Below are 72,089 nucleotides of genomic sequence, written 5' to 3' on the forward strand. Positions count from 1 at the left end.
ACTAGGCATGCCTAAACATGAACAAAAACAAAGTTGATGGAAAAGCTCAGTAGGTCCAGCAGCACCTGTGAAGGAAAATCAGAGTTAATGTTTTGGGCCCGCTGACCCTTCCTCAGAACAGAAGAACAGAGTTCTTAGGAAAGGTCACTGGACCCGAAATGTTAACTCTGATTTTTTTCTGCACAGATGGTGCCAGACCTGCTGAGCTTTTCCAGCAAATTTGTTTTTGTTCCTGATTTACAGCATCCACAGTTTCTTCAGTTTTTATTTATGCCAAAAAATGAGGTGTCAATCTGGTAAGTCTACAATATGAGACTATATGCATGCCAAACAGCAGAAATAGCATGTGATGGGCAGGGCTATTCAATCTTATAACAAACAGATCAGATCTAAGCTCTAGAGTGCTGTCACTTTCAATCAGAAATGATGGTGGGAAATGAAAGAACCCAACAGGAAGAGGATGTTCTACAAGTATGCCAATTTTCATCAATGGGCGCTATATCACATGGCAGAAAATGAAGCTGAAGCATTTGCAATGATCTTCAGTCAGATGTACTAATAGATGATGTATCTGCACTTCCTCCTGAAATTTCCAGCATCAGAAATGCCAGTCTTCAACAATTCAATATGCTGCACATGAAGACACTCCTGCAGGCACTGGATATATTGTAGAGACATTAGGACCAACCACATTTTGTCAATAGTACTGAAGGCTTGTGCTCTAGAACTAACTGCATCCTGAGATAGGCTGTTCCAGTACAACTACAAGACTGTCGTCTATGTGACGATGTAGGAAATTGTCCAGGTATGCCAAGTGCATAAAATGTAGCACAAATTTAGCTCAGCCAATTATCATCCTATCAGTTTATTCTTGACCAACAGAAGAGTGACAGAAGATGTTTTCCACCATGTTACCAAGCAGCATTTGCTCAGCAATAGCCTGCTCACTCGTGCTCAGTCTGGATTCCACAACTGAGCTCTTAATCTAATTCTTTGCCGCAAATGCAGACAAAAAAAGCTGATTCTAGAGGTGCAGGGGAAGTGATTGGCTTTCACATCAAGACAGCATTTGACAAGTATGGTATCATGGAGACTGAACAAAACTAAAGCTAGTGGGAGTCATGGGAAAACTCAGCACTGGTTGGAATCAAGCCTACTAGGTGTGGTTACCCAAGATCGGTCATTTCAGTTCCAGGACTTTGTTGTAGGAGTACCTCAGGGTAGTGTCCTACGCCCAACCATCTTCAGCTGCCTCGTCAATGACCTTCCCTCCATCATAATTTCTGAACAGGGGGTGTTTGCTGATGATTGTATATTCAGGATTCCTTAGGTATTGAAGCAGTCCATGTCCAAATACACCAAACTTGGGAACATCTATACTTAGGTTGACACATAGTAAGTAACATTGATACTACAAAAATGTCAGGCAATGGCCATCCCCAACAAGTGAAAATCCAATCATCTCTAACCAGATCTATGGAAACACCTGAACCTACAAGTTCCCCTCAGTGATAAACATTATGTTGCTTTTTTTTCATTCATTTGTGGGATGTAGGCGTTGCTGGCTGGCCAGAATTTCTTGCCCATCCCTAGTTGCCCTTAAGAAGGTGGTGGTAAGCTGCCTTTTTGAACCACTACAATCCTCCTGCTGTGGGTTGACCCTATTAGGGAGGGATTAGATTAGATTCCCTATAGTGTGGAAACAGGCCCTTTGGCCCAACAAGTCCACACCACCGCTTGGAGCATCCCACCAGACCCATCCCCCTATAACCCACACACCCCTGAACACTACGGGCAATTTAGCATGGCCGATCCACCTAGCCTGCACATGTTTGGACTGTGGGAGGAAACCGGAGCAAACCCACGCAGCCATGGGGAGAATGTGCAAACTCCACACAGACAGTCGCCCGAGGCTGGAATCGAACCTGGTTCCATGGTGCTGTGAGGCTGCAGTGCTAACCACTGAGCCACTGTGCTGCCTAAATTGTATATTACTGCTCCCTCACAATCACAACATCATAATCCTGGAACTCCAGATGTAACAGCACAGTCTGTATCCCCACATCCCATAGACTGCAGTGGTTCAAGAAAGCAGCTCACCATTACTTCTCAAGGGCAGTTCAGGATGGGCAACAAATTCAGGGATAGTTACCGACACTGATATTCAACAAATGAATGAGATATTGGATATCTTCAGTGAGGAACTGAGAAAACAGAGAAAGAAAATGAATGAATGACTTGAAAAGAGTGCTAAAATCTCTGTCAAAAATAAATTTGAATATTTCAAATGGCAGTGCATATGTTTGTAAGGTGAAAATGAAAATTAAAGCTCGGGTAATGTAACAAGTGCTTTCAGTTGTCAATTACTTTTTGCTTCTAACACTGCTCCCTCAATCATATCCGCCTCCTTTAACATAGTAACCTCATACACCCTCCAAGAACAAGTGTATACATGTGGGCTTCACAAAGGGGCTATGTTGAGACTGGCTATAGTTGAGGACCAGTCAATTCCCCTCTCCTAAATTGAAAGTAGTTAGATTGTCAAGGTATAATGCAGGTGCTGTTAGCCTCGAATTAAAGACCAAGTGATGGAACAAAATTGACCAAAAGGAAGCTAAAATGTAACAGCTAAACGCCTACAATTTACCATGATAATATGTTTCAACTCTTGTGGGAGTGTGAGATATTTATAACACTGAATGTCCCCACGCACTCTCTTTGGAGCTGTGGTCATGTAAGTGTGGAGAATCCTTGCTATATTATTCGCTTTGCAGAGTTTCTTTGTCTTACCTTACAATAATATGAGCACTATGAATACAGTAAGTTTTTATATTCAGACTCTAGAATTAAATACCAACTACACATAAAAACTAACAGTAAATATATAATGCCGAGAGAAAATATGTAGCCAATTTACTTAGGAAAATAAAAACCAAAAGAATTGCAAATGCTGTAAATCAGAAACAAAAACAGAAGTTGCTGGAAAAGCTCAGCATGTCTTACAGCATCTGTGTAGAGAAATCAGAGTTAACGTTTCAGGTTCAGTGACCATTCACAGAACAGTTCTGTGGAAGGGTTACTGGACCCGAAACGTTAACTCTGATTTCTCTTCACAGATACTACCAAACCTGCCGAACTTTTCCAGCAACTTCTGGTTTCGTTACTTGTGAAAATATTTTAACAAAATTGCAATAATTAATTTTGTGTAATCCAACATAGGAAAATCAAAAGGCAAGCTGTTGATAGTAGAATTTGATGAAAATTTGAGAAAAGTACTGATCAGAAATTTACTTTTCAAAAGTCTGTTGGAGATTTCCCAATGGTTTAATGAAGGCCTTATGAAAGGATTGTTTTGGTCATAGGATTTAGAGGAACATTGCGACTGAATGCAGGTGCAGGTGCTGCTACCTTGGAATTAAAGACCATGTGAGGGAAAAATATTGACCAAAAAATTCTAAGGTGTAACAACTAAACAGCTATAATTTACCATGAAAATATGTTTCTACTCTCTTGAGAGTGCTAGGTACACTGAATGTCCTCCGTGCACTGTCTTTGGAGCTGTAGTCATGTATACATAGAGAATCCCTTCCACATCAAGTTCTCTTTGGTGTAGTGGTATTTTCCCTACCTCTGAGCTGTGAGGCCCAGCTTCAAGCCCCACCTACTGCAGATGTGTGTAGTAACATCCTTGCAAATATCTCAACTGGACCTGAAGTCCAATTTCAACAGCAAGTAAGCTAAGGTTTCCTATAAAATGCTTGAGCAGTTTTCAGCCATCCAGTATGGCTGCTGGAGATAGTTGCTTGCCCTCTTATATTGTTAATGAGAACCACGATGGCTCTTCCCATCATAGAAATGTGTGAAGTGGACATCTTTTTCATTCAGGCTTTCCAGGTATGAATGTGGCCTACAGAAGGCATTGTATAAGCTTCCACGCAGAATAGTAGCAAACATGAGAATGCATGAAATTGGAGGTAACTTTTTCATTTGTTGAATATTGTTTAGGAGATAGGCGACATTGGGGAAAGTAAATATGTGCTCTGATTGACCAGATGTAAGAAGTGGCATTCTCAGAAATCATTCAAGGGCTTGAATTTTTCACCATATTTATTAAAGATCTAGATGAAGAAATGCTGAGTTAGCTGATGACCCAAAGGAAAGATAATGAGCTGTAGAGATAGGAATGTAGACTTATGAAGGTTGAAGATAACATCAGTCATAACAGAAAAAAATCATCAACGGCACACTCTGATTTTCCATGACCTGACATAATTTATAACTATTTGTTATTCTTTAATTAATGCTCAATCTTACACAATATCTTCTTTATACTGCATTTTGGATGATAGACCAAGGAAGCCTTACTATAATTAAGAAACAGTATTCAACTAATGGAACTGGCAGGCATTCAAGCATTTAAATCCATGTCAGAAAGACATTTTAATTCCACCCAGTCAAATTTATTTTTTGAGCAACAAATGCAACCACATGCCAACCATGGGCTAATTGTGAAGGGTACTTAACTATAAATATATGTTATAAGCTACATACTGATTACCTTATCTGTCTGACCAGAGTAGACAAACCTGATAACAACCATATCCAAGTACAGGTCAAGCCAAGACTTAATGATCATTACCTAAGTTCTACAGTCTTGTTACATCCAGTTGTGAATAGTTACAGACAATTGAACAACACAATGGAGAAGAAGGCTCCACAAGTATCCACATCCTCATTGATGGGGGTGCCTAGCATGAGTGCAAAAGTTAAGGCTGAAGTCTTTGTAATGATCTTCAGCCAGAAATGGTCAGTGAATGATTTATCTCAGCTTGCATTGGAGGTTCTCATCATCACAAATGCAAACTTCAAATAATTTGATTTACTCCACATGATATCAAAGTGGTTGGAGTCACTGGATCCTACAAAGGTTATGGGCGCTACCAATGTACCAGCAATAGCAGTGAAGATTTATGCTCCAGAACTTGCCATAACTCTAACCAAAGTGTTCCAGTACAGCAACAACACTGACATCTACCTGACAATGTGAAAAAATGCCCAGGAATGTCATGCACACAAAAAGCAGAACAAATTCAACAATTATGGCCCATCAGTCTACTCTTGATCATCAGTTAAGGGATAGAAGACGTCATCAATAATGTGATCAAATAACTCTTTGTTAGCAATAACGTGCTCACTGACACTGAGTCTGGGTTCCACCAGGTCCACCCAGCTCCTGAACTCATTATAGACTGAGTAAAAACTGAGAAAATTGTTAAACTCCAGAGGTGAGTTGAGTGTGACTGTCCCTGAAATCAAGGCCACATCTGAATGAGTTTAGCATCAGAGAGCCCGAGCAAAATTAGAATCAATAGGAATCACGGCAAAAAAAACCTCACGTGGTTGGAGTCACACTTAGCACAAAGGAATATGATTGTGGTTGTTGGAGGTCAGTCACATCAGCTCCAGAACATAGCTGCAGCAGTTCCTTAGGGTATTGTCTTAGGCCCTACCATCTTCAACTGCTTCATCAATAACCTTTGTCCCATCATAAGGTGAGATATATGGCTGTACACTGATGACTGGACAGTGTTTAACACCATTTGCAACTCCTCAGATACTGAAGCAGTTCATGTGTAAATGCCGCAAGACCTCCTGATATCTGGACTTGGATTGACAAATGGTAACTAATATTCACATCATACCTCACCAAGTAATAACCATCTCAAACCAGACAATCTGCCTAGCATCCCTTGACATCCAAAAGCATTATTAGTGCTGCCAACCCCCACCCCCCACCCCCAACAACATGCTGGGGTTGCCATTGGCCAGAAACTGAACTGGGTTCACATTATACATACTGTGGGTACAAATGCAGGTCAGAGGTTAGGAATCCTGCAACAAGTAACTCACCTTCTGACTTCCTGAAGCTTCTCCACCATCCACAAGACACAGGTCTGGAATGCAGTAGAATACTCCTCATATGTCTGGATGAATGAAGCTCAAACGACACTCGAGGTTTTAGACCATCCAGGGCAAAGTAGCCAACTTGATTGGCACCACATCCATAAAATTTCATCCCTTCTATCACCAAAGCAGCACAGTATACTACACAACATACAAATATTCACCAAGGATCCTTACACAGCACCTTCCAAACAGATGACCACTCCCATCTAGAAGAATAACGGCAGCAGATACATGGGAACACCACCGCCAGCAATTTCTACGGTAAACTACTTCCCATCTGACATAGAAATATATTGCTGTTCCTTCAGTCACTGGGTCCAAATTTTGAAATTACTCAACAACATTGTGCCTGTACCTCAACCAAACGATTGTAGCAGTTCAAGAAGACAGCTGTCAATGAGTAGAAGTTAAGTGCATTGGCCAATAAGAGACCGAGGTTAAGATAACAAAGTGTGAAGCTGGATGAATACAGCAGACAAGCAGCACCTCAGGAGCACAAAAGCTGACATTTCGGGCCTAGACCCTTCATCAGAGAGAGGGATGGGTAGAGGGTTCTGGAATAAATAGGGAGAGAGGGGGAGGCGGACCAAAGATGGAGAGAAAAGAAGATGGGTGGAGAGGAGAGTATAGGTGGGGAGGTAGGGAGGGGATAGGTCAGTCCAGGGAAGACGGACAGGTCAAGGAGGCGGGATGAGGTTAGTAGGTAGGAAATGGAGGTGCGGCTTGAGGTGGGATGAAGGGATAGATGAGAGGAAGAACAGGTTAGGGAAGCTGGGCTGGTTTTGGGATGCAGTGGGGGAAGGGGAGATTTTAAAGCTTGTGAAGTTCACATTGATACCATTGGGCTGCAGGGTTCCCAAGCAGAATATGAGTTGCTGTTCCTGCAACCTTCGGGTGGCATCATTGTGGCACTGCAGGAGGCCCATGATGGACATGTCATCTGAGGAATGGGAGGGGGAGTGGAAATGGTTCGCGACTGGGAGGTGCAGTTGTTTATTGCGAACCGAGCGGAGGTGTTCTGCAAAACGGTCCCCAAGCCTCCGCTTGGTTTCCCCAATGTAGAGGAAACCACACCGGGTACAATGGATACAGTATACCACATTGGCAGATGTGCAGGTGAACATCTGCTTGATATGGAAAGTCATCATGGGGCCTGGGATGGGGGTGAGGGAGGAGGTGTGGGGCCAAGCGTAGAGGTTCTTGTTTTTATATTGAGAGTGGTAACTGCATTTGCAGAAGGCTTTGTTTTAATATTGAAAACATTTTTACATTGGGAAAATTATCTCAGAAATGATTTTTAAAATTTCAACAGTTTCCAAGCTTTCAGTAGCTAGTTAACCTAAATGTTGCAGCAAATCTCTACCTATCTCATCACACTACTCAGCTGTCATCAATGTTATGGGCTGATATTAGATATGAGAGTAGAGTTGTCACTTTTGACCAAATCCAAACCCAAGTGAGCAAAGAGGTGCAATCACACATGACACTGTATCTCTTTCCTTTGCTGCAGGTGAAAATACATTGAAAATTTTAATAAATATCTTGACAAATTACTCCACATTTGGTTTGGTGACAGCTGTACAGAAAAAAAGAAGCTCAATACATAGCAACAACATTATTGGACAGGTTTGTAGTTAGCAGAAGAGAAGGCAAAGAGACAATTTAGCTTTATCATTCTTAAAGAGAGGCTGGTGAATATATGGAACAGACTGCTCAGGGAGACAATGGAAACAGATCATTTTGGTAAATTCAGGAGTGGCTAGAAAATAATTTGAGGAATGTAAGACTTATTGTAGCTTATGGTATTTTTTTCACTTTAATCGGGCTAGATAGGAATATAAGAATGCAGGCCATTCAGCTCCTTTATCATGTTTCATCATTCAATAAAATTAGACATTTCTTTTTGTGTTTATTATGACCAGACCACATGCCTTCTTCATATGTTTTTAAGGATATTTTCAGATTGCAGTTCAATCCAAGTTTGTTCACTAAGTTCGCCCTTGACTACATATTATTCACAATTGTCTTTTCAAGTATTATATAGTTCTACATTTATCTGTAAATCTCTCATTATCAGCCTCAGTGCTGCAAATGATTTTTCATGACATCAGCTGTTTAATGACCCAGTAGAGGAAACCTTCAGAAAATACAAGCATGCAGAATATACCCTGCATACTACTGGAGATGGCATTTCCAGAGGATTTTACTTGATCAGCTGAATGAGACACAAAACATTTAAAGCAAGCTAGCACTTCTTCATTGGTTGTGAGATGTGCTCCACTAATATGAAATATAATATTAATGCCCTACATTACAGTTAAACCATTGGACAAAAAACGACAAAGTGGCTGAGAATTATTACATCAATTTAGCCAGTTTTAGAAACAGCTCCTTCAGCAATGCAAAAGTCCAAGTTAACTATTTATGAGGGAATGTTTTGGATTCCAGTCGCTTCATTGCTGGCTTACTGCCCTGCAGAAAATTGCATTCAATGCATCAGAACAATACTTGAGCTGTATAGCTGCTGGTTCACAGGTTTTGACATTGCAGCAAACCTGTCATGTCAATGAATTGAAAACATCAGATTAGCCGTCTGCTGAAGGATGACCCAGTCAAATTCAATCATGCTGCAAGTTCTAAATTGCAATCAATAAATGCTTTCCCAAAAATGCAGACTTGACTTTGTGAGAATGACTGAAGTGTAACTGGGGTTAGATGATAAAACTCAGAAAATCTCAAGCTTGAATCCAATGCATCCAATTTCAAGATTAATAAAGTTGAGGAGAGCAACAAACCTGCTCCCAAGCAGTTTGGCAATTTAATTGTTTCTGGAGGTTTGTGGATTTCTATTTAATTCCACTTTGCAGGTGGATTTCCCTGACCTTAGGAAATTTAGCAGCGAAAGAGACACAAGGAGAATTTTTGGGAGATATGCCAGACTTCTTCCTTTTGTTTCCAAGATCCAAGTGTCATCAGAACTATCAGTAACACCAGCTTCCTTCAATCCCCACCTCCCTCTTCCTGCATTCAAAGGCTCCTAGTGTTAGGGACTGGATCGTAAGTGGAGCTGGACATCAGAATCTTTCCCCAGGATCACTGCTGAAGTTGGAAATCAGACTTCCCCTAAAACAGACTTCTTCCCTAGTATTGAATGTCAGACCTAGCTGCTCTTGTAGCCTGCTCAGGAGGCCTCTCTGCCTGACGCGAAGCCAGTAAAGATTATAATGAGAAAAGACACAAGTTGTGCAATTGAAAATCCCTGGTCTTCCATTTTTGCTCAGCAATATCCATGTGAATTATATTGACTTGATCCATGAAACTGACATAATTGTGCAGAGGTCTATGCTGTGCAATATTTTGTGAGCAACTTCTCATGTAAGTACAAGATGATCAGAGGATTAGATAGGGTGGATAGTGACAGCCTTTTTCCTCGGATGGAGATGGCTAGCACGAAGGGACATAGGTTTAAATTGAGGGATGATAGATATAGGACAGATGTCAGAGGTAGATTCTTTACTCAGAGAGTAGTAAGGGAATGGAATGCCCTGCCTGCAACAGTAGTAGACTCAACAACTTTAAGGGCATTTAAATGGCCATCGGATAAACATATGGGTGATAATGGAATAGTATAAGTTAGATGGGCTGCAGATTGGTTTCACAGGTCAGTGCAATATCACAGGCAGAAGGGCCGGTACTGTGCTGTAATGTTCTGTGTTCTATGAAATGCTTAACTAAAGAGCTTGGCCTGGAAGAGATTTGACTGAGAAGTGTGAAATTGAGTATCTCCTAAAACTGGCTGAAGTTTCAACTAACTTTTCACAGCAGAGCAGTGTAAAGATGAAGACAGCATTGCTCATTTTGATGCTGAAGACATCACTAATGTATACTCACTGGACTATAATTTCCTGGATTATCGCTGTTGTCCATCACAAATGAAAAACATTTGCTATTCTTTTGGGACCTTGCTGTCAAGGCCCTAGCAATGTCCTTCCTTGCCTCATCAGTATCCTGGGAAAAATCCCATTAGGGCCTGGGGACTTACCTACTTTAATGTTTTTCAAAACCTTCTTCTTAATATTGATATGCTTCAGAAAATGAACTCCCTCTGTCTAATCTTACTGTTATCCATGTCCTTCTTGGTGAATACCAATGTAATGTACTCATTAAGGACCTCACCCCCTTCCTCTAGCATTAATTCCCTCCTTTGTTCTTGACTGGATCTACCCTTTCCCTAGCTACAGTCTTGCTCCTAATACTGTATATGCCTAAAATGCCTTGGGATTCTCCTTCATCGTACTTGCCGAAGACATTTTGTGGCCCCTTCTAGCCCTCGTAATTTCTTGTTAAAGTGCTCTTTTGCTTTTTTATATATTCCTCAAGGGTCTTGTTTGATTTTCTTTAGTACCTTCAAGCATGGTACAAATCTAAAGTCGGAACCAAGACACTCAGGTATAGTACTAGACATAAGCATTGCCACTCATCTTTTGAACTGTTCTTGCAGATGGTCACCAAAGAACAGCATATAATCATCCTGTAGCCCCACCCTGAGGGGTTAATTCTCATCAGGGTCTGTAGCTTTTTTTGAAAAAGATCACTTTATGCTTCTGAGAGCTTTATTTTCAATCTTTCTTTAAAACAATCTTGCCACATATTACAGGGACTTCCTGGATAACAGTTATTGACATGCTAAGTGATTAACTGGGTGCAAATCCATCCATATTTGCCATGGATGTCAATTTTAGGACCCTTGCCACCATACCCAGTATTGTCTGTTTTCCATAGAAAATGTGGAAATTTTTGCCATTGTAAACATTTTCCAATCATGATTACTAATTTATGCGTGCAAGTAAAGACCATTTCAATCAGTAAAGTTCAACTGAGGTAATCAAGAGGGCATTGGATGATTTATTGGGAGATGCTGAAGAATCAGCTTTGTGTAAAAATTAATGTTAGAATTCACCAGCTAGAGTTGATATTTTATAGCTAACAGCCACGAGAACTAATTGATTAGTTCATTAGTAGATGCTGTGACAAGGGAGAGGACTGTGATTTTTCAGAGGCTGAGCCATTTGACCAGATAGTAGGTGCAAGGTTATGGGAGTAAAGCAGGAGATTAGCATACGGTAATGATCTTTGTTTGAAGAGCCAGTGCAGGGACAATGTCCTTATATGCTGTAACGTTATGTGATTCTGTGAAATAGGTAGGTAGGAATTGGCTACTCTGTATTGTAACGCAACTTCTATGCATAGGCAAAGTTGGCAAAGGCTGTTCAGCTGGTGGTATAAATTTTAATTCTGGATCAGCATGTAGTCTGTTTAGACCCAGCCTGCATATCAGTAAACTGTAGAGGCAAAAGGATCTTAAACTTTTTCTTTGGTATGAATTGAATTTGGAGTTGGAATGCGACAATTGGACACTGCCCTTTTGAGTCAGAGAAAAGGAGTGAACCAAAATTCCTACCTTTCATGACTGTTCAGTGGTTTGTGCTGGAAACTACATGAGTGAGTATTAATGTGATGTGATTCTCTCCAAGTTTGAATTGCACGCTCTCATCAATAGTTTAGGCTGACACACGAAACCTAATGGGAAAAGCAGCGAAAGGTGCTCAGCACCAAAAGAGAAGCACTCTACCAAAGGTCAGCCTTTTTGGAAGGGAATGGAGAAAAGTAGGTGGGTGCAAGGGGAAATTTGTATTTTGTAAGGAACTATTGGAAACCTTCAATGTCAATCCCCAAAACAATGTGGAATGAATGAACCTGAGGATGTTTGGTCAACTAATATAAAGATAAATTGTAATTGATAGTTGGCATTTGACCCTCAGTTCTATGCAAAATGTGAGTTAACTTTTCACAAGATGATCACTGAAATTTCATTGATCTGTTTAAACTTTACTGTTTAAAGTTCTCAGCCTCCAACATGACATCTTGACAGCTTTTAAAAAGTTCTGCTCTTGCTAAGTGCCACCTTGCCTTCAAGCTGCCTTTTCTCCCTAGGATCCTCAAGTGCACATTTAGATTTAACCATTGCAGAACCAGGTTAAATAGCAATTATTATAAAAATAACCATTGCAAACAGGGTGTGCACAAAAGCCACATTTAAGAGGACCAAAGAGATCCTGCTAAGCTGTGAGAGATGCTGAAGAATCAGCTTTGTGTAAAAATTAATGTTAGAATTCACCAGCTAGAGTTGATATTTTAGAGATAACAGCCACGAGAACTAATTGATTAGTTCATTAGTAGATGCTATGACAAGGGAGAGGACTACGAATTTTCAAAGGCTGAGCCATCTGAGCAGATAGTTAGCCTGGCTGTAACTTTTACATTCTTCAAAGCATTCCAAAAGACTTCTGGAGAGTAAGAAAGTTCATGACAGCCACAGACTGCTAAAAGATACCAGAAAATATGAAGCCATTGTAGCCAGACAACAATATCTGTAAGAATTTGATGCAATTATCAGTGTTGGTACAGAAGCTATATGGAAACTGCAGTCTGTTGCACCCATTGAGAGGCTGTCCTGCATTCCAAGATCTTGACGAGGGGAGTTAGTTGGGTCATGGGGTAGTGGTAATCACTGGATTAGTAATCCATAGGCCCAGGGCTCATTTGTTCAAATCCAATCATGGCAGTTAGTGAAATTTGAACTCAATATAAGTCTGGAATGAAAAGATAGCATAGTGGCAACTGTATAATTATTGTTAATTGTCAAAAAAACCCATCTGATTCACCATTGTCCTTTGGGAAGAAAATCTGTTGTCCTTACCTGATGTTGCCTACATGTGACTCCAGAGTCACAACCACAACAATGTGGCTGACTCTTAACTGCCCTCTGGGCAATTAGGGATGGGTAATAAATGCTGCCTAGCCAGAGGTGCCCATATCCCATGAATAAATAAGAGAAGTTATATCGTACAACTGGACACTGGAATCACTTTTGCATGAAAGCTGGTACAACTAGTGACTTGGCAGCAACAATAAGGAGTGCTCCAAAGACCTAGATGAACAAATCACACACAAGCAGCAAATTAGACCAGGGTGAACTAGAAGGCTACTGGTGCGTACAGAACACAACATTGTAACCAGGAAATGATTAAAATACCAATTGTAATGGGAGAAGCCAAGAACACTCATATTGACTCAGTCCATGGCTTGCAGCAATTGTACTGAGACAGGTTCATTGCCAAAATCACTCACAATATGTGCAAGAGAATCTTAAGAGTGAGCTGGGGGAAAAACAGCCTCATGGTAATATCAATCATGTTGGTCAGCACACGGACTGGAGCAGTTATATTCCAGGCAGGTCAAAGAAAGATGGCATGATCAGGGTTTGTTTGCACCAAAGACTTCTAAACTTTTCTTTAAAAGATGCCCACACACAATTCAAACACCAGAAGTACTGAATCCAAATTCACAAAAGCTAAGTTATTTTCCAAGACAAACGATAAACATGGATATTAGTCAGTGTGCTTGGCAGAGGAATCTCAAGAAATCACTTATTTCAGAACACCACTGCTTCTAGACACTGACGTTTGATTTATCTGTATATTACACACCGAGTACTCAGTTATGGGATTAAACCTGATGCAGGCAAAGTCAAAAATGTGTAACACATATCTCCTACAACAAAGAAGACCAGCCAAGATTTCTTGGATTTTTAAAAATTCCTGGCACGATACACACAAAACTTTACCACAAAGCATCATTGTTAGGAGGGCTAGTGTGGGAAAACATAGCATATGTGTGACAGGAAAACCATTGACACACCTATGAATCACCCAAACACATTATCAGCAGAAGATTAAGCACAAGGAAGAAGACCACCCTGGATTTTTTGCATTTTAGGAAGGGCTTGAAGCATGCATTCAGCAAAATGACAAGCCAGTTGCATTTGGATCCAAAAGTCTAATGTGAATGCAATCCAACAATTCTAACTTAGAGCATAGTTAGCAGTTCCCTGCAGAAACTGATCACAAGCCATTTGAAATGATTTAGCACAAACCACTGAGAAGCCTGTTACTTAGACAACACGAACAAGTGAGCAACCTCTAATATCTGCTACAAATCTGGTAGCAAAGTGCTTGCCTCAAACTCAGTGAGATTATTGAACCCAAAAAAGAATGCAGAAATTCCACGAAATTTATAAATAGACAGTAGGGACATCAAAGTGAGAGATGTGCTTAAGGTTAATTTGATAAATTTTGATCAGTTCAAATGCAGACAACTTCAGCAAGAAATAACAAATGTTCTACATCTGAAGGAGATTTACAGAATTATCATAGAAGAATTGTTTGACATGATGCAAGAAGGGCCAGACACTCTCAGGCACTATTAACTACACAAAGATGAACTGGGTATCTCACTTGGTCTCAGCACCCAAGATTAAGGAGGGAAGTTACCCAGGATTAGTATCCTTCTTCAACGTGTTTCCGTTTCTGGGAATAGGCTGACCACTAATATCTGCTACAAATCAAAATTGACTCCCACAGTTACTTTGATTATACACCCTCATGCCCTACTTCCTGTAAAGACTCTATTCCATTTTCCCAGTTCCTCTGTTTCACATCTGTTCTGACGATGCCAAATTCTGGGCCTCTTAAATGCTTACCTGCTTCCTCAACCGAGGATTTCCCATCATTGTAATTGACGGGGCCCTCAGCCGAGTTGGACCATCTCCTGCACTTCAGTCCTCACCATCTCTCTTCCCTCCAACAAAAGCGGTGGTGACCCTCTTGTCCTTACCAGCCATCCCACCAGGATCCACATCCAGAGAATCATTAGCTGCCATTTCTGCCACCTCCAACAGGATGTCCTCACCAGGCACATAATTCCTCCCCTCCCTTGTCAGCGTTCCGCAAGGACTGTTTCGTCCAGGACACCCTGGTCCATTCCTCCTTCCCTCCCAACGGCATGCCACCGCCCCACAGCTCCTTCCCCTGAAAAAGAATGTGTCACACCTGCCCATTCACTTCCTCCTTCCTCAGTATCCAGGGCCCAAACATACCTTCCAGGTGAAGCAGCACTTTATTTGTACTTCATACATTGTAGTCTGCTGCATTTGCTATTTACAATGTGGTCACCTCTACATTGGGGGAATGAAGTGTAGACAGGATGACCACTTCGCAGAACACCTGTGTTCTGTAGGCAAAAAAGACCCTGAGGTTCCAGTTGTCTGTCACTTCGACTTGCCACCTTGTTCCTTAGCCAACATCTCTATCTCAGACTTCCTACAGAGCTCCAGTGAAGCTCAGTGCAGGGTGGAAAAATGACACCTCACTTCATGCTTGGGAATTCTGCAGCCTTCTAGGCTCAGTATCAAGTTCAACAATTTTAAGGCCTGAAGCATCTTCTCCAATTTCCTTACCCCAACCCCCACACACCAGGCCTTGGTATCACATGGTCTATTACACACAACCCATTGTTAGCCACTAATAGCCCCATTGGTAGCCATTCATTCTCCTAGGCTAACCATTATCCACTTCTTTGTCTCTCCAACTGTTCTTCTCTCTCTCTCTCTCTCTGGACTCTATCGCCACCTATCGCTTATTCCTTCCCTCCTTCCCCCACCCTATCTTCTGTAGAGTAAAAAACAACTTTTTCCTAGCTACCATCAGCTCTGAAGAAGGGTCACTGGAACCAAAATGTTAACACTGATTTCTCTCACAGATGCTGCCAGACCTGCTGAGATTTTCTAGCGATTTCTGTTTTTGTTACGATTCTTGCTCAAAGTGCATGACTTAATAAAGATGTACGATAAGAAGTTAATCTACAATGTGTCCTAAAGACAAAGTTGACTCATGCTCTGTCTGGACTCAGATGAATAATATCCACTTGGGCAAATCACTTAGCATTCTGAACCCAAACCTCGAAGGTCCTCTTCAAAGACGAAGCGAGAAGGAGAAAATTGACAAAACAGTGAAGATTACCCCAGTTTGAACTTTCTAAAATTATTTCCTCATTTAACAGGTAAACAGAGGATGCCAGCTTTCTACTTTATTAATCACATTATTACAGAAATGTTACAGCACAGATCAGGCCATTTTGCCCATTGTTTTAGCATTAACTCACTGAATGTGCAATTCACCTGGTGCAAATCCTCTGCTTTCACCCTTTAACCCTACAGATTCTTCGTTTCAGGCAATAATTAATTTCTCTCTTGAGCGCCTCAATTGAATCTGCTTTTATGCAGTGTATTCCAGATTCTGACCTCTGGCTATGTGAAAATGTTTCTCCTCATGTCACCATTCCTTCTTTAGTTAATCTCCATAGGCCAATATTTTCTTGTTCTTGATCTGCCCATTATTGAAACACTGTCCGGATCATTCATGATTTGAACAGCCCTAGAAAACTTCCCTCAATCTTCTCTTTGTTGTACTTTCCTAGTTGACCATTTCTTGCAACTTTCAGTATTTGACACCATTATCAAAATGTGATGGTTCTTTTGTCCTTGCTTTGTTTTGGAGATGTCTAGTGATCAGTGGTGGAGCATATACTGAAGAGGCACTATTGTTAGACAGCAACAAGATTTATTACATGATAGCAGTAAGTATAGCCACGTTGGTCAGGCATAATTATTATGGTATAAGTGACCTACTAAAGGTACATTAGCCCCATCTGAAAGCTAAAGTAGACTTCCTTCTCTCTTTCGTAAACCATGTCTGACATCAGAAGTTTGGATGGGGCCAATATAACATGAACATGAAACCCTTCAAAACCATTTCGGATGCAACACTCCACCAAGATTGTTCCCCATAATATTAACCCATTATACAGACATGCACATAAAAATATTAAATTTAGTGCTGCTGCATCTCTTCCAAAATCTCTGACCTCACAACTGCAGGAGATCTGGATTTTCCAGACAATTCTTTCAGAATGTACTCTCTTCAAACATCCACACCTGGTGGGTTTTTCACTTGAGGACTGTTGACCTTGGTTCTGATCTCTGGATCATTTATCTGTTGGTGGATCTTTTATCTTTCATCCAGAGAATGTCACTCCTAATAGAAACTATTTCTGACCCATTCTCCTATCAGGAGCACCCTTGATCGACTGAATTTTCTCCCTGGAAGAAACCTGCTCTGTTGAAATAAGTATTTTCTTCCTTGAAACAAATATTTTCCTCCTTGTAATTTTCCGGATTTCTGGATCAGGCGGTCACTTTCTAATTTCAAGAGGCAGTATCCTCGATGCTAAGACCACTCAGTTTCTTCTCCTTGGCCACGTACAGGATACATGAACATTAGTCTGGCTTGCTTGAAGCCAAATGCAACTTATCTCCCATGAGTCGTTCCTCAGTCAGTATATGAGTATTCTGCTGCTTATTATAGTTATTTGGTGAATTAGACTTTTTCAGACTCTCATTAATGTTACTTAAAAATTGTTGTTCCCTCAGCACAATCCCTCTCACTGGTATTGACTGTTCCATTTTAGGAGACAGTGGATTGAACATTTCCATATGTCCTGTAATGTCTGTATGTTGACAGTAATAAACAACTCTTTTATGCCAAACCAATGACCTCTACCCCAAAAAGGTTGGGGGTAGCCGATGCATGGGAACACCTTCACCTGAAAGTTTCTTGCAAGTCACATGTCATCCTTACTTGGAACTGTACTTTTTTTTTAAGAGAGCCCTCAGAAAGTGCAGCATAGAGAGATCTGCATATTCTTGTACATGAAACATTATAAGTTAGCACACAGGTGCAGCAACTAATTATGTAAAACAAATAAAATGTGGGCCTCTATCGTTAAGTGGTTGAAGTTTAAAAATAAGACTGTATTAGAGGCTGCACCTTTAGTACTGTGTACAGTTTTGGTCCCCATGTTCGATAAAGTATATACTGGCAATAAAGGCAGTTCAAAAGAGATTCAGTAAGCTGATTCCTGAGTTGAAGGAATTGACTTATCCCAAACAGCTAAACTGGTTACGCTTTTATTCATTAGAGTTTAGAACAATGAGGGATGAAACATACATGATGTTGGAGAGGTCTGAATGGGGTAGATGTTTCCACTAGCAGAGGACGCTCAAAGTATTTTAAATCAGATGCAGTGGAATTTCTTCTCTAAAAGTGTTGTCTATAATTCTCTACCCAGAGAATTATGGAGGCTCGAATACTGAAAGTATTTAAAGACGAGGTAGGTTTTTGAACTATCAGGGATAGAAGGGCCATGGAGATCTGGCACAAAAGAGGAATTGAGTCTAGGGCCAGATCTGCCAATGGTCGAAGGAGCCAAATGGCCTTCTCCTGTTCATATTTATGATGTTCTTATGTCCCTTTGATGATGCTAGGTCCAATTCGCCTTCCGAGTAGATCTGAGAGTGTCTCTACACCCCAAGGACTGCAACAGTTCCCCACATCCTTGTCCAGAGCAATTAAGAATGGTCAAAAAACATTGGCCTAGCTGGCAGTGCCCACATCCCTGAAAGAATTAAAAAATACTGATCTCCATGATATTTCTTTTATTTGGATTCCACCAAGAGTCTGGGAATCTCAACTGAATCTTCTCCTGCATTCTCCTTTACTTATTTGTCACAAATGGTTTGTTCGTGGACCAGAATTTGAACAACTGTTTGGTTCTATGTCAATTGTTCTCTGAGATGTTGTTCATCTCCTCCAACTCTTCTGATAAAATTGAGGTGTAGACATGCGTGCAAGTTCAAAGGTGAAGTTACTTCATTGAGAACGAGTCAACATTTTCAGCTCTATTGCACTGCAGAGTAACTTACAGCATTCCAATGCTTCGGATTATTTTTGCACTTGTAGTGTACAATCTTGTTTCTATAGGCTGTAACTTCTGCTTCTTCAGTCATAGAAACTGATCTGATAGGATAGTTGCAACAATCCCGTAACAAGCACAAAACAGCAGGATGTCTCTTCGGGCTTCTGGAGGCACATCATCAAATGCAGGTACCTTTTCTAAAAGTGCTGGGTGTTCTACTCTCTAGACACTTTGTGTATGTGGCCAGCAATACCTCCATCATTCTGAAACTATGGCCTTTCTGCATCTTCTGTAAGTGGCCTGGAATTTTGTATATGTAGCATCCTTTCAGGATAGCTGGACATTGCCTGTACCAGTGAGCCCTTGTTGTAACAATGACATTGTTGTTTTCTTGGAACATATATTTTATTCCCTGTGAAGGCTTGTCACATGCCCCTTTATAGTGCCCAAAACATATAAAGTTAATAGAGTCTGTTGCTCTCTTGAAGCAGTGTTGGTTTTCTCCTTTCAGGATCCATCAATGAGTCCTTCTGGTTTCTGCTTCGAGCATGAAATGAATTACTTTCTCAAAAATTAAATCCTCCTTGGACTGGAAGATATATGTAAAATTTTGATCAAGGATTTTAACAACAACAATTCTGTCTCCTATGATTTCTCATTTCAAAGCTCCATATTCACAGTTTTCCACTAATCTGTTGAGGTCATTAATTAATCTGTCTACTGATTCCCCTGGAAGCCGAACTATTCTGTTAAATCTTGCTCAGTCAAGGCTTTTATTTGTTCTTAAATTCAAATAATTATCAAATGCTTTTAAGACATCTTCAGAAATGTGTAGTCTTTTTGATACTATGTCTGTTAATAACTTACTCTAAATTTGCATCCAATGAATAAATGAGTATATTCACTTTCACAGCTTCTGTCTTAGTGTTTACTTTTGAGACAATACAGTGTCTCAAAACTGTCACGTCTGTGAAGTACAGTTTTATGCTCTGTATGGTCCTTCTCTGACCTTGAATCTGTTAGGAAGTCATAGCGATTAGAACAAGGTCGGCAGGTAGACATCGTAGGTATAAGTTCTCTGATTGGCCCAGATTAACAACACTCCCAATCAGGGAGATGTGGCAACCAGATATAAACAGGAGTCTCACGGATTCTGTTTAGTCTAGGAGCCAGTCTGTGCTAACTGGGTCAGTGTTGGGTACTGTGCACATGTAAACAAAGGGTGACTTGGTGACGGGATAGTAGCCTTCATTTATTTAAGAAATATTATATGCTTTTCCATCTCAAGTGTCTGGATTACCTCTTTTACCATGTCCTGGACAGCATCTGTTTCCTTGGTAAAGCCAGTTTCAAACTATTGATTTGATGCTCAGTTCTGTCCCTTACCTCATATTTAAATTCCCTTTCTGTTCCTTAATTGGCCCAGCCCTTCATTTACCATTCTTTTACCCTTTATCGCCTATTGAAAATTTTGTTTCCCTTTTAATTTAGCTGACTGTCTATTTTCATGCTCCCTTTTGCTATTCTTATTTGCTTTCCTGCATCTGTCTGAACCTTCTGTATTCACCCGGTTCTTGCATTGTATTGTATTATCCAGCTGTCGTCTGTGATATTAATACCTTTATTTTTTGACTTACTCTTTATCTCTTTCATCATTCGGGGGCTCTGCACTTTTTTGGTCCACCTCAATGGAAATACGCCTGAACTATACCTGAATTATTTCTTCTTTAAAGGCAACCCATTGTTTAGTTACCATTTTGCCTTACAATCTTTAATTCTGATTTATTGGGCGTAGGTCCATTCTTACCTTACTGAAGTTGTCTTCAGTTAATTATCTTTTAATGCAAATTGTTCCTTATCTTTTTCCATAGTGAAAGCCTTCTCCTCCTTTAAACCTTCATTGACGTGGGCCAACTTTTGGCCATCCTAAAAACCAGATCCAACAATGCCTCCTTTCTCTTTAGGCTGAATACATTCTGCTGTATAAATTTTTCGTGTACCTGCTCTAAGAATGCTTGCCCTTTTCCTTTCACACTAATGCTACCAGCCCAATCCATATTTGGATAATGAAGGCCCTCATTATAAATACTCGTATATCTCTCAACTTTCTACAATTTCCTTCAACTTTGTTTATCTACATCTTTCCTGTATTAGTGACCTACAAACTACATTGAGCGATGCAATTGTGTCATAACGCTATTAATTTTAGCTAAATTGAATTTGGCTTTGACCCCTCTGGGATAAAACACTTTCCAGTACTATGCCCTCTTTAATAAGTACAGCCACACTTGCTGTTTTGGCTCCATTCCTACCTTTCTTGACTATCTTACATCAAGGAAAATTTAGGATTGAGTTCTGCCCTGCTTTGAGCAGAATCTTTTTTAGACCCACAACACCATAATTCCACATGGCAATCAGTGCCCATACCTCACCAAACTTTTTCTCACACTTTGTGCATTCACATTCGTGCATGTGCTATAACTCTAACTTAGACTTTATTTCTTTCTCCCTTATACTGAACCTACCTAATAACTTACTCTTTGTCTGCCCTTTGGTATTTTCAGATATTGCCATCTTTCCACACCCTACATAATTAATTACACCTTACACAACAGCATGAGAAACTAACTTCACAAGTAAATCAGTTCTTCAGGCTCAGTTTAGTTGTTGACCTGCCAGCCTGTAAAAGTCCCAACTCCCCAGGGCTATATATATCTTATATTACATAAGAATCTTGTATCTTATTGCACATGAGGATGTAATAAAAGAACAGGGAAATTGAATTACATTTTTTTTCAGTGAAATAGCTAACAACTGCACACATATTGTGGGCCATTGGCCTCCTCCTGTGCTGTAAATTCTATCATTCTATATATAGAACATTGCAGCAGTTCTTCTGTCTAAAATCAATAGATATTGTATTTAAAAAGTGCAGAAGAGATTTAGCAGTTTTGTTGGATACGTTAAAACAAGTCTGACCAAATAAAAGGGGATTATATTCTCTATTGGTTGCAAAAAGAACAAATTACTTTATGCACATGAAAGTGTAAATTTGCATTATTTGTAGTTCTAACATTCTAATATGAAATAATGTACAAGCTCAAGGGTTCCAATAAGCAACTGGCTTTCTCATGCAGAAAGAGCTAAAATAAAGATATAATTGGCACATTAAAATAATGGGTGAATATAATTTCATTATACTTAAATCAGAACATCCCAACTGGGAATTGGGAGTGCAGTGTGGTCACAAGCTGAGTGTTTTTTATTGCAAGCTCTGAGGTATTAACAGCCACTGTGCAGCCCCAGTGAATTATAACAGCTGTATTCCCATTCTTTTGCGGCCCCTGCTGTCACAGTAACACCCACCACCTCTCAGTATTCACTGAGACATCATAACAATTATTGCACCTGAAATTGGGATGAAAATGGGAAAAAATTTGGGAAACACTAACTTATACGTATTTCTGATCAATCTGTTCAGTGATGTTATGCCACGTCTCCAGAGCAAGTGGGAACCTGCGCCCCTTAGTTGGAAGGTAGGGACACTATCGCTGAACCACATAAGCTCTAAACACCAACTTATCCAATTGCTGGCAACGGTGATAGGTGGATTCTGGGAGAATGCCAGTGATTGAGGGAGGAATTGGTGGGATGAGAAAGTGATTGTACAAGGGAAAGGAAGCAAGGGGCAGCCAGTCTGCAGTGGACACACCAGGAGTTGTTTCTAGTCTTGTGCATTTCCACATTTAGGTCAGCACTCTTAAACTCATGCTCTTGGTAGGGTTTTCCGCAGTCCTTTTAAGGATTCCTGCAGTCTTGGCTATTCATACTGCAGATGACTGTGCCTCCAAGGTGTTCTTTTTTGTAAAGGTTCTGTGTACTCCTCTAATTTTTTGGTTTTGTTTTCAATTCGGGAAAAATGCAATGCAACACCATTTTCTAGCTTTTTGTACCACAAGAAATATAACATATAAATAGCAAAAGCAGAAACTAAAAGTTAAAAACTGCAACAATTTTATTTTAAATATAATACACTTAGGTTAAATAGTATACTACATCTGTGCGCTATTTTCTATGTAGTAGTTCCAGAAAGATATATATTGAACATAATGTTTTAAAAATACTGCAATTAAAACACTTACCATCACCTGACAAGAAATCACAGAGAACAAATTAAGATCAATTTAATTTTTTTCAGGTTAAGTACATTCATATTTTCCATTTCATATTTTTATTATATGAGATTCCAATGAAACCTGGGCATTAGAAACCATTCACCATTTAAATTATCATTTAACCTTATTGCTTAAGCTTTCAATAAAGTATTCACACAAGAACATTATGCCTTGCATCAAATTAGATATCATCTAATATTTTGCATTTGCAAGAAGTATATATTCTTTAAAATTATAATACTGAATACTAATAAGATAATTGAGGAAACAGCAATTCAGTAATATTTCTTTATAAACAATATTGTGTGCAAAAGTACTGTTGTATATATGTTTACGTATCTTCTTATACATGTTCATTTTATATTCCTTCCTCTCCCATGCGATCATAAGAAAAACAATGCAACAGAGCAAAACAAATAATGGAGTACTTTTATATTGTAGCTTTTCTCATTGAAAATAATTTTTAATAAAGCATAAGAAGGATTGACGGCAAATTGCCCAGCAAACAAAATAAGGATATTTGTGAAGATGTCATAGGTATTAAGTAATCCTTTCTCAAATGTGTTTGAAAATATTTGAATCGTGAAAACAGATATTACCTATGTTAGTCTGATAAAAATTCTGGCATAACTTAAGCTACTCTATGAACATTACAAGTCTCCAGTCCAGTATAGAATCAAGCAAATAAGGAATATAAATTTACATTCATGCATACGTTACAGGTTAAGCACAACAGAACAATGTAAATGCAATAAATATTTTATCATCTTACCAGCTGTCAGTACTTATATATATGATAATTGCAGTTTTCTTTCCTCCTTTTGTAAAAATATGTTACTCATACTATGTCTATGCAGGCAAGCTTAAGACTAAATGGTTTGCTTTCAAAAGAGTTAGAATCAGAAATATGTTCATGTAAACAGACAAGTCTGTTTTCCGTATCCCCTGGTGCTGAAAGATGCTTCCAGGATTTCCAATCACAGAACTTTAGAGCTATTCAAGTTGAGTCACGAAGTTTGGAATTCCCTTGGTCCCTTTCATATTCTTCCTCAGCTCTCAGTACTTTTTTGCTTTTCAGTTTCCATTTATGGAAATGAAAGGTTGCAAGAGACATAGATAGCAAGGTGAATATTAAAGCCAGCAGGATAACCAGTGCCACAAAGGAAGAGATACTTTCCTCCAGACGCTTTGGGTCCCCATCGCTAGTTGAGTTAAATTTTGATATGTTTTCATTCTGGTTGCTTGGCAACAGCATAGGCATTGAAATCTTATGAAATTTGGAATTCATTTTGAATACAAAGGCTCAAATTCTTCATAAAGCATGAATTTCAGTTTAGGATTAACCTCTGCAAATGAATTAGTTCAACAATGTATCTCCATCAATGAAGTGTCAAGCTATTGTTAATATTAATGAACTAACACAGATAAATTGGATACTAGGAAGAGTTTGTGATGGATGATGTAGTCAACATGGGAGGCCTTCCACTGTTACAAGCCAGCTTTGTCAGCAGTAGAGGTTTCTTCAGTTATTTTTGAGCTGGTCTTAGGTAGTCCTGCAGTCCAATCCACACATAGTTTTTGAGGTTTTTGTTGGGAAAAGTGCTGAATTCCAAATCTGCTGCTTGAGGAGATAGCCTAGAAAAGGAAAAAGTTCCCTCTAAGGTGTACAATTTCGATATTCGTATAAAATCAATAATATTTTCCTGTGACAAAATGTGCGGCTAGGACGTGAGATCATTTTAAACCTATTGCTGTCATAGTTCTATGTAAAATTCTACCGCACTCTAATCAAGAATATCATTCCATGCTAGCATGGAGCAAATAATGTATGTATTAATACAAAAAACTTAATCGTGTTTAAACTTAAATATCACTTTCATGTGTCTATCTAGTGGTTTTCATCCATAAGAATGCAATATTGGTAGCAAACTGAAACGTGTTGAAGTATAGTCCTGTCACACTGGGAACAAAAGCCAAAATTCATCACAGGCAAATGAGACAATGATGTAATTTATCAAAGTGTGAATAATTCAATATGAAATATGTTTGGGTAGTTTCATAGTATTTTCAAAGGTGAAAAAAGTAAATCAACTTGGCATTTCAATCAAAAAAGGCCCAAGGACAGAGAATGAGAGAAATGAAAATGCTTTACTGGTTCAGTAAAAGGGTGCTTTCATTAGACAGAAAAACATTATTAGTAGTCTGATTGGCTTAATAAAGTTGGAGAAAGCTGAACCTAATAATAACATGGATATTACTAATAAATTAGCATGGCCAGCCTAAGTGCAAATTTCTGGAAATTCATTAAAGAATGTTTTAGTTGATCAGTATTCCTCTGCTGCATTTGATTTTCATCAAACGATTTAAGGTGTTCAAATTCTATATTCATTGTATAAAAATCTTAACAATATTGATAGTTTTCATGTAGACACTGAGTTTTCCAAAAATGGGATCAGTTATGCTGTGCTCCCATTTTTAGGAAAAATAATCACCAAGGAACATTGCAGAAAAAATGCATGGCAAGTCAAGAACTTGAAACTAACATGAAACTTGCAGATAAGTGCAGAAAATAGTCAATAAGTTGTAAAATTGAAATTGTGGGAACTGTTTTGTGATATGCCAGACTTATCTTTGCATGAAACCTATTTGTACTATAAAGTCACTTTATTTGAATGAAAGTAATCCAGCAGTGTTTTGCTTGAAGGTGGTCATGTATCACTTAAGTGATTTAGTTTACTAATATGCTGATCTAAAATGAACTATTAGAGAGATTACACTTCACTACAATAGAAACATTTACAATATTTTCTTGTATTCCTGAAATAATCTTTTACTCTGGGTTATGTCTAAGCACAAATTTTGTACTTTATTTAGATTTTAATGCAGCCAGCAGACAGAAATTTTGGAGCAGCTGAAGTTCATTCACATAATAATTGACTTCAGAATGTAATTATTCAAACTTTATTCTTACCAAAGAGAACAAAGAACAATCCAATTTTGAATTCAGATGAGTTTTTTTTTAAATAATGGACTTTGTATAATAGAGAAAGAAGCCTGCATTGGCTTAATTGGGATCTGGTTTAGGTACTGTCTTATAACAGATTTGTGTGTCTATTATTACTGTGTACTTTATGTATATAATGTTGCATTGATATCTAAGACAGCTGGAAAATGATGGGTTCTCAACATAATACATCTAATATATGTTCCCTGTAATCATTGATATTTGTGAATACTATTCTGCTGCTGGTGACTCTAGAATCAGGCTATCATTTGCTGTTTAGTTGTTTAACTGATTAAAATCAAAAATATTGATGAAAACGTTAAAATATGATCTGAATAGAATTTAAAGTCAATTACTCACTAACATTTTTGAAAAAAAATCTGTACAAGGTTAGAATCATAGAATCCCCACAGTGAGGAAGTAGGCCATTTGGCCCATTGAGTCCACACTGACCCTACAAAGAGCATCCCACCCAAATCCACTCCTCTACCCTATCCCTGTAAGCCTGCATTTCACATGGCTAATCTACCTAGCCTGCACACCCCTGGACATTATTTGGGAAGGTATTTTCTCATGAATTATTTATTTAAATGTAAATTAGGTGTTTCGATTCTATATTATCAGGATAATTTCAAATTTAAGAATAAAAGTTTAATGGAATTGCGGTTTGTAAACGGAGAATTCCTATGTCCCACCATTTGTTTAATAAATACTGACGAGGATGCACTGTTTAGATCAGATGCTGTTATTTTGGTATTGGCACAGAACAGTTTCCTTGTCAGCAGCAGGGGCTCAGTTTAGGAGGGTAAATAATATGAGATGGTACTGCATTGATTTCTGAACCTTTGCAAATGCCCATTGTCCAGTGAGACAAATTTCCAGCACATTTTTACTCTAGATTGCTACACATTAACTTTTCAATTACTGAATCTCATTATTTAAAAGAACTTCTATAAATCTGAACACTGTATAAGAAAAGGGGTTAATTTATTATTGAATAAGGTGTCAAATGATAGAAACAAGCCGATTTAGACTTAGAAATATGTGCAGGTAGGTGCAGTTTTGCATCACGTTCATACAACAGTGGTAATGCATGTCTATATACAGGGGATGTTAAATTCATGATTGAAAATAAAATAAATGAACCAATTCAGGACTTAATATTTGGGTACATACTTTTAGAAATATAAATTGATTAAACTGTTCAAGTACGTATTTAATTTTGGTGATACCGATGTTAAATTTGAGAAATATGTGAATACTATAGATTTGCTAAGGATTCCTAAATTTGAACGAAAATCTGTTTTTTAAATGTTCGAACGCTGGATTCGTTCATCATACCATTAGTTAAAAGACCGTTTCACATTTCATAACATAAAAATGTTCAATAGCCTGTCTTTTGACATTATAACCCCCTACTTATGTGTTCCAGAATTTCGTATCAAACCCGTAACGACTAAACATTTCATTTAAATGATCAGCTCAAAATGATAAAATCGTTACCTGAACTGCTTTGTTTGAAAGATCTGCAGCAGATAGAACAATATTTAACGGGTAGACACTGCTGAACAGGCGGTCTCCACTACTGCAGTACCAGAGGTTTTCACGCTGGCGTTAAAATGACCCAGCATTATTCCAGATCGATCAACATTTCAGCGATGAATCCGACCGGTGTCTCCCTTGCTCTCTCTTTTCAACTTTACTTTAGTTTATTTAGGATCATATCACGTGAATGGAGTGGTACGGTCCAATACGAGATCTTGGGAAGAGATGGCATGATTCAGACAAAAAGGGAGGTGGAGACAGAGAGCCTCAGACTCACAGGGATGCAGTGAGGAACGCAACCATCAGATTTATGTTCGCGAACAAGATCCCCATAACAAATAGTACTGGCACTGAGACAGATTAAAAGTTTAATTGAATTACGTTGAAAGGTAACATATTTCTGGGACTTCCTTTCAGGTGGTTCCGTAGTTAAAAAGAAAACAAGCTCCCTTCAATGCCAATGTAATCTGAATACTAAGGTTCCCTCTCACTTCTCTATGGGATCACGGATATGGACAACATTGACTAAGAATAGTATGAGACTAGTTTAGGTTACCCGAGGATACTATACATAATTATTGCAGGAATCCAAGTCCTAAAGTATAAATTTTGAGCATAGCAGTTAAAACCTTTTTGGAATAAGTTAGTCCATTTGCATCACAAAATTTAAAAAAAGCCGGATTTAGATTATAGCTGTTGTTTTGTGAAATGGAGCTCTTCTGTTATTTTTCTCTCACTATGGAAGATATTCGTACTCCGGTAGTTCACCGAAGTAATTTTTCTTGACGTGTGAGCTAAGTCAGAGTGTTAACCACTCGATCAGAATAGCTGTGAGCCCGATTTCTCCACTTCCAGATATCCCTTAATGCCCACATTTGAAACACAAATGAAACACGATATGTATGTGAGGATAATCATGGGGTTTGGATATAATGATCGATTTCCCAGTGACCCGAATGGAGTAACCAGTGAAGGCAAAATATTGTGGATGCTGGAAACATGTACAAAGAACATAGAAAACAAGCAGGTCTGGCAACGTCTGTGGAGAGACGAACAGAGTTCAGATTAGTGAACTAAACAATATGTAAAAGGGGATAATCCCAGTACCTGTCATGTGTGCTGTTGATCTGTCCCAGCAACCTCTCGTGCACTGTTGATCGAAATATTAGTGTTATTTTCAAAAAAAAGCTTTTTTCGTTTCATTTAATTCAAAACCCACGAGCTGCGTCGAGTCTTGATAAACATGCATTGCTTTCTAGACAGTTATGTGGTGCGTTTGGATTACAATTCATAAATGGGTCAAGAAAAATGCTATTAAAGTTTCAGATTAAGGAGGTGGAGGATGCTGATCTAGTGTCAAGGTGTATTACTGAGCACCGTACATGCAGTTTGACTGTTCACTGAGTTACATTGTACTTGCTAGCTGATGCTGGCCCAAAATACCTGAAGTGAAAATCATACAGCTTAAAAATCCCTTAGCACAAAATTAACGAAGAAAGTAATTATTCATTCAGTATTTATATACGCGGAGTTGCACATTGTGCTAGAGAGGCTGTCTGGATTATTGTGCAGGGAAGAGTGAGGAGGTATTTTCATCATCTGTTTATTGGTTAAGCTGATTAAAGTGCCAATGGCTGCAGAATATTGTCAAAATGCCAACATTAGAGTGGGTCAAAATTATAGCAGCAGAACTAAACTACTCAGTGCAACCAGTTAATATGGGATTTGGCAAATCTGATTTTTAATATCAGCTAAATTGAAATTGTATCAGAAAACAGGAAATGTTAGAACTGCTCAGTAGATCTGGCACCATTGGAGTGGAGGAAAACAGAGTTACTGTTTCAGGGTGATGACCTTTCATCAGAACAGTTGTGATAGATGGTCACTGACCTGACGCATGGGACAGCACATTCCAAGCTTTTGGATGCGACCTCAAAAAGTGGGGTGGGGGTGTAGGTGGGGTGGGAAAATCTTGGTGAAGGATTTCCGAAGAGAATCTTGATGTGATCCCAATCTCTTGTAAATTTTCCACAATGGCCTGTTAGGAAGCTAATTGTGATGGTTTAAAATGCAATTAAGACCCCTTTTAAGTTTTGAATTGTTCTTTACCAGTGGTACACAAGTGACACACTGTTAGAGCAACTCACCAGATTTTCAATGGTATGTGTATAGAGGAAACTCATCATAAAGTGATATTGAACTGATAGCAACAGCAGAAAATGGTCAGCCCAGCCACAGTGAAAGGTTAGGCCTGACTGCAGAAGGTGTTTCATCGTAAACTCACTGATATACTTTGGATAGCAACTTGGTGCAATCTGATGTAAGTTAGTGACTTTGATATCTATGATGGTCAACTCTCCTCTTAAAACTCCCTGTGACGTGGCATCTGCATTTTCTGAAGATGGTTGGAGCTTTTTGAAGAAATGTAGATTGTTCCAGCTGAGTAGCCTCAGTAACAGGAGTGGCAATTCCAATAGCAGCTACCGCTTCCTTCTCTACAGCCACATATGACTGGGGGAAATAGAAGGAATGTGCAGAGAACTACACTTCAAAGAGGGGAAAAGTTTTGTACAGGGCCAAAGGCTAGGAGCCAGCTTCCCTGACTTCTCTTCACAGCAAGGCTTCTAATAGCTCATGCTTTTGCATCAGGCAATTGCAAAACCCTACTGCCTTTTGGACAAAGGTCTATTTCCAAGAAGAGTGGACGGCTTCCCATTGTTCCTGGTTGTCAAGGTGACTACAGCCTCAATAGCTTTGCACTCAGGTGTTTCCATGGTCTGGTTGCTGAAAATATATAGAATCTCATAAACGTAGCCAACAATTGCCACTAGACAGGTCGTTGGTGCCTTCTTTATGCAGGCTTCCAACTATGAGACTGATGAAGCCCTTCAAATCCAGAAAGCTATAGGCTTGACTTCCCAGTCAGGGTTTCTGCAAATCCATAGGGTTATAGCCTGCACCCACGTGGTGCAATCAAAGCAACCAAACATATTTCACAATTAGAATTCCACTCCCTTAATGTGAAGCTGGTATCTGACCACTGCAAGAGTTTAACACAAGTGCACACCATGCATACGGGGAGCTGCTAGGAGTTGTTTATCTTCAGAAGTCTCAGATTTCATAGCTTTTTTCTCCACCAGTGAGCCTCAGCAGTTTTCTCCTCATGGTCATGGCATACTCACTCAACATCTGACTGATAACCACAGTGAAGAACCCAAGCATATCTGTGTAGAAAAAGTACACCAAGGCCAAAAGCTAGGGGAGAGGTGTCCAGAGGTACAACATACGGGAGAGATACATCAGGGCTGCACAATACACAGGAGAGGTACACCCTGGCCACAATACACAGGAGAGTTACACAATGCACAACATACAGGAGAAGTATGCCTGGGCCGGGGGGGGGGCGACAATACAGCGGAGAGGTACACCAGGACCACAATACTTGGGAGAGGCACGTCAGGGTCACGATGTACAAGAGAGGTACACCAGGGCCACACTATACAGGAGAGGTACACCAGGGCCACAATATACAGGAGAGGTACACCAGGGCCACAATATACAGGAGAGGTACACCAGGGCCACACTATACAGGAGAGATACACGAGGGCCGTGAAATACAGGAGAGGTGGTATCGTGGCTCAGTGATTAGCACTGCTTCTTCATAGTGCCAGGGAGCTGGGTTTGATTCCACCCTTGGGTGACTATCTGTGTGGAGTTTGCACATTCTCCCTGTGCCTGCGTTGGTTTCCTCCAGGTACGCTGGTTTCCTCCTACAGTCCAAAGATGTGCAGGTTAGGTGGATTGGCCATGCTAAATTGCCTATAGTGTTCAGGGATGTGTAGATTATGTGGATTCTAGGGGATGGGTCTGGGTGGGATGTTCGGAGGGTCAGTGTGGACTTGTTGGGCTGAAGGTCCTGTTTCCACACTGTAGAGATTCTATGATTCTATGAGGTAACCATGGCCACAAAATACATAAAAGGTGCACCAGTGCCACAGTATACAGGAGAGATACACCAGGGCCACAGGATTGTTCAAAATGAAGTTCTTATAAGCTGAATTTCATGCAAGGAAAACAGTCATTACAAACAAACATTGCAGCTATTCCTTTTCTATTGTCACACAGCAGAGATCAACACAGTTTTTAAGTAGTGATTTGCAAATAGATCATATATAGTCACTCATTTCGTGATTTCCATCTCTGTGTTTCATTAGAAGTTTGCCCTTTTTTATACCAATGTTCTTCACCTTTTGACATAATAATTCCAGTTCTTCTTTCTCCTGCACTGCTGTGTCTCTCTGCACATGCACTTTGCACATTTCTGTAATCCCCAGGTAATATCTTGATTGGGCATTGTGTTTTTCTGTTCCCTTGCACCATATGATGTTAGCTGTCAAGTCTATCTTATATTGATGGTTTTCAGTTCAACATATCAGTTCACAGGAAGTAGTAGCCAATTATTCTAGTTCAAATTAATAATACTCATCAACACTTCCCTAAAAAGAAATTGTCAACATATTAGGGTATGGATTTTTAATAGTTTTGTTCAGACATGCATTTTCTATTCTAAAGAATTCCTTACATTGTGGATATCATCATATCTATCCTGGCAATAAAGCAAATGCTAGTTAAAGAAATATAAAATGATTATTTGTAACTAAATTAATCCAAGATAATTGTAAAATCTGTTACCTTGACTAACCCAGATATGCTGTTCATAATGCTGCAGCACAGGCGTCCCAAAAGCAATAATTTGTTTTGCTCTTAATGGTTCTGCAGGATGATTGGAGTTGCCAGAGGCAGGGGGAGAATGTCCAGTTTCCTCAGAGAAAGAAGAGCATCCAGCTGCCTGTAACTGAAGACCTGAATGAACAAGAAGTCTTGCAGCCCCATATTGAGAGATGGCTCACTTGTGGAGGTGATGGCCTAGTGATATTATCACTGGACTGTTAATCCAGAGACTCAGATAACATTCTGGGGACCTGGGCCATTGCATATGGTGGAATTTGAATTCAATAAATATCTGGAGTTAGGAATCTAATGATGACAGTAAATCCATTGCCAATTGTCAGAAAAACCCATCTGGTTCACTAATGCCCTTTAGGGAAGGAAACTGCCATCCTTACCTGGTCTGTCCTACATGTGACTCCAGACCCACAGCAATGTGGTTGACTCTGAACTGCCCTCTGGGCAGTTAAAAATGGACAATAAATGCTTCCTGGCCAGCGACACCCTCATCCCATTAATGAATAAAATCCTTCCAGCAACTTCATTCAAAAGCAATCTTCCTCATTACAGATTCCATCCACCTCTGACTTTCAAAGTCTTGCTGCCTCATCAGGATAATTCATACTATTCATCAACATTTAACTGACGGGGTTCCAACAAAATAGAAGCACAGAATGTAGTTCACAAGTCTCATTCTTTCACTGCTGTTCAATCACATAAAGAGCACTGATGTAGCAATAGCAGTGTAATAAGCACCTAAGAGACACCCTAGGCAAAAATACGCCCTTTTCTTCCTATATTTTCAGTTACCTTTAAGTGATGTTATCCAATTTGGCTTTGGAAAGTTAAGGAAAGACTGCTTATCCCTTGCTCTAATACTTAATATGTCTTTTGGGTTTTAGAGCCCATAAGTGCTCTACCAAAGAAAACTCCACTTGTTTCTGTGCAAGGGCAGCAGCTTATGCAGCTGTGTTAGGCAAGGATTGTGAAGTGGAGGACCTATTCAAGAGACTTATACTGTATTGCCATATTTCTTTATCTTCTATCTCAGTATCCACCTATACTTACCGCTAACCAAGGGTAGGACAGCACTTGTCTGAAAGTGAAGTGAAATGTGGCATTCAAGCATGCTAGCAATTACTTGTCTGATGCTATACAATTAACATCAAGTAAGGTCATTGATGTGGTCAGTATGCACTCAGAGGTCTTCCATGTTAGAGTCTCCATGTTAGAATTGGCCAGATAATAACAAGGTAAAGAATAGATCAGGCTGGGAGCTCTGTGATGAGTAACGCATCTCCAGACTTCCTAAAACCTGTTCACTATCCACTCCCCAATTATCTGGATGAATGCAGCTTCACTGAAAGATTTGACACTATCTGGAACAAAACAGTCCACCTGACTGATTTCCCATCCAACATATTAGAGATTTTTATTTCCTTTACCATCAGTGTGTACTGTCCAAAGACGCGTTAGGGCAACTCATCAAAGCTTCTCTGACAGCACCTTGCAAAGCTGCAGCCCCATAACTTAAAAAGACTGGCAGTCAATATATTGGGAACACTACAACCTGCAAATCTCCAAGCCACACACCACCCTGACTTGGAACGATATCCTCATTCTTTCCTTGTTGTTGGGTCAAAAACCTCAAACTCCTTCGGTGACAATATTGTAGGTGTATCTATACAAAATGGGCAGCTGCAGATGCAGGAGGCAACACACCACCATTTTCCAATGGGCAGTTAGGAATATGGAACAAATGCTGGCTTTGACAGTGATGTTCACACCCTTTAAATGAATGAAAACATGCCCATAAACTAAGGTGCTCAGTATTTTGTTTTTGTTGCTAACTCAGGTAGCACCAGACTAAATTAGCATGCAGCTGAGACTATGACCCACATCAGGGTCACACAAGAGGCTGCTGGTTTCTTGGTTTACTAACAGACTTGCTACCAATATTCCAAAGAGAAAGATATAAGCCCTCAGAAAGGAACAGAGAAAATTAAATATTTTTATACATAATGTTCATCATTTTGTGTCCCTAACAACTAGGATGTTTTTAACATAGAGGAAGCTGATTGTGTGTATAGATTAAGAATGAATCAGTGAGAAATTATGAAGACAATATCAACATACATTTGAAATGGGATTTATTTGGTAAAGACATGGAACCCTGCAATTAAACTAAACTGAACTTCTTACATTACAACTGTGACAACATTACTTTACAAATAATAATAGGTTTGAAATCTATTTGCATGCATGAATCTTACATGATAACATACCCATTTATAAAAGCTACAGTTTTTACAGTTGCAGAAAGGAGACCCTACCATCTGTTAGGATAATAGTGTGGCTTAGTACATGAGCAGACATCCTTGAAGCTTAATATAAATTTAAATGATTCCACCTAAATCTGGATGGGATGCTTGAGTGAACTTTTATTTGGTTGTATTAGTGGATTACACTGCTTTGCTCACAGATAGTCTGGGACCTGAAGTATGGCTCAACACAATTGGAATTTAATTATCACTGCAATTCAGCAAAATTACTGAAACAGTACAATCATGTCACTGACATAAGATTATAAAATATTACTCAGCTTATTGATGTTAAATACAGATGTATTTATAAGATTTTTTGTTACTCCTGCCTTCCGAGGCCATTTCACATTATCTACTCCATTAAATATATTCATGTTTGCTTCACTGTTCATGATAGGTTTGAATGATATCATTCTGAGATACCTTTCATATTTGTAATTCCACCCCTAAACTTACTACTTTTTTAACATGGTTCATTTGTAGATCTTGCTGAAGTTACCATTGTTATAATTTTCCAATGGAAAAGTCTCCACCACTGTAACAACCAACAGCGTGAACAATGGGTATATGGCACGTGCAAACTTGGAGTTTCAGCTCCAGTGATTCTATTAACCCCAGTTGCCACTTAACCACCAGCTTACCTACTTCACCTTTCCTTGGGTAAAACCCATCTGAAGATTCTCTCTGAGTCCTCAGTGCCCAGTGGTCACCCACATCTTGTCACTGTCCAGGTGGGGAACAGCACACACAGGAAAGAAATCATGTCCAAAAATGAGCTTTTATTGATAGCCACCATAAGGGAACACAAAGGGAGCAAATATAGGCTGTAACTCATATCCGTAACATAAACCAAATGCTGGAATTTTTGGCCTTGACAATCCATGATGGCCTTCTGCACCCAGTTCTCATCTATACAGCAATTAGGGTTGATCAGGTCCTGTCTACCTTGAAGCATGTGGTGCAGTTGAGCTCTGTCGTCCACAAGGAGAGCTCTCTCCAGCCCAACATCCTCATTATTTCTCCTCGAAAGACTGCTCCCATGCTCTCGGCTCTGCTGCATCTGTCACGTTGCCTTGTTATTTGTTCCAACTGGTCAGAATACAGCACACCAGGATTATGTGGCTCACTCATTTAGGACTCCAAGCAGTGCCCTATCATGTGCTCCACCACTGACCTGCTCACAGCATGTACACCAACTTGATGAAGCTGGCATGCCAGCTGAGTGTGCAACATAGTATTTTCAAAAGAGCATGCCTGCTGCACTCCAACCCTCTTCTTATCTCATACCATGTCAGCCATGATACTTGTTGCATTCAGTCAAGGCCATTGTCATACTTACATGAAATGTGATACAACAGTTTCCCGATCATAGAGCACCCTTGGAAGTTCCACATGTGATGGGGTGCCTTCAGCCAGCATTCACCTCCTTACAAGTTATTTCTGCAAATTTTTGCCTGATCAATGTCAGTTTAGTAAGCACCAACATCATGGCGCAGTCCGCCTTTGACAAACATGGCACATAGATACATTCATTCTTCATGCTTTGCAGAGAAGTATTTCTGAATAAAATGTATCTAGGGTTTGTGTCCAAATCTCAGTGGATGTGTATGGTGGGTGGGACCCTATCACAGGCTGTTTGCCATTCTTGTCAGTAGAAATCTGTCAGGGTCGAGGAGATAGTAGATTTCTACTGACAAGAATGGCAAACAGCCTGTGATAGGGTGAGTGAGGTTGTGCAAAAGAGCAGAGCAATATGGCTGTACTAGTATCCTATGACTTCAGTTGAAATGCCAATCTACTAACAGGCAAGATGTGGATGCTGTATGTATGCAGAGGCTCACAAAGTGAATGTGTGCTAAAAGAATAAGTGAGCAGCCCTGAGTTGTGGCCTGGTCCAATTCTTGAGTTGGGTGCATGGCCCTGTGCATAAAATATCCCTGCTGCAGCCTTTCAATGCTAGTTGCTGGCCCTTCTTAGAATGCAAGTCTGTTCTTCCTAGGTGTCCCGCAAGAGGATCAGAAAGATGCCATGATGGTTATGAGGGATTGGCAAATGCTGGATTCCTGTGTCTGTGAACAAATGAAGTATCTGACTGTTGCCTGTGGATTGTGCCTTGAGATGCTATTTGGTGCTGGTCAACACTGAGGCTCCTCACTGCCAGCAGAGAGCTGAAGCTGTCAGATAGCAGCATTGATTTCTACGTCAAGATTTCTCTAGCTCGTTTGACACATTTGATAGATGGACACCTGAATATTAATAAGCTGAGTTGTGTCATTAAAAAGCTGTCTAACAACCTACAATGCTCCTCAAGTGGCAACTGGCTCAAGCCAGTTCAAAACTCACCCCAACCCACTCCCTCAACAAAAAAATAACTGATACAGCAAGATGCTTCTGATGTTGAAATAGGCCTTGGTGGTCTTTTCATCCAATTTTGCTGTAAATCTCACCCCAGCTCACATTGCTCAGACCACTGTAAGATTTTGCCCTTCAAGTTCTCCTGACAACATGCTTTCCTGCATATCATCAACTAATTTGACTACAATACAAATGATATCTTCACAAAGCCATTGAATAGGTGAGGATCTGCTGCACTCCTCTATTTACAGTTTGCTAAGCTGAAGTTGATACCCATATCACGTCTTTGTTTCCTCTTGGTTGGTCAATCTCCTATCCAAGAGGGTCAGTTAGCTCAATTGCCTGATTGGCAATGCAGGCTGATGCAACAGCATAGGTTCATTTCCTTCACTGACTGATGTTACCATGGAGGACAGTTTTTATTTGGAAAAGAATAGACTTATTAGGGATAGTCAGAATGGCTTTGTGCGGGTGTAGTCTTAACTCATGCATTTGATTGAGTTTTTTGAGGAAGTAACAAAGGTAATTGAAGAGGGTAGGGCAGTAGGTATTATTCTCACAGACTTTACCAAAGCATTTGACAAGATCCCTCATAGTAAGCTGGTCCAGAAGATTAATTAATCAGTGAGTTGGTAAGTTGGATACAAAATTGACTTAGTCAAAGACAGAGGGTAGCTGGGGAGGATTGTCTTTCTGACTGGAGGTCTGTGAAAATTAGTGGACTTATGGATAGTGAGGAAGGTTGTCGAAGGATAGAGCAGAATATAGATCAGTTGGAAAGTTGGGTGGATAAACGGAAGATAGGGTTAAATCCTGACAAGTGTGAGGTGATGAACTTTGGGAGATCAAATGCAAGAGGAAAATATATATTAAGTGGCAGGACCTTTAGCAGCAATTATTTATAGAGGGTTCTTGGGTGCTAGTCCATTGCTCCCTGAAAGTGGCAACAAGTGGAAAAGGTGGTAAAGAAAGTGTGTGGCATGCTTGCCTTCATCACCTGGGGAATTGAGTATAAAATTTGGTCATGTTGCAGCTGTATCACACTTTAGTTAGGAGCATTGTGTGCAGTTATGGGAAGAATATGGAGGCTTTGGAGAGGGTGCAAGAGAGGTTTACCAGGATGTTGCCTGGATTGGAGTGTATTAGTTATAAGGAAAGATTGGACAAACTTGAATTGTTTTCTGTACAGCATTGGAGGTTGAGGGACAATCAGATAGTGCATAAAATTGTAAGAGACATGAATAGTCAGTGTCTTTTTTTCAGGGTCAAAATGTCAAATATTAGGGGATATAGACTTAAGATGAGAGGGAGCAAATTTAAAGGAGATATGCAAAGCAAGGTTTTTACATGGAGGTTGGTAGGTGCTTGGGACATGGTGCTAGGGGAGGTGGTGGGAGCAGATGTTTAAGAGGTACTTATGCTGCCCTGGCTTCCCTAATTAATCTTTTCCTCCTTTTAATATGTTTCTTCTTCCTTGGGATGAGTTTCTGCCGTGCCTCCTGAATTGACCCCAGAAACTCCTGCCATTGTTGCTCCATTGTCTTCCCTACTAGACTCCCCTTCCAATCATCTTTCCAGTTACTGCACTCACTAAGAACACTTTACTCTGCAAAAATAGGAATCCAACTGAGACTTACTGCTCTATTCCATTTAGCCAGTAATCCACTGGAGAAGCATTTAGCAAAGAGTATTCTGATAGTGTTCAAAGAAATTGTTGGCTTATTGGATCTTTAATAGCTGTGCATTTTTAAAATTTGGATTTACTTAAAGTCGTTTATCTATAAATATATTTTGTTTTTATTTCATGACTGTGGCTGTCAAATTTTTTCATGTGGGCTGCGCTCTGCAAATATCCACACAGTCTTACAGAAATACTTTGGATATTAAACCACTGGTAGAATTCCCCAGTGCATATTAATATACTCCCTAAGATTCTCTGCAACTAAAAGCAATTTCCTGGGAACCCATTCCAAATAACAACACTCTCGCAGGGATCACTAACTTTTACTTTTGAGAAACTGTTAATTTCTCAAAGGAATGCAATGCTGAAATCATGTTTATAAGAATGCTGTAAGCATGAAAATAACGTGAAAGTAGTCAGCAAATACAAGATAATCCTCAAGTACATGTTTCTCAAGGCACTTTAGTCATATATCTTAACAGATTTGATCTCAAACAAACAGAAATCTGTGGACTTTCAGAACCCTTTGTGACCCCTGTGTGGAGCCTCTCACACCAGTGAATCCCAGTTTAAAAACTCATGCTTCTGAACATTGACAGAATAAACCTTTTCAATCTTCTAGTTTATGTTGAAAATTAAGAATATGTGCTGAAAACAATCATTTTGCATTACTATATACCAACTAAAATATTTTGTTACTCACTAGCAGTTAAATCCCTTTCAATGCTCTATTATCCAGCCTCTTGAATGATGTAAATCTTTATTGTGTTTTGAAAATAATTTCCTTGTAACATCTTCTTTTCTTAAAAAAGTCAAAGGTCAGGTTGAAGGGCTGCTTTAGTTTGAAAAGTAGTAACCCCAACCCTGACCCTGCACAATGAAGTTGGGTCCTGGTCTTTGTGATCGGCAAAGAATGAGGTGAAGACAGTGGAGAGGTGGATCAAACATTTGATTTTTTAAATACAAGTGTGTGCTTCAGATAAGTAGGTTCTCTATGGAGTTCACTGCTTCTCAGTGACCATATTCTCCAACGAGTACAGCTTAATGTCTCTGCTTCTGATGGCAGATAGAAGAAGAAAATTACAAATTAAGTACTGGTGGTATTATGTAACCAGCAGATTTAGAAAATTTGGCAAAGCCCCTTGGTATCACTGAATGAATGATCAGAGCAGATTAATTTCAGAAAATCCAAATGTTGTAGCTCACCCAGGAATCATGTAATGTGTTGGGACAGGGGAACTGTATTGCATTAAATATTCAACACCGATGTGTAAAACCCCAGGAGGAAGCAATTTAGAATTGAATTATTTACCTTAGTGTTAGCTATAACGGTGTCTTTGCTAGTGTTGTTCCACAGGATCAGTGCTGCCCACAGAAATGCTATCATGTAGGGAGAAATACAATGAAGAAATTCTAACCAAACACTTTTAGACTCCTTTTCTACAGGGTGCAAATAATTTTACCTTATATTTTAGTAGCATGACCTTGGTTATCATACTGTATCATCAGCATATTGCTAGCACATATGAATTTCTTTATAGCACTGCAGTCCAAACTGCAAGCATGATGACTCCAGGCAAGGGTAAAATGAATGCTCAAAAACAGAGCTATGGACAAAAACATAAGTATACTAAAGGGGAATTAGATAGAAATAAATGGACCATTTAGCTTCACAAACCTGTTCTGTCATTCACTGAGGACATGTTTTATATGTGATCAGATACTATCTGGCTCCCTGTGCCCTATACCTCTTAATACCTCTAGTTAGATATAGCTAGGTTAAATGAGTGGGTCACTATCTGACAAATGTGTATGATATGGGAAAGCATGAAACTGTCTACTTTGGCAGAAATAATTTTAAAAAGCCCATAATCTAAGTAATGAGAAGTTACAGAGCTGAGAGATTTAGAGAGATCTGGGTGTCCTGGTGCACAAATCACAGAAGGTTAGTATGCAAATATGAAAGTAACCTGGAAAGTTAATGGATTTTTATGTTTTATTGCAAGGAGAATTGAATGCAAGAGGAGGGAAATTATGCTTCTGTTACATTGTGCAGTATCGTGTGTAATACTGGTCACTGTGCTTATAGAAGGATGTTAATGCATTGGAAGCAGTTCCTTAAAATCCCTCTGGTGTCTAAACAGGCCATTTGGCCCAACAAGTCTACACCAACCCTCTGAAGAGCATCCCACCCACACCAACCCACTTACCGTGTCCCCGTAATTCTGAATTTCCCATGGCTAATGCACCTAACCTGCATATACCTGAAAAATATGGGCAATCTAGCATGGCCAATCCACCTAACTTGCACATCTTTGGACGATGGAGGGAAACCAGAGCACCTAGTGGAAACCCACGCAGAAATGGGGAGAATGTGCAAACTCCACGCAGACAGTCGCCCAAGTGTGGAATCGAACCTGGGTCTCTGGCGCTGTGAGGCAGCAGTGCTAACCATTCAGTAAATGTTTACTAGACTAATATCTGGAATGAACAGATTGCTTATGAAAAAACACTAGACTGGTTTGGCCTGTATCCTTTGAAGTTTAGAACAGTCAGTGTTGATGAAATTGCAACATATAAGAAACTGAGACAATTGACTAGGTGGATGAGGAAAAGATGCTTGCTCTTGTGGGAAAACCTAGAACCAAGGGTCAGAGTTTAAAAATAAGGGGTCTCCCATTTGATGAGGAAGAAATGTTTCTCTCAGAGGGTTATAAATCTTTGGAATTTACTTCCTCAAGAGACAATTAATATTGAATCTTCAAATATTTTTGAGGCAGAAGTAGATAGATTCTTGATTAGCAAGGGGATGAAAGATTGTCAGGGGCATGCAGGAACGTACATTTGAGGTTAAAATCAAATCAGCCATGATCCTGTTGAATGGTGGAGGAGACTTAAAGAGCAAAGTGGCCTATGCTTGTTCCTTGTTTGTATGTTGTATGTTTTGTATATAGGTGAACATGTTGGAGAATCAATGCTGATTCTGCAGAGAGACTGCAAATATCAAGGCAAATGGCAACTGAAATTGGAACGCTCATTGAAGAAGGTCAGACTTCTCCCACTGATGCTTACCATACCCTGCCATAGCCATTGAAGTCCTTGAACCTCTTCACCTTTGACTTTTTCCTGCAGTATAATGAGGTTTGTCAGACAAATTCTCGTCAAGATTTAAATGTAGCAGTCTGTAATTCATGGAAAGAAGTGGAATTCACTGTGAACTGAGTTTGTGGTAGGGTAAAGCTGCAGAGAGGCTGGTGTGCAAGAGTGCTGGCATAACTGTAAATGTGTTACAAAAAGTTTGAGTGAGTTGCAACCAGCAGATTTTGAGAATTACTCAGCTGACATGTGACTTTCTTGGCTAAGTACGAGTTGTGTTGTGTTTTTTTAAAGGCTTCTCACCGCAAGATTTCTTGCTGTATCTTATGAATCACTCCTCATTAACTACCAACCCTGCTCCCATGGCATCGCACACAGCTGATTCTATCCCCATCTTACCATCAGCCATTCCCGGAAAATCTTCCCATTTGCAGGACATCTACTGGGGCCCACACTATGATTCTGCCCTGCTCAGTCACAGGCAGAGCGTCTGAAGATGTCAGAAAAGGTCCTTGCTGGGCTTTTTGTTCAATTTTACCACAAATCTCACCATAGTCCACATTGCCCAGACACCCTAAGATTCTGATCATTGAAATATTCAAACCCAGCAACATGATAATGTAATTCCAATGAACAACAGTGGACTTGGTGGCATCACCAAGCAGCAACGTACCTTTACATCTCCCAGGTTTGTAATGGCTGGGTAGTACATGCAACTTAAAAAAAAAACTGGAGCTCACCGGTACAAAGGACTGTGGGATTAGCTCCCATCCTGGATTTTTCAGATGCAACAGATCATCGATTGCAACCTAACTGTCATGAAGATGTCAAGTAAGGGATTTATGAGGGACTCTTTTCAACTGAAAGGGTAGCATTCGCTGCTATTTAGCTGGTATTTAACCCAACGATATTTCATGCATCTGTGAGTTGCAATGCTTGGCACTATCATGATACCTTCATCCCCATCACAAAGTGCGAGGAATTACTTTGAGCAGACATTTCACCCATATTTAGAAGCATCATGTATCCTCAAGTTGCTCAGATGTGTCTTACTTGTGGCTGCAGGCCTGTCATCTGGATATTGAGTTGGAACTGCCTTGCTAGACCAGAGAAATTTGCTAAAGTATTTGTGCAATGGCACCCAGATCATCTAGAAGACACAGCTGCTGACATTTTTTGTCACTTCTGCCCAGGACTGTATTGCCTGGGTGAAAGGCTTTCTCTGTTGTACTTCATGACCAAGGCCTCTCACTTTCCTTGTATTGCCTCCAGTATAACCTCCAAGAACTCCATTGATAAACCATGGAATAACCTTGGCTTGGATATCATTCCTCTCCCACCCTTCCTGCTGATTGCCAGCTTCCACAGTGACGCAAAACAGTAGGCAAAGTAATAGCTGATGGCATATCTTTAAATTAGGCTAGCACTTTACATGGACTGTCTCCATTCTGTGCCTGCTATCACTGAATGGTCACCCAACCTCCAGCCAATGGAAAGCTGTGTATGTGACTAACTATTTCCTCCATGGACACCCCTTTCCTCCTTCCAACCAGTGCAGAATTGGGAACTGAATCAAACTCAGTCCCCCAACCTAAAATAATGCAATTGCTTTTCATAATTTAATTTTTGGAATACAGGTAACACTCCCCTGAATCTGCACTGCTCCTCTCTCCAATTCCAATACGTCCCCTCCAGGTATGACATTCACTGCTTGCAGCACTCTGATTGTTGTCAAATTAGGGTTTCATACAGCTGAATCATGACTTCAGCTGTAGTGGTATGTGGGGAAGGGGCTTGATTACTAATTGCACATGTTGTGAGGCATGATGACATTGATCCAATTTTAACAATTGGCTTGCATCTTACAGTTTAATGGTTTTCCAAACCCAGTGCAAGTGCTGTTGACACTATCAGGAGGGCATTCACACAATCCTATTGCCATTCACAATAACAATTAAGCATATCCTTCAGACATAAGATAATAAAATGTGAGGCTGGACGAACACAGCAGGCCAAGCAGCATCTCAGGAGCACAAAAGCTGACGTTTCGGGCCTAGACCCTTCATCAGATTTGTGATCTCAGATTTTCCAGCATCTGCAGTTCCTATTATCTCTTCAATTATGTCTTTGCATAGATCATGTGTTGCTATCTAAGAGAACTGTCTGAAGGATAAAATAGTATCAGAGATAATGGGAACTGCAGATGCTGGAGATTCCAAGATAATAAAATGTGAGGCTGGACGAACACAGCAGGCCAAGCAGCATCTCAGGAGCACAAAAGCTGACGTTTCGGGCCTAGACCCGAAACGTCAGCATTTGCGCTCCTCACATAATTGAAGAGATTCAGCCTGCTGTCAAACCTTCTTCAGAATGTAGGGACCAGTTGACAACAGTAAACAAGGCTCAAGAGGTTTACAATCATCATACAGCTATTGCAGGGTATTTCGGCCTTTCGAATTGCTTCATAGATTAGATTGGTCATAGATACAAAATCACACAGTGGTGGCACGGGTAAACTGGATGACAGTAAGGAGCATAAAATTATGCTGTTTGTGAGCGAAGAAAAAATTATAAATTGATAAATCTCATATTTTGGGAAGTATTGTTTCTGAATTATTTTCAGTAGTTGAAATGATGTCTGCTTTTAGAATTTTTTCCAGTATTTCAGTGAATCCTAGATAGATAAAGCTGTTTGTCCCTGGCTTCCTGCGGCTAACCCTAATGGCAATGCATGAAAATTGTGAAATGCTGCATCAAGTGTGCTTTTCCTATCTGCTATATTCTTTATTTGCAGTCTACCATTCTTAAAATGTCGTCATTAAATTTTTGTGCCACAATGTCAAGACAGCAGGTTCCAGGAAATTGGCCTCATACAAAATCCGGTGCAAAGTAGGTAATATGCTTGTAATGTGGATCAGAAATTGCCTGGAACAGCAGCCTGTTTCATCCGCAAAATTGAATACACATTGAAGTTGAGGGCCCTGAAAAATTACCAAATATTTGACAGATTTGGTACTTAAAACAGGTGTGATATCCCTCCTCAGAATTTCAAAAGGTTTAATGTCTGTTTTAGGCCTTTCATTTTGATAGACCAGCCTCAAGCAATGGCAGTAATTTGAAGTGATTCTGGGATTTCAGAATGCTGTGAAGTATTCCTGGGACTCAGGTGACTATGGCAATCAATTATTTTAATGTGCCCTGCAGTCTGCAATCACCGGAAGAAGGGCCTTGGACCACTAAGTATTGGGGATGGAGGATATTGGGCTTGAATTTCTCTGAAGCAATCTCAAGGTCTTATTTTGAGGCCTGTAAGCACACAGAATAAAGGGTTATGTTACAGAAGGTGTTGTGGAATGGAAAGTGCACATAGAGATTAAACTTTTGACGTACAAAAATTGATATTATTTTGAAAGCCCAAAAAAGAACAGGCTAAATTTAAAATAAAACGAGTTAGCCTGCACACCAGTGTTACGATGGTTGTCTGATTTCAGTCACTTCTTTATCTTCACTCAAAATCTCATTCTGTATTCATTACTTTTCCTGTCAAGGGTGTACCCAGCTTCCAGTCTAGAGACTGGCCCAACAGACAGAGGGATCTATTCAACTTGTCTGGTCGAAGAATATCGGAACTGCGACAATGTTGGCAAAGGGAGACAGTGGGCTGAATTTCCCACTTCTTAGCAAAGCATTTCTTTGGGTTAGTTTCATAGTGTCTGGTCTGATGTGAGTCATGTCAACTTTTGTCATGTAATCTTCTGCTTTTGTCTCATGAATTGTGCACCTGGCCTTCAGTGCCAGTCTTATGGAACCATGTGATAGAGGTGGAAGAGTTTGCTGCTGTCAGGAAACAGTGATGTTGATGTGACTGGCACCACATTTAAATCCACATTTAAGTTGTGCAGCGCTTCAAATGCTACAAGCCAGGAACTGACCTTCACACTGTGGTTGGTGCTCCACCGTTATCCGCGGGGAGATAGCCCAGAAAATACAGCTGACACCCAGTTTAGCCGAGAGGGACTGGGACGTGTTGGTGGATTGGGTGGGGTAAAGGAAGTCTGTGTTTCCCCCTTTCAATGGCAAAGGAGGCCAAGCCACCAGACATAGCCCGCATGTTCTGAGGTAGTGGATTGGGTCAGTACAGTGTCCCAGATAAAACACGGTGTGCAGCAATACATGGACAATGTTCATGATCTTCTGTGTTCCAGAAAGTTAACTGCTATCATCTATTCTTTGATATCTTACACTTACAAGGACCACCAGTCACTCAATCTCCACCATTACACACTCATCTCACCAAAGTTCACAGACTGAAATTCATAATTTCATATATCATGTCCACTCAATAGCTCTACCTATTTCATCCTCCCAAGCTACTAACTATTTCTGCCCTCTACACTTCCTACTCTCTCATTCAAGACACCTCATCACCTCTCCTGGTCATGCATCATCACTGACTGCCCTTCCAAGAAAAGTTGCATAGCCCCCAAACCTCAAGACTGATGTCTGTACATCACCTCAGCTGTTGTGGCTGTAATCCCCAAACTGGTTACACATGACCTAGAGAAGTGACTGTGGTCAAATCCCAGGGCTGGAATTGGTCAAGCCTCTTCACTGACTGTGTTTTACTCCTGACTGCAATAGCTTTGTCTTTTGCAAAACCCCATTTGGTTGAACACAAAAAATGTTTATGCCATGTAAACTGTTGGCACATTCTGTAAGTGTGACCTTGATGTCGTATGGTGCCATACAGCCATGTTCAATGCTTTGAGCCGTGACAAGCCTCCTGACTCGTCCTATGTGTTGAAAAGCAATGCGAGCCATAGATTCCGGCAACTACCAAGTAAGTGCAAAGGAAGTGAGTGCTAAGAAATGAAGCTAAGAGCCTTAAAATGTATCCTGTGTAGATGTATGAGTATGCAAAGCAACCTGGCAGAAGCATGCAAGTCATAGGTGTCCCTGAGCTCCAAAGTGCAGTCCTGATGGACAGAAGTGAGGGCTGAGACTTTACATGATGATATGGAGAAGGAAGATGCTGTCTATGAGGCATGCACAGACGTTATGATAAAGAAAGAGTAGATGAAGTACCAGAGAAGCAAGTGGTGATTTGATACTGCGAGGTAGCCACTCTGACTTCATGTTGGGAGTTGGTACCATTTAGCTTCTTGGGGATGGAGAGGGAACTTGAGAGCTGTAGAGAAATGAGGGAATCTTAGCTAATAATGAGATGCAAACACATGGAAGTAAGGTTATCACTGTGCATTAATGAAATTCCGAACTCACAGTTTAAAACCTACAGGGGAAATCAACATTTTCTTTCTCAATTTTTCCATTTTGCTATATTTTCCCAAATATATTGCTATTACCCACAACACTTAAGGTAGCCAAAAATACTGCACAGTCATAGTAAGTGCAAGACAAGTGTCACCCCTCTATACAAGTATCAGAATTAAAGACAATGTTTTAGAAAAACAAAAATATAATTACATGAAAATCAGAACCGAGGTAGTTCATTAAAAGAAATATAAAAATGTAGAAGAACTCAAACAGATAACTTGTACTGGGTCTGGATCATAGAATTGCTTATAGTTCATGTTCAAATGCAACAAGATCTGGACAAAATCCAGGCTTGAGCTGACAAATTGCAAGTAACATTCATGCCACACAAACGCCAGTAAATGAGGAGCTTCAATAAAAGACTATCTAAATGCCACACTTTGATGTTCAATGCTGTTACCATCACTGAATCTTCCACTATCAGCATCTTGGTAGTCAGCATTGAGCCAGAAACTGAACTGGACTCACCACATAAACACAATGGCTGCAAGAGCAGGCTAGACGCTAGGATTACTGCAGTGAGTCTCTCAGCTCCTGATTCCCCAAAGCTTGCCCACCATCTACAAGGCACAAGTCAGGAGTATGATGGAATACTCCCCATTTGCCTGGCACTACATTAGCAAGTATCCACTCCCTCCACCACCAATGCTCAGTAGCAGCAATATGCACTACCTACAAGATGCACTGCAGAAATTCACTAAAGATCTTCACACAGCACCTTCGAAAACCACAACCACTTTCATATAGAATGACAAGGGCGCCACATAAGTAGGAACACTACCACCTTCAAGTTCCCTTCCAAGTCATTCACCATCCTGACTTGGAAACGTATTAAGGTTCCTTCACTGTGGCTGAGTCAAAATCCTGGAATTCCCTTCCTAAGGGTATTGTGGGTCACCCTACAGCATGTGGATTGCGGCGGTTCAAAAAGGCAGCTCACTATCACCTTCTCAAGGGCAACTAAGGGTAACCACAGCTAGAGCAATATATGTCGGCCAGCATTCTTCAAATGATTAATAAAAGGGGACATGATCGAAAAGTAGAAGCAAAATATAACTCAAATGTCTAACTACGAAGCATGATGTGGATAAAGAAATGCAGTATTTAAACCAAAAAGTGTACAAATTGACACTGGCAGTGAACTGTGCAAAAGAGAGAACATGAAAGAAGAGCATTGAAGTAATTCTTACACTTGTTAAATACTAAAACAACACAAAAATTGAAGTAATAAAAAATATTTTTCCTACATCACACCTTGTCTAGTTTCTGTCTAAGGATGGAACCTTTAAGCACATTCTTAAGACTTTGAGTGGAATAATCTTCAGAGTATGTTATTATAAAGGTTGGGACAGTGAACAAACAGTCATCCAAAGCAGAAGCTTGATAAACAACAAATATTAATCATTCACATCAAGATAGTTTGTACTGGTGTTACCATTTTATGAATTCCATTATTTTAATGAATTGAAATGCAGCCAAATTCCTGAAGGAATGTGGAATTACTGCATGCACCAATAATTTGATAAACTGTTCTATCTTTTCCATGTAAATTAATATAAACTTCAAACAAGTCTCGTCCATTATGAGAACACCTGTATATATTTTAAAACAGTTAATGCTAGAAAGTTAACATAAGACGATTATAAGACATCCTTTGTTGACAATGTTGTATGAGCATGCCAGCTTGCTATGCTGTAGGAGCTGCTAATCATGATGCAACTAATTGTCACCACCCTCTTTAATGTAAGAAGCTAAAGGAACTGTTTTGTCTACTGTGGTAGAGAAAAATCACTTCCTGGTCTAACTGGAAGACTAGTTTTCAAAAATATAGTTTAGTTCATGTTAGCAACTGGTTTCAGGCCACATTGATAAGATAGACATTGTTACAGAGGTTTTGACAAAGACCAGATGTTAGGTCTCACTCCTTCAAGGTCACAAGCTGTTCTACACATAGGTCTACATAATGTCGTCATAATGTGTGGTACTCATGGCACTCCTCAGTATTAACCCTTTCAGACCCACATACAACAGACACAAAGTTAAATCTTCCAACCTTATTTCATTGTGACTAATTCCAGCAGGAGGTAATAATGATGACAGTGATAATTGTAAATTTAAGTGGAAATTCCTGTCGGAAATAGTTCACTATCAAAAATGGTTTTATTGAAAGAATTCAGTCATAAGGATTATATGTCTCATTAGGCAAATATAAGCATCTAAATGTACAAGAGAGTTTATTTTCTGAGGATATTGGTGCAATGGAATGAAACACTATCAATTTCAGGTTCTGTTGTCAGAATCATGCACTCCCAGATGAAGCAAAGTACATTTGGATGTAAAAGAAAGCTGTTTCTACTTCAAGTACTCATCTCCAAGGGAATACCTCATAATATGCCATCCCAGCATTTTATCAGGCATTTTGTAGCCAGAAAAATAATTCATTTATCCTTGACTAAAATTAAAATTCCTTTAGCATATTTGAAATTTCCATTACTTAAAAATAAAAAAAATCTGAAGGTCACAGATCTATCTGTCTCCCCTCTTTACAAAGAATGAACTACAGTCTGCTATTCACATTTCAACATTAAAAAAGGCTGCTGAATGGCCCTTATTGCATAGGTACAAAGTTTATCTGGAAGAAAATGCAGCAAGAAACCTTTAAAACAGTTTTCTATATGGAAAAGGCTTTCTTGTGCCCAAACACCAGTTCATTTCAATATCTTCCTTCTCCAAATTGGTGGCAACATAAAAGGGAGGCCTTTGGTGTATTGTCATTTATGCTTATTTGGCGTAAATGCCATCTGGAGGCTGAGGTTTTTCAAAATAACAGACTTATAGGGACCAAGGCTAGTAAAGAGGCATAAACCCTCCATCTTAAGGTCAGAAGTGGAGATGTTTGCTGGTGTTCCTCAGGTACTGAAGCAGCCCATATTCAAGTACAGTGAAACCTGTACAACATTACACTTGGGCTGAGAAGTAGGGAGTAACATTCATACCACATAATTAACAAGCAATCAGCATCCCTAACCAGAAAGAATTTAACCATCCCTCTTGACATTCAATTACATTACAATTGCTGAATTCTTCACAAACGTCCTGGGAGTTATGAGTGACCAGAAAATGAACTGCACCGGCCACATTAATACTTGTGGCTACAAGAGCAGTTCAGAGGTTAGGAACTCATCTTCTGACTCCTCAAAACATGTTCTTTCCCCTTTGCAACTTCCTTATTCCATTTTGCAGACAGGTTTCGCTCTCAATCAAGTTATTGACAGAATTGAAAACCATGCTGTTGAAATGGAGCTTATTGACTCAATATTCCAGAAGCTAATATTTATATATCAGGGAACAAAGAAGATTGAAGTACTGGGGCATTTGTGAAGATGAGGCTTTAGCTGCTTTTTAGATATTGCCGAACTGTTATTCATCTAAGAAATTACCTTCAGAGTAGCTCTGGCCACTGCTGCAGTTAATATCCAGTATCTGTGAATGCTGTTTTGCTGTATTAAACTGAAATGTCTCTGTAAATTTTGCTTTCCATTTTGTTGAACAGTTCTGAGCAATTATAACTTGTTGCTTCCAAGTTGGTTAACTCAGATTACACTTATGCAAGTTTATTAAGCATTCATGAACCCAACTTTAGGCTTTGCTTTATAATCAAAACATAGTGTTGAGCGCATTAAAAATAGAACATTTAGAAATTACTCAGCAGATCTGGCAGCATCTGTGGAGAAAGAAACAAAGTTACAAGTTGATGACCTTTTGCCAGAACTGAGATTTTTCTCTTCACACATATTGCCAAGCGCTCTGAGTATTTCCTGCATTTTAATGTAAGACATCTTTAAGCCAGAGCAATGCCAGGTAGACCTGGAAACGAATGAATCTCTTATTCATGAGGTTATTGGTGCAATTGTGCAGGTGGGAGTTAATTAAAATTTAGTTCAGACTGATAGACCGCTTGTGAATTTTAGCTGCCAAGATGTTATGGAAATCTAGTCAGTTATGAGCTTATCAGCTGAATTCTTAATCTTTTTCTCCCTTTATTTCTGTTTTATTTTATCTGTGTAACGAAAGTAAGGAATGGCTGCAAAGGTTTCTGCTTTGTATTTTATTGTGCCCCTCAGGTTATAATCAAAGATCCAAACCCTTGGCATTCCATGTTATACTGTGCCATAGCATACATCTCAGAACTGATCAGATTTAGCAAAGAAAGATGAATTTATTCTTGGAAAGTAACATTTCAATTTAGATCTTCCCTGTCAATAAAATTAGTTATAGAGTCAAACAGCATGCAAACAGACACTTTAGTTCAACTCTTTCGCACCGAACAAACATCCCAATCTGACCTATTCCCATTTGCCTTCCTATTCATATACACATCCAGATGCCTTTTAAATGCTGTAATTGTACCTGTCTCCATCACTTCCTTTGGCAGCTTGTTCCACAAGTGCACCACCCTTTGTGTGAAAAAAATTGCCATCAGGTCTTTTTGAAACCCCGGGGAAAAAAACTTTGGCTGTTTACCCGACCTAGTCAAACTCCCAAGCTCAATGTAATAATCAATGAAGGCAAGTGTGCCAAACGACTTCTTCACCTGTCTAGCTGTGACTCCACATTCAAGGAAATATGCGTCTGTACCTCTAGGTCCCTTTGTTTGGCTGCATTTCCCAAGCCCCTACCATTAACTGTATTAGTTCTGTCCTGGTTTGCCTTACCAAAATGTAACACCTTACATTTATCTAAATTAAACTCCATCTGCCACTTCTCAGCCCATTGGCCCATCTGATCAAGGTCCTGTTGTACCTGAGATAATTTTCTTCACTATCCACTACACCTATTTTGGAGGCATCTGCAAACTTACTAACCATGCCTCCAATGTTCACATCCAAATCATCTATATAAATGACAAACAACTTGTGAAATCATTTTCACTCTCTAACTCTACGGTGATTCTGCACCTCAGGTTAAACACAAGCCAGTAATTAAATGTTTGACAATGAAAACTGACCTGTCACTTTGAAAATTGCTGTAAAACAACAGATATATTTCATGTTAAGTATCTGTTTTTAAAAGCATAGGTACACCTCTATTAGAAAATTAAACTCCCACTAAATCATTTTTTTTGGCTATTGCTTTCCTGAAGATATTACACCTATGTGGGATATCTTTCTATTTATGCTAGTCATTCTCAAACCTTTCATCCCAGTGGCCAACTCTATGTCTTCATCTGTATCTCAGCAGGAAATTCAATTAAAGGTGAATCACTGCTGGATCTATCCCTGTTTTCAACCCATGCCCTTATAAATGTGTGCATTCTACTAGGGATCATGAGATTAGTATCAAGAACAAACAACCACACTGATTTTCTCTTTGTCAGCTCAAGCCTTCTGAAAGACAAATGTGTAAGTGCCCTGACTGCCTTTCTGACTGAAAACAACTAACTCAGCAAAGTGCAAATTGAACTTGGGATTTTTTTTTGACTCTGAGGCAGTTATGTGCTGGCTTTACAAATTAGCCATTTGAAGCACAGAGTGATTTTAATCTATGATAAGAAGTCATATTTCAGTAGCTATTTCAGTATATAATAGGCATTTCAGGAACATAAACCTCATCAAATGCGACAGTTGTAAGAAGGTATATTTCTTTATATTCATATTCCTATTAGTGGGGCATTGGTTGCTCTGTTTCCTGCATTACAACAGTGATTTAACATATTTGCCTGAAATGCTTTCATTAGCTGTAAAGCAATTTGGATATTCTGAACAAAAACAAAGTTCCTGGAAAAGTTCAGCAGATCTGGCAGCATCTGTGAAGGAGAAAACAGAGTTAACATTTCGAGTCAGGTGAGCCTTCCTCGGAACTGATGGTGGCTGGGAAAAGGTCAGTTTATATGCAGAAAATAAGGAGATGGGTGGAGTAGGGAGTAAACAATAGGATAGAGCCCAAAGAGACAGCAAGACAACTGGACAGACAAAGGAGATGCTAATGATCAGGCTGGGAGGGTGAATAGTTGTTAATGGGAACTGTTAGTGACTAACAACAGGGGGTGTGTAATGGCAGGCTATGTGGTAACAAGGCCTGGTGTGTGGGGTAGGGGGCTGGGAAATGGGAGAGTTTAGGCCCTAAAATTATTGAACTCAATATTGAGTCCAAAGGGCTGTAGGGTTGCCAAGCAGAAAATGAGGCGTTGTTCCTCCAGCTTGTGTTGGGCTTCACTGGAACGCTGCAGTGAGTTAGAGACAGAGATATTGGCCAGGGAGCAGGGTGGTGCATTGAAGTGGCAGGCAACAGGTAGTTCAGGGTCTTTTTTGCAAAGAGAATGTAGATGTTTTGCGAAGCGGTCACCAAGTCTAGCTTTGTTTTCCCAATGTAGAGGAGCCCACATTGTGAGCAGCGAATGCAGTAGACTAGATTCTGGGAAGTGCACATATCCTGAAGTTGTGAAGGATGCTGTATAAATGCAGGTTTTTCGTTATTACAGAATTTTAGATTTGAGCTTCTATGGCAGTTCAGGAATTACCTTCTTTGGCAACCTATTTTAGAAACCAGATAAAATAGCCTTTTAGGGCATACTATTAAAGATTACTTTGTATTGAGTTTTGAGTATCTAAAGGTGTAAATATAATAGAAGTTGCAACAAAGAATTTCACAAGAACGCTTGTGTTCTTATCCTTCAGGTATCGTGTGCAGTCATCAGCTTGAGAATTATCCTTCCCAGTTTGTCTCACTGAGATCAACAACAGAGCCGTGTGTGTTCATTCTTCAGCTTTAGAGAACTCTGCTTTCTTGGCTATTCATTTTCCATATTAAGAGAGCACAAGCAGAAGCATTCACCTTCTAAGACCAAATATATCCTATAAACGTTTAAAGGCTCCCAGAAAGTTCACCTAGAAGATACACTCTCTCACCAGTTTGGAGATATTCTGCTAATTAGGAAGGGTGATGAAATCAATATGGTATGAGAAGGGCCTCCTTAATGGAGATCACAATTAGTGGTTTGTGTGTCAGAGCGGGACGGACTTTAGATTAAAGTTGTCATTACACTTGTATCTACACTCAAATTATTTCTCATCAAATTGAAATCACAGTTAAAGAGTCATAAAGTCACAAAGCTGTACAGCATGGAAACAGACCTTTTGGCCCAACCCATCCATGCTGATGAGATATCTTAAATAAATCTTATCCCATTTGCCAACATTTGGCCCATATCTGTCTAAAAGCTTCCTTTATACTTACCCATCCAATGCCTTTATATGTTGTAATTGTGCCAGCCTCGACCACTTCCTCTGACAGCTCATTCCATGCATGTACCACCATCTGTGTAAAAAAATTGCCCCATAAGGCCCCATTCTAAATCTTTCCCCTTAAACCTATGCTTTATAGTTTAGGACTCCCCCACCCCAGGAAAAACCTTGCCTAATTACCCTATCCATGACCCTTTACAAACCTCTATAAGGTCACCCCTCAGCCTCTGACACTCCAGGGAAAATAGCCCCAGTCAATTCAGCCTCTCCCGATGGCTCAAACCCTCCAGCCCTGGCAACATCCTTGTAAATCTTTTCTGAACCTTATCAAGTTTCACAACATCCATCACACAACAGGGGCATAACAAGGTGTAGAGCTGGATGAACACAGCAGGCCAAGCAGCATCATAGGTGCAGGAAGGCTGATGTTTTGGGCCTAGACCCTTCATCAGAAATGGGAGGGGGAAGGGAGTTCAGAAATAAATAGGGAGAGAGGGGGAGGTAGATAGAAGATGGATTGAGGAGAAGATAGGTGGAGAGGAGACAGACAGGTCAAAGAGGCGGGGATGGAGCCAGTAAAAGTGAATGTATGTGGGAAGGTAGGGAGGAGATAGGTCAGTCTGGGGAGGACAGACAGGTCAAGGGGACAGGATGAGGTTAGTAGGTAGGAAATGGGGATGGGGCTTGAGGTGGGAGGAGGAGATAGGTGGAGGAAGGACAGGTTAGGGAGGCGGGGACGAGCTGGTCTGGTTTTGGGATGTGGTAGGGGTAGGGGTGCAAGCAGTATTCCAAAAATAGCATAACCAATGAGCTGTACAGCCACATGACCTCCCAACTCAATGCACTGACCAGTAAACACGAGCATACTAAACACCTTCTTCACCTGTGGCTCCACTTTCAAGGAACTATGAACCTGAGGTCAAGGTCCTGTTGTTCAGCAACACTCCCCAGGACATAGAACATAGAACAAAGAACATAGAACAGTACAGCAAAGCACAGGCCCTTCGGCCCACGATGTTGTGCTGAGCTTTTACCCTAAACCTAATGCCTATCTAACCTCCACCGCTACCTAGTAATATCATCCATATGCCTATCTAATAGCCACTTAAATGGCCCTAATGACGCCAACTTCACTACCCTCTCTGGCAATGCATTCCATCCCCCTACCACTCTCTGAGTAAAGAACCTACCTCTGATGATTCCCCGATATCTACCTCCTTTCACTTTAAAACTAAGTTCCCTTGTAAAAGCTACCTTCACCCTAGGAAAATGTTTCTGGCTGTCTACTCTACATATACCACTGATCATTTTGAACACCTCTATCAAGTCACCTCTCATCCTTTGTCGTTCTCAAGAGAAATGCCCTAGCTCTCTCAACCTTTCCTCGTAAGACCTTCCCTCCAATCCAGGCAACACCCTGGTAAATCTCCTCTGCACCTTTTCCAATGCTTCCACATCTTTCTTGTAATGAGGTGACCAGAACTGGACACAATACTCCAGATGTGGCCGAACCAGGCTTTTGTATAGCTGGAGCATAACTTCGCGGCTCTTGAACTCAATCCCTCTATTAATGAAAGCTAACACACCATACACCTTCTTAACAACTCTATTCACCTGGGTGGCAGCTTTCGGGGAACTGTGATCAGACGAATTTCCCTTCCTGCTTCTCCCCCGTAACGCTTGAATCTTCCACTGATAAAGAACCTCTCCATCTCGGCCTTAAATATACACAAGGACTCTGCCCCCACAGCTCTTTCTGGCAAGAAGTTCCAAAGGCTCACAATCCTCAGAGAAGAAATTTCTCCTCATCTTCACCTTAAATTGGTGCCTCTTTATTCTATGAGTATGCCCTCTGTCCTAGACTGTCCCATGGGAGGAAATATCCTCTCATCATTTACCCTATCAAGCCCTATACGGTAAGAGCCTAAAATGTTTCAATAAGTTCACCTCTTCTTCTCCTAAACTCCAAAGAGCAGAGTGTCAACCTGTTTAGCCTTTTCTCATAAGATACACCCTCCACACCAGACATCACCCTAGTGAGCCTTGTCTGAACTTACTCCAGTGAAATGATATCTTTCCTTAAGGAGATCAAAACTGCTCACAGTGCTTCAGGGGTCACCACCACTTTGTACAGTTGCAATTAGACTTCCCTACTCTTATACTCCAACCCCCTTGAAATAAGAGCTAATGTTCCATTAGCCTTCCTGATTACTTGCTGCATCTGTGTGCTGGCTTTCTGTGTTTCATCTACAAGTACCCAAAGTCCCTTTGTGTTGCAGCTTTCTGCAGGTTTTCTCCGTTTAAATAATACTCTTCTTTGGTTCACAATTCCAAAATGAACAACTTCACATTTTCCCACATTATACTCCATTTGTCAACTTTTTTCCCTACTTACTAAACCTGTTGACATCTGTAAACTGTTTGTATCCATCTCACAACCTGCCTTTCCTATTTTTGTGTCCTCTGCAAATTTGGCTACAGTGCATTTACTTCCTAAATCCAAGTCATTATTATATGCTATAAACAGTTGCTGTCCTAGCACTGAACCCTGTGGAATACCACTGGTCACAGGTCGCCAACCTAAAAAAGAAACCCTTATCCCCAATTCCTGTTTTCTGCCAATTTGCCAATTCTACCTTCAAGACCTTATCTTTAACATTGGGCTCATATCGTATGACTTTTTTTTTGTGATGAACCATTTGAATGTCTCTGGAAGCCCAAATTCAGCACATCTACTGGTTCCTCTCTATTCCCTTCCTTGAAAAATTCTAACAAATTAGTCAGGCATGACTTGTGTGACTCTTACAACATATGGCAAGAGACAGACAGAGAAAATAACAGCTAATGGCTGTAATATTCATCGACCTTTTCAGAATCAAACAAACATTATAATCACATATAAAATATAGCTGATAATATTTGCAGATATTGTTATTTAGCAACTGTAACCTGTAACTTTTTAGTGGTTATACCCCAATTTAAACATGTAAAACATATATATTGGCCTCTGTATATCTATTCTAAAACATTCAGAAACATTCAGACTGTGTAAAAATTGTACAATTTTAATATGCATATTACAAATAGAAGGATACAGTTTAAGCACGCTCATTTTCATTGCCTCGAATGATAAAGTAAGTTTGACATCAAGTTCACATTTTGCAATTAATGTGAACATTGCACTGGCAAAAATCAAAAGAGCCAGATGGGATTTCATACTTAATAGGGAAGACTTCTCCAAAGTAAAGTTAATTACCATATAAATTAGCAGCACTTTCAATAGTCCACAGTATTCTGCAGTAATCTAATGCTGTGTCTTAAATGGAAGACTGCAATCTTGCAATGTAATGAAAATCTTCTCTGCATTAATCTAATTACAGTTATGCAAACATTTCACATAGTTGCTTTAAATATTAATGTTATAGTTATGACTAAGGCATTCAAGCTTATAGCAAATGTATTCACTATTAAAATCTTCATTATTATTTATTTTCTAACCATCAGTATAACTGACGTTTCAAAATATATATCTTTCTTGTTCTTCTTTCAAACGATACAAAATAAAGCCGCACTCCAAAATAAAACAGTTTCTTTCTCTCCCTCTCTCTCATTCTCATATTGTCAGGGATTATCAGTCCTTTTCCTAAGATCTTTTTCTTTGGATTTGTGACTAAAACTCTGCTGGATCAACCAGTGCCATTTAATTTTCTCAAAAGCCTGCTGTATAACTGATCTCAGTAGGATTGCTATATCAAGGGTTGTGGGAGAATGGGTTTGAGAAATTTATCAGCCATGATTGAATAGCGGAGCAAGCTCAGCAGGCCAAATGGCCTAATTTCTGCACCTATGTCTAATGGTCTTATTTGTATTGGTACGCTGTATTAGCAAGGGAAACAATATTGAGTCTCCATCCTGATTATCATTGCTGTTCAATAACCTAATGTGTACATAGTGATTGATAGCAGCTTACAGTGAAGATGAGGTTGGCACTGGTACTGAAGGAGCTATCTTTGTAATCCCATTCCTTTGATGTTTCAGTGCACCATTTCAAATTTTGTTTTTTGGAATTGTGTCTATTTTAGTGACTCATTGTGGAGTAGGAATGGGATATATGGTTATTGGTGAATTCCACTCACTCCTCTCCAGTTGCCTTTGTGGTTCATCACCTACATTTAGGTATAAAAATTATTATATGGACCACCTACCAGAGTGCTGCAAGCACCCGTGAGACAATATTCCAACTTTAATCAAGGGAGTAGCAAAGAAAATTTGTCAGGCATTTAAGTACATTTTCAAGCTATGAAAATATTTTTTTGTTATTCTCCCTTGATGGTAATTTGATTGAAATTCATTTGTTTGGCATCATCAAGCGATTCCATACTAATAGTGTGAATTCTCAGCCTTGTTCTGGAGGCAGCAATAATTAAAAAAATTAGCAACTGGCTAAGTGCCCAACAGTTTGTCATCAGCATTGAAATATAACTTTTTAAATTGCTGGCACTTCCATATCCAAGATAAATGAGAACTAAGCTACTGCCATGGAACCCTGGATAATGAATATTTCGCTGGCCTAAAGTGATACTATTCTCTACTGCTTCTATTGCCATTGTGCAGACAGCCATGAGATATTTGATGATAACTTGAGGTTATTCCTAGTCCATAATAGTTCATATTATTCACTTTCTATGTGCAACGCCACAAGTTACATCCTGCCAATTTGAGTACCTACCCATTGTCATTACAGCCTGTTGCCTGTCACTCAAACAAGTTTCCACTCATCTCAGCAATTTTCCCACAATTCCAAGGGCTTCTGCCTTAGTTAACTGTCTTTTATATGGCGCTTTATCAGTTGTATTTTGGAAATCTATATAAATAACATCCATAAACATTCCCTGTCCACTACCTTAGTCACTTGTGCAAAAAACTTCCATGTGGCTTGTCCGACATGACCCACCTGTTATGAATCCATGCTAACTCTTCATAATTAACTGAACATTTTTGAGGTGGCTGGTTACCCCATCCCTAATTATAGACTCCAATATTAAGGAAGAACTTTACATTGAAGCTCCCTACTCTCTGTGTGGTATGCCCTGGTGACTTGGCAATGCTGTTGGTCATACCAAGTGGCTTTGGGCTTAGACAGCCTCAGCCTGCTAAGGGTGCCTGAACTGCTGGAAAGACTGGGATCACAAACAATGAGGAGATGGAGATGAATGGCACCTCTAGATTGCTTTTATGCAGTGGGCTATGGAAGTTTTGAGTATGTTTAAAGTAGACATTTACATGTTTCTAAATATCTATAGCAAAAATGAAGATACTGTGGCAAAAGGGCATTGAAATAAATAAAAGACTGAATGGAGGAGCAAACTTGATATGCTCATGGCCTTTTCATGTGTTCCTAATGGACTGTTCCTGGAAAAATCTAACCAGGGTGTTCAAGATTTTCAAGAGTATTCAAAGTTGCAGTTCCACGTTAAGACATTCATAGTGTGCACTTATTCCTGAATCTAACCCAAAGTCTTCCTGGAGTTTAAAGGGTGAGAGGTGGACTTGTTGGAACATAAAAGACCTGAGATATATAGCCAGGGAGGACGTGAAGAGGATATTCTCTTTTGCAGGTGTATCTAGAACTTGAAGTCACTATGTAAATATCAGGGGTTGCTCATTTAAAACAGAGATCAGGCCAAATGTTTCCCTGAGAGGTTCATGAGTCTTTGGAATTCTCTTAGAAAGGTATTAACATGGGAACAGGAGGACACCATTCAGCTCCTCAAGCCTGTTCCACCTTCAATAGGGTGAGGGTTAGTGTTAGGATCATGAATAACACAGCGTGGAGCTGGAGGAGCACAACAGGTCAGGCAGCATCAGAGGAGCAGGAAAGCTCATATTTCACGTTGACACCCTTTCTGAAGAAGGACCCTGACCCGAAATATCAATTTTACTGCTCCCCTGATGCTGCCTGACCTGCTGTGTTCCTCTAGCTCTACACTGTATTGTTTCTGACTCCAGCATCAGCAGTTCTTACTATTTCCAAGTGTTAGGATCATGGCTGATCCATGGCCTAACTCCATTTATTTACCTTTGGCCGAAATATGTTTGCTTAGCAAAAATTTACCTATCTATTTATCTATCTGATTTAAATCTAACAACTGATCTAGCACCAACTGCTGTTTGTGAAAGAGAGTTCCAAACATCAAATACACCTTGTGTGTAGAAGTGTTTCCTAACATCTCTCCTGAACAATCTGGCCTTAATTATCACACTAAGCCCCCTCATTCTAGATCCCAACCATGAGGAATAGATTGTTTAACTACCCTGTCTTTTCCCATTAATATCTTGAAGACTTCATTCAGATTACCCTTAACCTTCTAAATTCAAGAGAATACAGGCCTAATTTGTGAAATGTCTCCTTATAACTTAACCCCTGAATTCAAAATATCATTCATGTAAATCTAAATTATACTCAAGATTTAAGGAGCAGTGCCTAGATCTGGTCACAGGATTCCAAATGCGGCCTAAGCAAGGTTTTGTTTTACTGCAGCTTAACTGCTGCATTCGTTTACTCTAGTCCTCTAGATATAAAGGTCTGTATTTCATTAGCAATCATGATTATTTTCTGTTCATGGCAATTTTAAAGATCTATACACCCAAACCCCAAATTGCTTTGAGCATTTGCTGTATTTGACTTCATGCTTTCCAGAAAAGACCCTGATCTTTCCCTTTTCAGTCCAATTGGATAGCTTTACAGTTGCTTATATTAACTTCCATATTCTACAGTGTTTATCCATTCACCAAGTCTATTAATATGGCTTTGTAATATTATTCTACCATCTACACTGTCTACAGTGCTGCCTAACCTTGTGACATCAGTAAATTTGGATATATAACTTTCTATGTGGGACACCAGAAATCACATCCTGCTAATTTGAGTGTCTACCAATTATCTATAGTTTCTATTGCCTGACACTTAATCAAATTTCCACCCATCTAATTTTCCCACAGTTCTAAGGGCTTCTACTTTAGTTAACTGTCTTTTATGTGAGACTTTAGCAGATGCCTAGTGGAAGTCATAAATGACATCCATAGACATTCCCCTGTCCGCTACCTTAGTCACTTCTTCAAAAAAATTCCATGTGGCCTGTCAGACATGGCCCACCTGTTATGAATCCATGCTGGCTCTTCCTGATTAACTGAACATTTTTAAGGTACTCAATTATCCCCCTCACAGATGTTAGACTAACTGGTCTGTAATTCCTCGGTTTTCCTCTTTCACCCTTATTGAAAAATGGAGTGACATGTAATTTTCCAATGCAGAGAGATAACTCCTGTATCTAGGGAACTTTGAAAGATTATAGTTCGGCTGTCAGCAATGTGCTCCCTCACTTCCTTTAACACTCTCGGATGGAAGCCATCAGGTCCCAGGGTTAGTCAGTCACTCTTTAGTTCCATTAATTTCCTCATTATCGATGTCTTACTTACATTAATTTTATTCAGTCCCCCTGCTTGATGTGCTCTTAGTTTCCTCAGGGTTTCTTGCAAGCTATCCACCTTTTCTACTGTAAATACTAAGGTAATGTAATTATTCAACGTGTGCCATTTCCCCATACTCATTGACAAAATCCCATTTCAGCTTTTAGTTGGCCAACATTGCTCCTGACTGCTCACATTCCCTTTTATGTAACTTTAATTTTGTTTCTTATTGAATATGCTGTCAGTTGAAAGTTTCCTTTCAGAATCTGTTTTGGCAGCTCTCTAAGGTGTTTTGTGATCCTTTGCTGGTCTTTACATCTTTCCCATTCAGCAGGATCTGTGTTTTTTTTTGTTATTTTGTAATCTGAGTCTTTTAGTTTTATGCTGTGCCTTATCTCTTTAGTTGTCCACGGCTGTTTTTCTTGTGAAATGGAGATTTTCCTTCTCAGGGGTATAAACTGTACTGTATAAACTGGTTCTGCACTGTTCTAAATGTTTCTTCAAAAATTTTCTACTTTTCATCCTGAAAAGGTAAAGAGTTTCTTGTTAAGCAAGGAGTTGAAAGATTGTCGGTGCTAAGTGGGAATACAGATTTGAGGTTGTGGTCAGTTCAGCATGATCTTGTTGAATGCTGAACCGTGCTTGAGGGGAAAGAATGGCCTATGCCTGCTGTCACATATGTTTAGAAAAGACTGTCATGTAACAACTGGAATGTAACTAGCTACTAAATATTATGTAATAGACTCCTGTTTATCAAGACTGAGCTTCACATGCCAAAGACTTCGTGTGGACATTATTCTGTACATACTACTAGTAACTTAGACTAATCCCAATAAAAGGGTTCAGAGGCAGTGAATCTACTCAAAACGTCTCAGGTGGTCCTGTGGAATCAAACACATAATTTACCACCAATGACACCACAAATAACCCCATACTTCATGTCGCCTGATGTGCCCCATTTGCTTCAGTTATGAGGTTGGATTGGAACAGTTCAGACTGTTCTTCTTGGAGAAGGCTACGAGAAGTTTTGATAGAAGTCTGATAGAAGCCCAACGTGGGCCTGGAAGGACTGGATAGGGAGAAGCCGTTCTCACTTGTGAAAGGATAAAGAACAAAGACTGCAGAGATTTAAAGTGACTTGCCAAAGATGAGAGTGTACTGTGAGAAAAACATCTTTTTTCATAAAATGAGTGGCTCAGTCTGGAATGTGCTGCCTGAAAGTGTGATGGAGGCAGGTTTTAATGAAACCTTCAAATCATCTTTGGATGACCATTTAAAAGAAACAATGTGCAAATGCATGGGGAGAAGGTAAAAGAGTGGCGTTAACTCATGATGCTCATTTGGAGAGTTGGTGCAGACTTCACGGGCAAAATAGCCTCTTTCTGTGTCACATCACATCTGGGAGTCTGTGATGATCCTTCACTTATCCCTGATTCAGTTGAACCCCATTACCTGACCATTAATATGCCTGATTAACCCCCAAGCCTATTACACTCAAGTTCACTTTGCACTCACTGGCCCTGCATATCCCCCACATTCAGGCCAGAGTAACCATGGTTTGCTTTCATCTATCTTATGAGGCCATTGAGTACCCTCCTATGAGATACTGGGTCCCACCATATTAACACAAAGTGCCTCTTATAACTGTGACCATTCCTTCGACCACTGAATACAATGAGAGCAACACTCAGGCTTGGGCTGCCTGTAGTGAGACACCTACATAGACTGATTCCTAAGGCCCCTTGGATTACGTGTTATCCACATCCCTGTCTATTCATGGCCCATTCTCTGGACAGACTTTGCCAGAGAGCCTGAAATAGTAGACCAGCCCTGAATTGACTTTGACTGAGTGGCCAGCAAAGCCCAGATTGATTTTGCTTGACTTTCAGACTGCTCATGGCCCAATTTGCAACAGCACAATTTTCCCCGACTTGCTTTAGACCAACTGCCTGATTCTACTACGGCCAACAACAAATTACTTATCCCCCACTCCCTAAACATCCCCCACCAATGAGAAAGTGTCCAGATGCTGACTGGAGTCCATCTTTTTCCCATTAAAGACACTTCCCCTTTGCCTTCCCACATCACATGCACCGCAAAGCATGGTCTTCAAATACGTGTTTTCTGTTTATGCTGCTGTCACATGCACGGCCTATGACATCAACATAGCACTGTGCCTTACATCATTGTGACTCCAATCCCCATAATTTAACAGTTGTACCTTACCATTTGCTATCGTCTTTCCTTCTTCACTAGACTTCTCCATTTAACACAAGCTTCCCTGCTTGTCCCAGTTCTGAAAGAGGACACTGGGCCCAAAATGTTGACCCTGCTATCTCTCCACAGACACTGCCAGACCTGCTGAGTTTCTCGAGCAATTTCTGTTTTTGTTTCAGATTTCCAGCATCTGCAGTTCTTGATTTTATTTGTTCCCTCATTGTTCTGTGTGAATGTTTTCCATCTCATCTACAAGTTGTTTGGTCTCTCTGCCCAAGAATGTTGTAAGCTCTGAGAGAAAAAACTGCTGCCTAAGGATGCCCGCAAACATACAAATTGATTCTGACGCTGGTGCATTGCTGTAGCTCCGTTGTCTGGTTTGTAGGGTCTAGGGAAACAATGTACCCAGTGACTATAGGGACATGTGCTGCATTTGTAGCTGTTCCATCTAAAATGAACAGAAGGAAGATGGCAGCTAGTATAATAAAGTGTAGAACTGGATGAACACAGTAGGCCAAGCAGCATCTTAAGAGCAGAAGATGCTGCTTGGCCTGTTGTGTTCATCCAGCTCTACACCTTGCTTTCTCAGATTATCCAGCATCTGTAGTTCCTATTGCCTCTGGTAGCTAAAATACTTGCCTGTACTAGAGGCTGAGGACCCAACTTGACAGTTTTGTCTTTTGCTGTTGAGTTTTTGAAGCATCATTTTTTTACAGAAGTTATTTGGAAGAAGGACAGTGGGCACTTCCAAAGAAGTGTATATTTGTATAGAAGTCATAACACTGCTTCTGTCTACATAGATGTTGTCAGACATGATGTGTTTCTCCAGCACTTTCTGATTTTATTTCAGATCTCCAGCATTGGCAATACTTTGCTTTTAGTTAGTATGGATGATTAATGAGATGAAAATATGTGTTCGAATGCCTCTTGCCACCTGATGGTGAGATTTTAATTTTGCCATCTCAGAGCGAGTGAGAGATTTTTCAACAGCAGGAAACCGATTTTTGGCGTCTTGCTTGATTATATCATTAAGCTCACCATTATTCTTACCACTTGAGGGAGGGGAATGTCACACTCTTCAACTCTGGTGCATAAATTAAATTGATTTTATCTTCCCAACTTGATTTGTTTCAAAGATGTTGACGCAAAAAGACAATACCAATTAACAAAAACATTTGCATTTCTAGGAGGCAATAGCATGACAATTCAATTGACACTGCACTCAGGCTGCAAAGTCCAACAATGTGACAGTTGCAAGCGGCAATATATTTTATCCACTATATAATTTATCACAACATCCTTAGCTAAGCTAAACTTAGCTAACATTTTCCTACTTTTTAATTTTATAATTTGGGAGGTCATTCGCAGAGGCACTGTGGTGAAAAGCAACATATGATGCTGAGTTATATACAGGGATTTTAGGGCAAAGTGATGAACTGACTCATCCAGTTGCAATCAATTTACAGATTGTTTTACCTGGGCTTTCAGTGTATTTTCTTGCTTCACTGACTTGAAGTTCTGCTGAATTTTCTTATGAATTAATAACTAGAACCTGACATGATCTTCATGTCAATATGCAGGGGTAGATAATATTTCCATTCATTCTTTCTTTGCCATGGTTTTGCAGATTGTATTTGTACTACGCAATCTATGCAGCAAATTCATGATCCACTATCAGGTGTTTCATGTTGTGTTGCATTGAAATTTCATCTCTTGTGATCATTGTTGCTATTGTTGTAATACTGAGGGGGAAGAGTGCTTTGATACTAAAGCCCCAGTACTCCATCAATTACAACATTAGTGTAAATGGGTTCACTTATTTACCAAAATAACAAATTCTTCTGTTTGGTTTTACTACCCAAATAAAATAAATGTTCACTAGGTTTCTTTAAGGAACTCAGAAGAATCTATTTATTATCAATCAAGTTTATTCCTAAGGCAAGTGACCGTTAACAATTAACCATCTCAGCTATGATCTAGAAGAAGGCTGTATCCCCTTCATCCCACATAGAGACATACATACACAATACAGAAGCCAAGTCTCTGCAAAGATTTTCTTTTCAGCAAAGAGCAAAAGGGGAAAAAAGAAACTCAGTGAGCACATTAGATTGAATTGCAGATATCTGTAGATTGACGGTAAATGCTCAGCTCTAATTCCATTCAAAATGGATTGGTGAAATTAGGGATTGTCACAGTCCACTCTTCAGGTCTTGCCAGGCAGACAGAAAAACTGATATTTAGAATTTCTATCAGATTCGCAGAGGCTTCAACTAAGAACCATACTTTAGATTAGTGTCTCCTAGCATCTGCAAGTGTCTTTCTTTTCCTGACTCCAATTCTAAAAAACGATATCTAGATCTAGAGAGGGTCACCAGGCCTCTCAAAGACAGATTTTTCCAGTAATTAAGACAATAAACCTCTTTTTTTAAAATCACCTTGAAAACTTTGCTTAGTTGTTTCTCTGGGGTCTCTTGATTTCCTGTAAAAAGGTGGATGATTTACAGCATACATTAAACTGTTGATTTCTGTTTCCAAAACCTTTTCAAGATCAACAATGACCAACCAGTCCAAAACCTTCCAGACTTTTCCAGATAGATTTAAATATGAGTTTGTAATCCCAATTTTAACCTTAATCCAAGTAAGATTAATTACTGTCATTGCAGTTACCTTGAAAAACCACTGGAAAGAGAAGTTTATCCAATTAGGTCAGTTTGGAAGTAAACAGGAGTTTTTTTTATCAATACCAATTCACTTTGTCTTAACAATCCACATTTTATAGACTTTTTAGATAAACTAATAAATTAATGAGCCAAGTTTCCCAATAGCACAGCAATCCACACTCAAAGCTCTAGATACACAACTAAATAAGGTACTATACCTCCACTATGTCTGACTATATTACTCTGCAACATGGAGAAGTTAGCGATCATAGATCATATACATCAAAGGACCATTCAGCATAGAAACAGGTCATTTGGCCTACCATAACTATGCTGGCCCACAAACATCAAACTACACTAATCCCATTTACCTGTATTTGGTCCATTACCTACTCTGCCCTCACATTTTAGGTGCTCATACAGTACTATAACAGCAGCCTTTCTGCTGCTAAATGGGACCCATTTCCGCATGACATTAGTTTGAAGACAGTGTTCGCTGACACCGGAAACTGCGCAACTATGTACGTTTGCTCATGCAGGAATGTGCACATGTACAGTTTCAAACACTTACGTTATCATGTAGACTTTATGCATGAAATTATGTCCAAATGCATTACCATGCATGTGCAAGGAAGCCTGCGTGATTTTGAAATGGGTTCAGCAGGAGAGGGGATGCTGGATGGTAACAACAGTCTCCTGGACTGTGAAGGGAAGACATCCCAGAAATTGGGGCTTGGAAGTGGAGGGAGGGGTAAGGGGGGACTGCAACAAGGAGAGCACAGATCCAGCAGGAGTGGCACATGATGGCCCAGGAGTTGGTAAGCCCTTTCTCCCTCAGTCTCCCTTCCACCCTCCTCCTCCCACCTCTCTTTCCATCCTAAACATGTCAAAAATCATACGCCACCAGATTATAACCCAACATGTTTATTTGAAGACACAAACTTATCCACCCAGTCCCACACAGGTACCTTCACATCATGCCCCAACCACAACATCTCCTTCTGTTCTCTCTCAGATCCTGGTACCCACCTCTTCCCAATCTCAACACACATCACTACTCCCAGTAACACCAATTTCAGCCCCCACTCGCATTCCAGCCCCAATTTCCGCCCCAACTCACATTCCAGTCCCAATCTCTTCCTCAACCACTGTACATGTGATGTCAGCGCAAATATATTACTGCAAGCACAGGGAAGCACACACAATTTTGATAGGCTGCATTTGCTGACACTGATGCTTGTGCACTCTGCGCAATTTTAACTCACGTGTGTGGAGCTTTGAAGTAAGGGGGAACGATAGCCTAGGATAGGGTTGGAGAGATCAGGACAAGGGCATTGCTGGGATTGGAGACTGGGACTGGGTGGGAGTGGAGATTGGGAATCTACCTCCCAATCCCAATCTCTGCCCCCAATCACCTCCCAGTCCCAATCACTGCTCCCATCCACCTCCCAGTCCTAACCTGCACCTCCCATCTCCCCTGACGTTTGAGTCCCAATCTCTACCCCTATCCCATTCCTAATCTCCACTCCCACCCAGTCCCAATCTCCAACCCCAGCAATGCCCCTATCCTGATCTCTCCCACCCTACCCTGGGCTACCGTGCCCCACACCTCAAAGCTCCACACACGAGTTAAAATTGAACAGAGTGCACAAGCATCAGTGTCAGCAAATGCAGCCTGTCAAAATTGCGTGTGCTTCCCTGCGCTTGCAGTAATGTATTTGTGTTTGACATCACATGTACAGTGGTTGAGGCTGTATCGATCAAGCAGGTTGCCTCATCTGGGATAGTGTTGAGCCCCTTGAGTGTTGTAGGAGCTGCAATTTTCCAGGCATAATGAAAGCATTTCTTCACATCCCTGATAGGTGCCTTTTGAATAGCCTTCTGTAGATCAGACCGAGTTCCCAGCCTCTGATCTGCTGTTGTAGTAGGTCAGAGGCTGGTATCATTTTTTTGTATTATTTATATATTTTAAAAATCAAAATGATAGTTTTGTTGACTGTTTTAGAAGTATTTTTATTCAATAATTCAAACAAGAGCAAAATTGAATAGCTGGAGGGACTGCACTTTTCATTCATGAGGTTATTGGTTTTAATTGTACAGACAGGAGTTAATTTAAATTTTAAATCAGACTGCTGGACCTCTGGAGAATGCTTGCTGCCAATATAATATGGAAATCCAGTTAGTTCTGAGATTATTTGCCAAATTCTTTTTCTTTGTTCTTTATTTCCATGGGATGTTATCAGTATTACCAAGTAAGCAATGACCGCAAATGATTCTGCCTTGTGATGTTTTATTTTACCATTTGGTTATATTCACAAATCTGAACCCCCAATATTTCATACATATTCCCATCACGGAATCAGCTATAAGAGATTTATTTATGAATGTCACGCTAATCCCCTGAAGTTCGGTGCAATATTGTGTTGTACGATTACCCCAAACACATTCAAAGTGAGTACTAGAAGTTTGTAGACTTTTCTCTAAATGCTAGCCTCAGCCATTGGTCCAACATGGTGTGATGGTATCAGTTAAATTTGGCCTGCACAATGTAAAGCCATGCTTAAATGTGATATCCAGCAGGGTCTGAAATGGTCTGGAGAAAATTTGAAGACATGGAGAAAGGAGCAGGAAAGTTGCAAAAAGCCAGAGAGTGTGAGCCAATTGCTGGAGTTTTACACTATTTCACTGGTGTGTTTGAAAGTGTGTAAGCTCATTAGTGCAGTAGTTGGCCTTTCTTCCCCCCCCCTCGAATGCTGTCCCATTTTACGGAGCAATGCATTGTGACGTTCAGATCAAAACTGGGTCTGTCAATGTCTTTAAGTATCTCGTGCTAAACGTGCCACTATTGTAATCATTGCAGACAATGTCTAGGCCAAGTGGTAGCCTATTAGCTTCTTTTGACTAAACAGGTATTGGTATAATACACTTGGTCTCATTGTACTGGTAAACAATTCTTAAAGACTGCTGAGTTAAAGAAAATATTAAACTGATTTAAGAAACAAATCCAAAGGTGACTATATCTTATTGTGGCTTCATTGTCCCATAAGGTTGCAAGAAGAATCAAGATCATGTGACATTGCATGACTTGTGATTATGTATTCTGTGTCTCATTAGCATATCACACTGTCAGAGTGAATGCTTTATACAATATTGGACTTAAGGAAGACCTCCTTGGATGTCATCATCTGTGATGACTGGCTATAGACCCACTTATAGCCATCGCTCCAACCTAATGCTTGGTTGGAAACCAGGGGCTTTCTTCAGTCAATTAACACCACACTGAATGCACCACAAAATGGCTCCAGAACAGCTGGATTTATTGTGGACAGTCTCCCAATTGGCTTTTCAGTCAGTTAAGGGTGGGTGGTGATGTGAAGAACACAGTTCTTAGTTACTTCAGAATCTGAACTTCAGACTAGAGTCATATTGGCTTTGCTCTATGGATATTGAGGAGAAAGTGGGAAGAAGAATTAGATGATCAGCCATTTTTGTTTTGAATGGCAGAGCAGACTTGAAAAACCAAATTGCCTACTCCTCCACACTTGTATATTCGATGTTTCTATGTTGGGGAGATTTAATGATTAACTTATAAGTGTTTCTGGAGCCATTTTTTAAACAATATGAGGGAGTCTATGGATCAATAATGGGATATTGTTTACAATGAGAAAGTTTTACATGTGGACGGAGTGAACAGTGAAGAGGATTAGCTTGCTTTCCATTAATAGGATCAGGAATTGATTTTTTTTTCCCCTGAAGGAAAAGCCAATGGCTTGGAAAGCTTTTGTTTTCAGTTTTCAGAAATCCTAGTCAGAAGTTGGTTCAAAATCTCAACGACTCCCAAAGAACGAATATAATTCAGAATTGTTAGGAAATAGGTTATCTCAGTGTAAAGATTTTAGTTTGAAAGTTGCAGACCAAAACAGTTTGTTCAAAACCCTGGAGGAGTTATTTAAGCTGCAAAATTCTAAGCTTAGTTCTGTGAATGGTCAAAGCTATCAAACTCTCAAGACTAGGAATTGCAAGAAACAAATAATTTAAAACTGTAGATGTGTTACTATGGTAATATCTACTGGTAGTTCAGAATTACAAAGTGATCGTGCTGTAATAGATGGCTTTCCTTTTTGCTTTTCAAAATCTTTCAAATTGTGTTATATGTAAATTGTTTGATTCTATTTTACCTTATTTTCATTTGCATAACAAAACTTCTCTTCTATTTCTAAAACCAGTTACGTAGCAATACATGCTTATGTTTTGGTGAAAGACCATCTCTTCAAATAAAATAAAGAAACAAAATATGCTATTTCAAACCAGATTTCAGTCTCTGATTTGACGTATCCAGTAAAAACATCAGTTTGGATCATAGCAGTTGCAGATTCATGCCGGATTTGAATTCACTGGGATTGTAGTGTTTTTTAAAGTAGCAGCTAGGTGGTGATTCTGGACATAGATTGACTGCATTATGGCGAAGATTACTGCACAGAATTTAAAGTTGGTGTTGAATGTCATTTGAAGTTTTCCAAATGCGAAAGATATCACAATAGATTATGACTAATGCTGAACTGAAAAAGCAGATAGATTGAACGTAAAAGGATAAAAGGTAAACCAGGATCTCAGAAGAATGAGATGAATCTTGTGATTATCCAGCATTTAGAAATGGAAAACCTGAAATTGGGATGTTATAGCTGAAATTAGCTAAGATACTGTTAGGAATAAAAATATGTGAGTTAAAAGTGAAACAGAAGCTAAGGGAAGGGAACAAAACTTGGAAAGTAATGAAAAGGGACATAGAATTAAGAAAACTTGAAATGAAAAAGTGAGTAAAAAGAAAATCAGAAGGAGATGGAATACACAAACGTGAACTCCAATGAGATAAGGAACTTAGAGAGCATGATTGGCCAAAGCTAAGATTAAAGAAGGAAGAAGGAGTTTGAGTCCAAAAATGATTCTGATTCCAATGAAAGATTTGAATTATGTAATGTTATGCATTTCATGCCTACATTACTGAGGATGGTGTTGAAAGGTATTTTACCTAGTTTGAGAAGGTAGCTGGAAAAAATGAAGTGGACAAAATGTTGTTGAACTTAATGTTAAAGAGTATTTTGACAGGTACAGGATGAAAGTGTGCGTCAGTTTGTCAGAAATTGCCAAATGGCTAATCCTCATTATTAACATACTTGTGCATGAAGCTTATCAAAATTTAGGAGTATACAGAAGAAACCTAACCAGACATTTGTAGAATTTGCAAAGAAATAGGCACTAAAACTGGAGCCATAGAATTCTTTCTTCAGAATGTACTAACAAGGGAGAGAGGGCTCAGGACAGTCATGAAAATTTTTTTTTTAATAATGAGAAAGAGAATCAGACAGGAATTCTGATTCTAAAAAAATTCTGTCCTCTGCTTATCACCCACAATCTCAAGGTACATTGGTAAGATGGCATGAAATTCTGTTTAGAATCTGTCGTCAAGAATGCCGTAATGATTTGTATAAAGGAATTTCTTTGCTACTATTTGCCATTGAGGATGCTCGTAATAAGTCCAGAGAATTTAGTCTTTTTGTACTAACATTTGAGGTGA

At 39.7% G+C, this 72,089-nt stretch overlaps 1 long non-coding RNA gene across 1 annotated transcript; it reads right to left on the bottom strand.

Moving 5' to 3' along the window:
• Positions 1-24,158: 24,158 nt before the first annotated feature.
• LOC125458907 (uncharacterized) lies at positions 24,159-28,652 on the bottom strand. Its single transcript, XR_007248921.2, has 3 exons — positions 28,513-28,652; positions 27,364-27,619; positions 24,159-24,491 (listed from the first exon to the last, which is right to left on the bottom strand). It is a non-coding gene; the product is annotated as an uncharacterized LOC125458907 (long non-coding RNA).
• Positions 28,653-72,089: the final 43,437 nt, after the last annotated feature.

The sequence above is a fragment of the Stegostoma tigrinum genome, chromosome 15 (genome assembly GCF_030684315.1).
Source record: "Stegostoma tigrinum isolate sSteTig4 chromosome 15, sSteTig4.hap1, whole genome shotgun sequence".
NCBI classification, from domain to species: domain Eukaryota; kingdom Metazoa; phylum Chordata; class Chondrichthyes; order Orectolobiformes; family Stegostomatidae; genus Stegostoma; species Stegostoma tigrinum.